At 44.5% G+C, this 72,089-nt stretch overlaps 1 protein-coding gene across 1 annotated transcript; it reads left to right on the top strand.

Moving 5' to 3' along the window:
* Positions 1 to 35,622: 35,622 nt before the first annotated feature.
* On the top strand, positions 35,623 to 63,688 carry LOC134965335 (nicotinamide N-methyltransferase-like). The gene is made up of 3 exons (XM_063941807.1): positions 35,623 to 35,773; positions 54,473 to 54,680; positions 63,271 to 63,688. Exons 1-3 carry the CDS (start codon positions 35,623 to 35,625, stop codon positions 63,686 to 63,688), a joined length of 777 nt encoding a protein of 258 aa, XP_063797877.1.
* Positions 63,689 to 72,089: the final 8,401 nt, after the last annotated feature.

The raw sequence follows: 72,089 nt of genomic DNA, 5'->3' as shown, positions 1-72,089 counted from the left end.
GATCCAACTGTCCCTAACAGGCCTATCACCTGGACACTAAATGCCTTCAGAAGCCCTGACTCATGGGAGAGACTCTGCTTTAAACCCATCTCCCAGGTGCTGGCTGATAAAGCAGCTTCTTGGGCTAAGAAGCCTATAAGACCGGGTCTTGGTCAAATGGATGGGAACCTGGTCCATCCACACATCCCATCCACCCCCAGGACAAAGTACCTCTTCTGCCACAATATATATATATATATATATATATATATAAAAAAAATATATATATATATATATATCTTCTATATATTAGCCCAGTTCTGTGACTTTGTGAGTCACAATGCTGGGCGGAGTCAGAGTCACAGATCTGGGCTAATAAGGAGGCATCTAGGTATGACCCCAGTCGTGTGATTGGCGGAGTGTCTGAAGAGGGGTTGTGATCCCTCGGAGCTGTTTGCCAATCACCTGTCAGTGGGGCGTGGCGGCAGTCAACTTGGCACTGTGTAATTGACTGAAGGAGGAGGACGGGTAACGGGCCGCAGCTGTCTGACGTGGCGGCAGCCGGTGAGTGAGGCGGCGGCAGCAGAGGATGGATCCGCCCAGGGAGGATGTGAGCGGGCAGCCGAGAGATTCGAGCGGGCGCAGTCTGAGGCGGCAGCAGCAGATGGACGGATCCGCCCAGGGAGGATGAGAGCGGGGAGCCGAGAGATGCGAGCGGGGAGCCGGCGCAGTCTGAGGCGGCAGCAGCAGATGGACGGATCCGCCCAGGGAGGACGAGAGCGGGGAGCCGAGAGATGCGAGCGGGGAGCCGGCGCAGTCTGAGGCGGCAGCAGCAGAGGACGGATCCGCCCAGGGAGGATGAGAGCGGGGAGCTGAGAGATGCGAGCGGGGAGCCGGCGCAGTCTGAGGCGGCAGCAGCAGAGGATGGATCCGCCCAGGGAGGATGAGAGCGGGGAGCTGAGAGATGAGAGCGGGGAGCCGGTGCCGAAGCATGGAGACACAGAGACAAGCAAGTGACCCGCAATACACAGCGGCTGCAGCACCTCCTCCCCTCCCCGGCCCACACTCTGTGTATATACCTGCTCTATGTACTCCCTCCATACACACATACATACCTGCTGTACACACATCTACACCCCCACACACATACCTGTCTACCCTATGTACCCCCTCCATACACACATATATCTGCTGTACACTCATACCTACCAATGCTTGCCAGACCCTCTCCCCCATCCACGGCACCCCTACACCCGCCCCTCCCCCACCTGCGGCACCTCCGGACCCCCTACCCCACCCGCGAAACCCCCCCTTCCCCACCCGCAGTGCCTCCGGAACCCCTCCCCCATCTGCGACAGCTGCACCTGCCCCTCTCCTAACCGCAGAGCATCTGGACCGCTCCCCCATCTGCCGCCCCCTCCCCATCGCAAGGGGCTTCGCCCCCTTCACCATCTGATGCCCTTTCGTCGTGCAATTGTAATTCTCTATATAATACAAATATTGAATGCCGAAAAGGCGTTTAGGGGTTAAGGGGGCGTAGCCCCTTGCGACGGTGTGAAGAGCGCCCGTAGGGCGCGATGAATCACCTAGTATATATATATATATATATATATATATATATATATATATATATAAAAACAAACACGAGGAACCACTGCACTCGCCATTCCCAGGGGTTGGGATGTGGTGGGCTGTGACCACCGAACTCAAATATACACAAACAGAAAACCCTGCACTCTCCTTGGCAGCTTCATTCACCTTAATGCTTTAATATACATCCGAATAAACAATGGGGTTTTGGTTTATTAATTGTACAATGTATGTAAGCTTGCGGCCCACTCCACGGGACCCCATTTCACCACAAGTCCTACTCTATTACATAAACTTTCACATAGATTTTTTATTCAGATGTATATTAAAGCATTAAGGTGAATGAAGCTGCTTAGGAGAGTGCAGGGTTTTCTATTTGTGTATATTTGAGTTCGGTGGTCACAGCCCACCGCACCCCAACCCCTAGGAATGGCGAGTGCAGTGGTTCCTCGTGTTTGTTTGTATAACAGGGTTAATTTATAATTGGCCCATTTGTGACCATATCTCTCTCTCATGCACCCCTAAGCTCATTTACCTTTAACCTGGATTAGCTGCTATTTAGGTGTGTTGGTGACTGTCTCATTTTGAAAGCCAGTAGTCTGTTGGCAGGTGAACTGTAAACCAGGCAAGCACACTTGTGTAGTTATTTGTGTTGGCGACTGTCTTACCTTTTAAAAGCCATAAGTGTGGCAGGTAAGCTTTAAACCAGATAAGAACATTTTCCCCTATGAGACAAGAGTTGCCAGGTTTCTATAAAATCTATGTGAAAGTTTATGTGATAGAGTAGGACTTGCAGTGAAATGGAGTCCCGTGGAGTGGGCTGAAAGCTTACATGCATTGTACAATTCATAAACTAAAAGCCCATTGTTTATTCAGATGTATATTAAAGTATTAAGGTGAATGAAGCTGCTTAGGAGAGTGCAGGGTTTTCTGTTTGTGTATATTTGAGTTTGGTGGTCACAGCCCACCGCACCCCAACCCCTGGGAATGGCGAGTGCAGTGGTTCCTCGCGTTTGTTTGTATAACAGGGTTAATTTATAATTGGCACATTTGTGACCATATCTCTCTCTCATGCACCCCTAAGCTCATTTACCTTTAACCTGGATCAGCTGCTATTTAGGTGTGTTGGTGACTGTCTCATTTTGAAAGCCAGTAGTCTGTTGGCAGGTGAGCTGTAAACCAGGTAAGCACACTTGTGTAGTCATTTGTGTTGGTGACTGTCTTACATTTTAAAAGCCATAAGTGTGACAGGTAAGCTTTAAACCAGATAAGCACATTTTCCCCTATGAGACAGCAGTTGCCAGGTTTCTATAAAATCTATGTGAAAGTTTAGCTGATAGAGTAGGACTTGCGGTGAAATGGGGTCCCGTGGAGTGGGCCGCAAGCTTACATGCATTGTACAATTCATAAACCAAAACCCCATTGTTTATTCAGATGTATATTAAAACATTAAGGTGAATGAAGCTGCCAAGGAGAGTGCAGGGTTTTCTGTTTGTGTATATATATATATATATATATATATATATATATATACATACATACATACAATATCCAATTAAACACAAACCTCTGCATATGTATAGAGACCAGCACACCACATTTTAAAAGTAGCTCAATAAAATTTTAATGAAACTGCTTTTGATTTGGGTTAAATTTCCCTTTTTTGTATCATAAGGAAAGGATCACATATCTGGATAATAGGTTTTTGAATTATAAGAGTAGCCTTCTCCAAAAATGGAGAGATAATATCCACAAGGGGCAATTTATTTGAATGAAGAGGAATTAGTAGATAGAGCACCATGTTCCGTCAAACTCAGGTGACAGGTCGACACGCCCCTAAATATGCCCAGATCCGCCTCAAACCACACCCCTTACCACACCCATGACACGCCCACTGTTCATCCCTTTTGATAGTGTTTTACATATATAAAATAAGCTTACAAATTAGTTATAAGCAGCGTTTAATCATTGGAAAACCTCCTGTGTATTAACTCTTAGATGTTGCATCAGTGTATGTTATTTCCAATTGATTTGTGTATTGCTAACTCTTAGTTGCAACAGTAAATGTTATTTCCAATTGATTTATAAAATGAGCATGCAAGCTATTAATGATGTTTATTGGATTCGAGTGTGATATCTATAAAAGTGTATTCTGCTATGCCTGTGAACAAAAGATCCGGCGTGTTACGATGATCGGCTAACCGAAAAAAGCATATGAAGAATGCATATTACACCGTATTAAACCCAGGGAGATATAGCGGCGTTGATAAGTTTTATGTGTCGAATAAAGATGTGTTTAATAGTAGCAATATTAATGAATGGCTGCAAAAACAAGATACTATATGCAGGGCCGGATTAACAATGGGGCGGATGGAGCTGCAGCTCCAGGCCCCCCATTGAAAATAGGCCAAAAGAGTCTCCTGCAATGCAGCCAGCCAGCGATGACAGGAGAAATACCTTTCTCTTGTCATCACTCATCAACAGCATAAGCCTCCGCCCTGGCCAATGCTCCACCTACACCCTCCCCTCTGCCTGCAGTGCAGTGTGTACACCCGCCCCCATGTTACCTGAAGCTCAGATCACGTCCATGCTAAGCTCCTCCCAAACCGCGATAAGCTCTGCCCCCTGGGCATTCTGCAGCTGTGCTGCCTTTTCTCTCCCATGCCATCTGATCCAAGGTTCTGTTCACAGACCGTAAGTTCCACTCACTGCTCCACTCCTTCCAGCCCACACTGAGCCTGGAGTCACCCCCCTTCCCCCTGGAAGCCTGAAGCTCCGCCCAAAGCTCCGATTAGCTCCGCCCCCTGGGCAGTCAGTGGCTTTGTCCATTTTCCTGACATCTGAAGTCATGAAAATTCAGCTGCTGCTGTCACTCAGTCAGCCAGTGTGCAGAGGCGGATTAAGCTCCAGGGGGGCTTGGACACTTACATAAGGGGGCCCCTATTGCTTAAAGTGTGTAAAGTGTGTATATATATATATATATATATATATATATATAATGGCAGGGCTGTATGTAGCAGGATGCCAAGTGGGCCACACAGCGCAGTTTGCCTGGAGGTGGCACTCGGACCTAGCAGTTGCAGCAATGTCTGTTTTGCCGGGCCTGCCACCAGCAAACCAGGAAGTGGAGAGCGACGAGCCACACAGCATCTCCCTGAACTTCTTGCCCATTGGGACCCATGAAGCCGGGGAACTAAGGAGCAATCAGCCCGACAGCAGGTACTTTAATAAAATAGGAGGACAGACATCAGTCACACTTACAGGAGATAGTGACAGCAGTGCAGTTACTACTGTACTGGGAGCAAGCAGCACTGGAGTCTGACCGTTTGTTCCAGACAGCGCTGCTTGCAGAACGCTCTTCTGTATTGAGCAGCATTTGCAACTCAGGCCTCCAAATAACCAGACTGGGACACACTATAATGGAGTCATGATAATCTGCTACTGCCCCATCTCGTGCTGTTCCCATCACTATTACCCCCTTTCATCCCCTGCGCTACTGCCCCCATCTCCTGCTGTTCCCATCACTACTGTCCCCATCATACCCTCCTGTCCCCTGCACTACTGCCCCCATCTCCTGCTGTTCCCATCACTTCTGCCCCCTTCATACCCTCCTACAGCCCCCCATCTCCTGCTGTTCCCATTAGTACTGCCCAAACATGCTATGTGTTTCTTCATACTGTGCCTGCCTCCTACATCCATCCATCTCTCTCTCTCTCTCTCTCTCTCTCTCTCTCTCTCTCTCTCTCAATTCACCATTGTTGTCTAGCACAATGTGTATAAAGGTTACTACATGAACATGGTGAATGCTCTGCATTATATGGTGGTCACTAAGGGGGTCATTCTGAGTTGGTCACACGTAGCAACTTTGTGCTGCTCGTGCGATCAACTAAACGCCGCCTATGGGGGAGTGTATTTTAGCATAGCAGGGCTGCGATCGCTTGTGCACACCAGCTATGCTAAAAAAGTTTTGTGCAGAAGTAGACCAGCCCTGCAGTTACTTACCCTGTGTGATGGATCCAGCGATGAAGGTCCTGGAATTGACGTCAGACATCCGCACACCAAATGCCTTGATATACCTGCGTTCGGATCTCCACGCCTGGAAAACGGTGACTATCCGCCCCAAAATGCCTCCCCACTATAAATCTTCTTGCGATCGCGCTAGCGATCACTTTCATCTTTCTTCTGGTCGATGCCCAGCGACGGTCGTCGCCAGGCAACGACGCGCGTGCGCAATGTGGCCACCACAGTTCCGATCCGCTCGCACCGCAGCGATGAACCGCTGCGTGCGAACGGGTCGGAATGACCCCCTAAGATGTTGTCTGTATTATACGTATTATACTAAACATTTAATCACACAAAGGTTGAAAATGAAGAATATTTTCAGAGAGTGCAATTTCAATGTACAAGGGGTAGATCTTTCAAAGGCATAATTGTTCTTTGCCATAAACATTAAAGGTAATAAAAAAAATTGTTAGCTATCTCTAATAATAATAATATAATAATAATAATAATAAACACAAAAGTCTGAATAAAAGTTAATACTTGCATGGTGAAGTCTATTTAACTAGTATTGTAATGGTATTTGCACCACCTTATTACTTGATTTATAATCGCTATCTCAGGATGGCAACGACAGTTTAAATTTGTTTTTGTTTTAATATATTTTTATATCTAAAGATTTTTTTGATGTTTTTTTTATAATCTTAAACATTTTTTTTTACATTTTATTTGTATTTTTTAATTAAAAAATAAAACTGAGAGCTTAAACCAGCTCACGCATGAACATCTGCAATGCAGTAAGTTAAGGTGCATACACACTGTGCGATAAAACAGACGATATTGCTACTTTTCACCTTTCTGAGTACTATCGTTTGTGATATCGCACAGTGTGTATGCTGCATGCGCCGGTTGATGCGTGCTCCTGGGGGTTGTTAATGACCCTCGCTATCGGCCGTGCATGCAGCTCAATTTGGACTTGACGTCCAAAGCTGCAAGCATGGCCCGGGCACGGCATGATGTCACTGTGCAATATCGCACAGTGTGTATGCCCATGTCGGGTGGCCTGGGCATGGAGGGAACATAATGTGTGATGTTGCTCATTGAGCGCATTGCACAGTTTGTACGGGGCTTTAAACCATTACCGACCTGATACAGTATTGCCATTCCAGCTCTTTAATTTTCTAAAAAGATGGCAACTAAGAAGGCAGTTAATTTATTAATTTAATACAGTGCTATAAATGTGGGATGAACACTTACATAAATATGGCAATAACAGTGAACAATTTTGGATTTTTTTCTTTTTTTATTAATTTAAACTACTCTAGCACTCAATAAAAGTCAAACAATACAGATCGCCACTTTCACAAAAAAATTTTTTTTTCTTGTTATAGCTCCACTATAAAGTAGTTGAAGGTGTGCACCAGTTATGCCCTCCATAGCGATAGCCACACACACAGCACAGGCCACACCCTCTGTAGACCACAGACCCACAGTACTGGTCACACCCCCACATCAGTCATTCTGCTGCAGCAATTTTCCCAGCCCCCACAGTGGCACACAATAGGCCCTTCATAAATCTCAGCTTCAGGCCCATGTCGACCTTAATCTGGCACTGACTGTATGTATACATTACATAAGCCGGTCAGGAAAAACTATAAAAGGAACATGATCCGCGTATCGGATATAAATCAACAATGGCAATGCGACTTGGTTTCGCTCATAGATCTAGCAAAGTACAACGATGGATTTAAGTACATACTAACCATCATCGATATTTTCAGTAAGAGTTCATGGGCTGAAAGCTAAATGACTAAGAATGCTACATCCGTCGCTAATGCTTTTGAAAAAATATTTCAGCAGAGTTGAGTACCAAAGAAGCTACAAACAGACTGCGGTAAAGAGTTTCTAAACAAAACTTTAAAAAAAAGTGTTAGAAAAATACGATATACATCATTTTATGACTAATAATGACGTAAAGGCGGTTGTCATAGAACGCTTTAATAGAACTTTAAAAACACGGATGTGGCGCTATTTCAAAGCGCAGAATACTTACAGATATATAGATGTTTTACAGGACTTTATATACAGCTATAATAATAAGTACCACAGAACGATTAAGTGTGCTCAGTGTGAAGTGAAACCCTCTAACGCTTTGAGGATTTTCAAGACGATGTACGGCAATTACTTTAAAGCCGGTAAACACACGCTGCGTTTAGCCGCCGGTGAACATGTGCGCATATCCAAATATAAGGATATAATTCAGAAAGGTTACAAAAAGAATTATTATGAGGAAATATTCATCATACAGAGTGTGAACACTAAAGGTCTTAAGCCGCTTTATAAGTTGACAGATCTGTACGGTGAAGTTATAACAGGTAGTTTTTGCCCCAAAGAACTTCAAAGCATACCCAAAAACTATAAAAGAATTTACAAAGTGGAAAAGATTTTAAAAAATAAGACGGTCAGAGGTCAAAAATACGTGTTAGTCAAGTGGCGTGGGTACCCCTCAACATTTAACAGTTGAGTTGCGGCATCAGAGATAAAAGATATATAAAGCGCATCACTATCTAACCAAGATGAGCGATGGATGACAAGTCGTTCTACATAACCTTACACAGCAATGCCTCATCGGATACTTTCCCACATAATAAGATTTCCTACTATACAACAAAACTTGCAAAGTCCATACACTTAAGCAGTGAGTGGGAAGTCGCTCTTACAGAGATACATTATCCACACACGTGGAATACTTTGGATATACAAGATTGTAGGTTACAAATAACTTAGGACGTTATGCTTTCCAATCTAGTTGTGGAATTCACAACCCGGATTTTATAAAACAATCGATGCGCTACTGGACGTAATCAATGCGGAAATTGGGCGACATACACTGGATGGCGGATTAAGACTAGTGTATGATCCACTTGAACGTGTTGTAACATGCGACAGTAAGCGGCTGTATCAACCACTTATTCAATCAGCCATTTATTTTAATGAACACGGCATTTGTTACATCTTTGATTCCTACAGTCTCTCGCCGGACAGTCACATTTTTCCAAAGAATATCATAAAGTTATTATTTTTTTATTTAAAAAGTATTTGTCACCAAAACCATTGGTTACAAGATTTTTCAAGTGCTGTATGTGGTCAATACTGTATTTACTTAATATTTATGATGTGTAAAAACTACAAATATGAGGAAATTCTGACCCGATTTAGTATTGATACAAAATGTAATGACCGTTTAGTTGCAATGTTTGTAAGTCGCCTGCCGAAAAAAAGTCATTGATTGAGTCGCTATACGGATAATGTATACAGAAAAGTGTAACTTGTAATCATCCATGTGTTTGAAACATTTTAAGTACATGTTTCATAACTATAATAAACAATGGTTTTAAACTTTATGTTGTTGTGCGAGTGTGATCCTCTTCCAAAAACACAGATTAGAAACAAAGAACAAAACAGACCATTATAAATCATAAGGATATTTTATTGTAACATAACAAGTATATTTACAGATACATTAACGTTGCAATATTATAACAATTGTAATCAGTACAGGGGGCCAGATGTACTAAGCCTGAAAAGTGATAAATATCACAGTGATAAAGTACCAGCCAATCGGCTCCTAACTGTCATTTTTCAAACACAGCCTGTAACATGGCAGTTAGGAGTCGATTGGCTGGTGCTTTATCACAGTGATATTTATCACTTTTCAGGCTTAGTACATTTCCCCCAGTGTTTGAAGCATTTTATATACAATGTTTCATAACTATAATAAACAAACTTTTTTAAACTTTATTACAATGCCAACGCTTAAAAACAATATAAAATAGAAATAGATCATAGACTCAACCACAGTGAATCCTGTAACAATCCTACAGTTCGTTTCCTAGGCATTAAGTAACCGTGAGTCGTTGTTAAACCGGGGCTGCTTAAAACATTTAAGTGCCTTTTTTTATACGCTTCTAGTGCTGGAGTTAATAAAAAGTCATCATCAACAGAATGGTCTAGGTACATTCTATTTGATGTGTTGCCGACTACAGTGGATGGGATATTTAATTCAGCCATAGCGTGCATAATTTCACTCCACCCATTCGGCATTTTACGGCTCGACACGCTGTGGCTTTGCCTGGTGTGTCTTATTAAATCTAATATGTTGGATCCCTGTACAGCGTTAACTTTATACAGAAACTCACCTTTAGCATACCAGTTTGTGATGTGTTTAGACCCTGCCATTTTACTCAAAAGAATTTCAGAGTTCTTCCTATACTGGGCATTAACGCCATCCACAACATCGTGATAAACAGAGTCAGAACCGTCTGACTGATCAGAGTTGTTTGTTTGAGGATCAGTTGACATTTTGGGCGTTAAAAGAGTTAAAGATGACATTTCTCTATCAGATTACTTTATCATGTTCCGATAAATCATTATTCTGTAGTATGTTTATGATTTCCACATCCAGACCTTGCGTGACTGTTTTACGTATATCATCATTAACTGGTTTGTTGCGTAAACGTTCTAACTGCTGCTGAGGCTCTAGATACATTTTCTCAGCGTATTCCATCAATGATTAGTCAGGAGACCCGTTATTAACGGTATGGCAAAACCAAGCAATGAGTTCACCAACCGCTTCTTTTTACCAATGTTGCTTTTCTTATTACAAAGCGATTTTATAAGGGCCTGCTTCTTTTTAAAGTACTTCAACTGTCGTTGTGAAAATGGTATTTTACCTTTAAGTATGTTGAGGGCTATCTCACAAATGGTTGTCACCAAATCGTTTGAAGCACTGGATAAAATAGCATTTCTTTGAGTCGGTGTCGCCTTTATTAGCACTTTTAAAAGCGTCCAATTACGATGTAAACGCATCGACATGCTCACTGTTAGTGGTGCTAAGATAAATGACTAAAAGTTGTAGAATTACAGCTTTTTAGAAGCATGCTTTTTAAGGACTTACGCTACTGGTGTATTTGGTGGAAATAAACCACTTCGTAAACCGTACTCATCAAGCGTGTTGTTTCTTAAATCAACCAGTAAATACCCATAAGGAACACTGCTCGCGTCTTCAAAAGACTCTAAAAAGAACCTTGATTTACCGGGATACATTTGTCTAGCCAGTGTTGTCACTTGCAATTAATCCCTAGGGTTTTTGAAAAGAACCATATATTTTGTATTTAAATGTACAGTTCTGCTCTTTTTACCCTGACAAATCACATTTTGCACAAGGTAAAAGATGCTCAGATTTCTATGATATACATACTTTGTGAAAGCTTTCTCAATCTCTGTATTATTACTAGCAGACTCCGTCAGATCATCAATCACAGCTAAGTTAACCTTATCAGGTGAAAAAGTTGGTCGTCGTTAAAAGTCTCAGGCAGTCCTTCTATAAAACGCATACCGGGGAAATCACGCAGCAAATTATCATACATAGATTGCCAGCAAGTGTAAAACCAAACAATATTATCGGGAATGTGCGATAGATGTGTAGCGGTATTTTGCAGCAGCATTTTAACAAAATAACTTTTACCTGAATTGGAGGGGCCTGCTAAAATACATGAAAAGGGATGTTGCAGTCTGATATCCATCATAATAACCAAACGGAAGCATTGTGAAGTTATCTGTAAGCCTCCGTTTAGTGTAAATGCACTTTTGCGTTTTCTGCAGCATGCGCATTTCAATTTGACAATACTTTTTAAACCGCACTATGCTGGATTGACGTATCACAATTTTTTTATGGTCGTCAATTTCGGGGTTTAAAGGGTAATCTAAGACCAACTCTCCTAGACTGTCAAATTTTACATGTTGTGCATTATCAACTTTGAGCGTGATACCTTTAACTTTTAATTTGGTCTTTCCGTTATTTAGACGATAGCCGTATGATTTGGGGCCTGATGAGACAAACTCTGTTATATGCGTACCGGCCGGTATTTCGCTAGTCAGTTCGCCTAGATAATCTCCCAATGGCGGATTCTAATCACCGGGCCTGCTGACAAAATTAAGAGAGTCTGTATCGTGGTAAAGACAACATTCTAGTAATCTATCCAATAGTTTGTACAGTTCAATCCTAACATGTGATGTTGTAGTCGCAGCTATAAAAATATTACAGTTACTTGTTCGGGTGTAATGATCTTTGGCGTACTTCCAATTTACCATGACAGTATCATCATCGATAAAGTCTAAAGCAGACACCTCATACTGAGGTAAAAACGCATATTCAAAAAGCTTGTCGGGATCAGACACTAGACAAGTGTTGGGCATGTTATTACGTTGACCAAACTTTCCCCATAAGGAGTTTAAAAACAATCTTGAAATGTGTCTTTTTGCGGGGTTGATTTCTATGTGATTGGGTCGTAAAGACACACCTTCATTTTTTTGATAGGTGTCTATATACGCCTGGCCTTTCTCAGAGTCTGTACACCAATTGGGATAAACAGAAGCCTCTTGTTTATCCCTAAGATGCATTTTAATGTAACCTGAAAACAAATCGTCAGATCGTTCATCAAAATGCCACACTTCATAGATTTTACACACTATGTAGCCCTTGTCAACTGCTAAATTTATTTCTACGGTACACCACGTACCGACGAGCGCTCGATCCTCATCACTATGTTCGCACGACTCTGCCTGTCCAGACTCAGCGCATGTGCGACATAAAGGAAACATTAGTTTACCGAGCATTTTAACCGGTAGAACCGGAAAGAAGGAGTATTCCACAAGTTCCTCTAGCAGCATTGGAGGCACCTCTGGCTTTGCCTCTGAATCTGGCCACCCGAATGGACTGCAGGGAGGGTCCAGGGTAGGGACGCCTAACAGGAGGCGGGGCAGAGATGTAGATTTACCTGCAGTTGCCTGAGATATCCACTTGTTTATCTCTTCCCCAAACAAGGCATTACCTGTAAAAGGAAGGTTCTCAACAACTTTTTAAGAATCAGCATCTGCAGACCATTGTCACAGCCACAGGGCTCTACAAGCCAATACTGCCATAGCAGTGGTACGGCCGTTAATGATACCTTGATGGCCTCACTCATAAAGTTTGCAGCATCTTGGAGTAATGTAATTATCACTTCCTGAGGTAGTGTAAGCAGCCCCTTCAGGATCTCATCAGACCATTTTATCATGGCTCTAGAAATCAAGCCGCATACTATGGTAGGGCGTTGAACTACACCCGCTGCAGTGTAAACTGATTTAAGAGTGGTTTCAATCTTGCAATCAGCTGGGTCTTTAAAAGAAACAGCCCCAGGTACAGGTAAAACAATCTTATGTGACAGTCTGACACAGAAGTATCCACTGCCGGTGGAAATTCCCAGACTTTTCCAGAAATTCCCAGACTTTCCTATCCTCTGTAGGGAAAGGGAATGAATTTAACACCTGTTTAGGGTTAATAAACTTTTTGTCAGGATTCATCCATGTTGCCTTAGCCATGGAATCTAATTCTTTAGAAAACGGGAAGGTTGCAGACGACTTTGGTTTCACATTAAAACAATTTCTCTGTCTGTTCTTCCTCCTTATCGGGGATACTGAGCACCTCTCTAATGGCACAGATGAGGGCCTCAACTCCTGGGGACAGGGAATTATCCTCATCCACCTCAGCCTCTCCTTCAAACTCTGGTAGTTCAGAATCAGAGTCAAATTGTAATGATTGAGGAAGAGTCCGTTTGTGAGAGACCAACAGGGGGGGCTGAAGAGCCTGTCAGTGGTCTGCAGCAGCATAGCTCCTGAGCAGCACACGCTATATTATCTTATATTATCGGATCCTGAAAAATGAGACCATATTATACAACTATGGGGGTCATTCCGAGTTGTTCGCTCGTTATTTTTTTTCGCTACGGAGCGATTACTCGCAAACTGAGCATGCGCAATGTACGCAGCGCACCTGCGCCCTTGTAAATTCGCACAAAAGTTTGATATTTTACTCACGGCGTAATTACGTTTTTTCATCGTTCTGCTGATCGTAGTGTGATTGACAGGAAGTGGGTGTTTCTGGGCAGAAACTGGCCATTTTCTGGGAGTGTGCGGAAAAATGCAGGTGTTTCAGGGAAAAACGCGGGAGTGTCTGGAGAAACGGGGGAGTGGCTGGCCGAACGCTGGGCGTGTGTGTGACGTCAAACCAGGAACGAAACTGACTGAACTGATTGCTATTTGTGAGTAGGTCTGGAGCTACTCAGAAACTGCTAAGAAATTTCTATTCGCAATTCTGCTAATCTTTCGTTCGCAATTCTGCTAAGCTAAGATACACTCCCAGAGGGCGGCGGCTTAGCGTGTGCAATGCTGCTAAAAGCAGCTAGCGAGCGAACAACTCGGAATCACCCCCCATATGTGAGATAGAATATACCACTTATTATTAATATAATTGTATCATACAGCTATATATTATATTAAAATACAGCATGTGCTACTAAGGAGATGTGCACTATTTGCGTTGAATGTTCAGTGACCTAATTATATTATATATACAGTGCAGCTGCCTATTGATATTATTACGGCTGTAGGTACTGTGTATGTTATTGGATTATCTATCTCCAATTTTCGGTTTGTTTATAGCAGAATTATTATCCAAATTATAGTGGAATGTATTTAACTACCACTGTATGTACATATGAATGTTAATAAGGGGTGTTTGATATAGGATATCCCTCAGGGACGTGCAGTCAGGGGAGGCAGTGCCTCCCCTGTGATAAATTATTAAAATAATACAAAGAAGATACTTATGACACATATTCTGTATCATAAGTATCTTCTGTATTTAATTTCAATAATTTTAGCTATTTAAATGAGTTTGGGAGGCACTGATAGCAGTGCCTCCATAGATGATGATAACGGGACAGAGCGGGGGGCTGGGCCAAGCACTTGGCTGTAAAAGTCCATTTAAAAATGATGGGGAATGCGGCACTGAATCAAGTGCTTCGCTGACAGGGACACCACCATCATGTCAGCAAGGCACCTGTGATTGGACAGCGGATCCAGTGCTGGCCCTGATGTCCAATCACCAACAAGCGGAACTGGAGGTGGAAGTGGCAGAGGGGCTGAAGCAGGAGTGAGTTCGACTCTCCCCTGTCCTTCCTCCTCCGTCCTACCGTCACAGCCAGCAGCTGTCTTCCCTCCCGACCCAGACAGCAGCACTCTGCACTCTCCCCTCCAATCCCATCCAGCAGCTCTCTCCCCTGCCGTTCGGCCCGGCGGCAGCAGCTGCAGCATAATAGGCAGGTTAGTGTGTGGGTTTTCTCTCTCTCTCTCTCTCTCTCTCCCTCTCTCCCCTCCCTCCCTCTCCCTCCCTCTCTCCCTCTCTTCTTCCCCTTCCTCCTGTATAAAGTATAATTTTCATTTTTGCAGGTTGGACGTCATCGGCGTGGGATGTAGGTAAGTAATCTATCTCATTTGTACAGGTACCCCTATTGGATTCTACATGGACAAGTGGACGTGATTGGCGTGGGATGTAGGTAAGTACAGTATGTGTTAGTGTGTAAGTGTGTTTTAATAAAATTTTACTTTCACAGTGTGTGTTGTGTTTTTATTTGGATATTTTTTGTTGTTGTAGAACTAGAGGCACCAGCGGGCCTGTTATTTCCCCGCATGCTGGTACTTGAGGTTCTCCAAGTACCAGCAAGCAGGGGAGGCTTGCTGGCCCTTGTAGATCCACAACAAAAAACAATATTCTTTTTTTACACACTTATGGCTATCAGCCCAGCACCCACCGCCCAGGGTTGCTGGGGACAGCCTCGGCCTTCACCCCTAGCCCTTGGGTGCCTGTAGGGGGGACCCCTTGATTTAAGGGGTCCCCACTCCTCCAGGGAACCCCAGCCAGGGGTGACTAGTTGGGGGGGGGGTAATGCCACGGCCACAGGGACCAATATAATCTCCCGGCTGTGGCATTATCTCCCTGGTTAGTGGAGCCTGGTGCTGGTTTTAAAAATATGGGGGACCCCTACATCTTTTGTCCCCCATATTTTTGGAAACAGTACCGGATTAAGAGCCCCTCTAAATACTGGGAACCCCCTGTCCAATTTTTCCCCCCAGTATTTAAACAACCAGGAATGGCTCAAAGACCCCGAGGCTGGTTATACTTAGGAGGGGGGACCTCATGCTTTTTTTTTTTTTAATTTTTAACCCATTCAGACCCTTTTCCATTAAGTTATTGGAAGCCCTGGACAACACAATTGCACTCATGTTCTCCTCCCACTCCCTTCCCAGTCCCAAACACTAATTTTAATTTTTTTTCTATAAAATGTACAATATATCACAAGTATGATGAGCAGGTAGGCATCGGACTGAGATGCAATTTAGTTGCGGAGGGCTAGGTCAGGTGATGGTGGACGAGTTTGTAAGGCATTGGTGGTGGCAGCGGGCATTGGCTCAGGGGCAGTAGCAGGCATTGGCTCGGCGGCAGTAGGGGTCATCGGCAGGATTCGGTGGACATTATGGCTGTAGTGCCTCACCAGTCACTGACCTCACCGCACGCCACTGATATCCCTACAGCTATAATTTATTGCTACCAAATATTCCAAAATATCTCCTATATAATAGCCATGTGACTCTATGCCTGGACCTCTAACGCTGAGCATGACTAGGAGCTCTCGTTGGGTTAGTGGAAGGTCTTTCACACCCAGTCCACAGCTGATTGGGCGAGAAATGCCTTCCCACACAGGTTACATCCAATGGAAGGCTCTGCCCTTTGCCTGCTGTGTTTTGACAGAACAGGATTAGCAATGGGACTGATGGGGCTGCAGCTCCAGCCCCACACCCCGAAATAGGCCCCCTGCATCTGCAGCAACATATCCTCCTACAATTTACACATAAACATTGATAAAATTTCGAACAGGGGGCATGGCCTCGGGTACAGCAGCGTGGCCATGCTCCTTTTCCTATACTTTCAATGGAAGCTTGGAGAGTCAAACATCGGTACAGACCATAAAAAAGGGACTGTACCTGCCAAAAAGGTGCAACTGAAGGGTATGCCACTGCATCTGCAGCAAGTCTCTGTGCTGTAGATAGGGAAACAATCCTTTTACTGCAGCGTCCTATATGGTGGTCATCCTGAGTTGTTCGCTAGCTGTTTTCGGTCACTGTGCGCGACGTACTTTCACAACAGCTGATGCAGTTTCACACAAGGTCTAGCGACGCTTTTCAATCGCACTGCTGGCCGCAGAGTGATTGACAGGAAGTGGGTATTTCTGGGAGGTAACTGACCGTTTTCGGGGAGTGTGTGGAAAAATGCAGGCGTGTCAGATACAAACGCAGGCGTGCCTGGGGTAATGCAGGCGTGGCTGGCCGAACGCAGGGCGTGTTTGTGACATCAAAACAGGGACTAAATAGTCTGAAGTGATCGAAAGGTAGGAGTAGGTCTGGAGCTGCTCAGAAACGACACCATTTTTTTTCTGTAGCCGCGCTGCGATCCATTCGTTCGCACTTCTGCTAAGATAAGATACACTCCCAGAGGGTGGCGGCTTAGCATTTGCACGGCTGCTAACAGCAGCTAGTGAGCGAACAACTCGGAATGAGGGCCTATGTCCTGCTGTCAGTCCGCCTGCCCCCTCTGCTATCAACAATCCCCACTCCCTAGCCGCAGCGCAGCATTCATAGCCCTCCCTGCGCCGCATACTCTCTGAGCCCCGAAGCCTCCTCTGCGCGTGATGTCACAGAAGTGCCTCCCCACCACAGCCGCGCCCAGATCCCCAGAGGCCCTGACTCCGCAACACAGCACCTGGCCTGCCGTCCTGGAAACTCCGAGATGGCTAATGTAACGGATAGAGCGGGTGATATTGCGGAGGGTAATGTCTGGACGCTGAATCAATGTAAAAGGTGACAGTGCTGTGCAGTGCAGTGGGTGTGCAGTCATGGCCGGTGCTAGGGTGTTCGGCGCCCCCCTGCAAACTATAAATTTGCACCCTCGCATACTTTACAAACGCACAGCGCACATAATACCCGCTGTAGTAGAGACACTTACACATGTAATGCCCCCTGTACCAGAGATGCTTACACATGTAATGCCCCTGAACCAGTGGCGCTTACAAGTAACGCCCCCTGTACCAGTAACGCTTACACAAGTAACACCCCCTGTAGCAGTGATGCTTACACACGTAACGTCCCCTGTACCATTGACGTTTACAAATGTAACGCCCCCCTGTACCATTGATGCTTACACACATAACACCCCCTGTACCAGTGACACTTACACACGTAATGCCCCCTGTACCAGTGACACTTACACATGTAACGCCCCCTGTACCAGTGACGCTTACACACGTAATGCCTCCTGTACCAGTGATGCTTACACACGTAACGCCCCCTGTAGCAGTGATGCTTACACACGTAACGCCCCCTGTACCAGTGCCGCTTAGACACATAACGCTCCCTGTAACCAGTGCCACTTAAACATGTAACGCCCCCTGTACCAGTGATGCTTACACACATTATGCAGCAATCGCACAAACACACACAACAGACACACATATATATATATATATATATATACAAACACACACACACACATACATACTGTACATACATTACACACATACATAGTCACACATATATATAGTATACACAGACACTGTATATACACACACACACTCACTCTCTTTCCAGACACTTACCTAATGAAGTCTGGCTGGCTGAAGCTGTAGCAGCTCATCCTCCTGCTGCAGCATGGTCCTGTGTAGCTCCGCCTATTTTTTTCCATCTAGCTCAGCCCCCTTTGGCTCCCGGCCAGCCACTGAATGTCACATAGGGGAAGGGAAGGGGAGAGGAGGTTTTGTGCTGCCGGTGCCGAGCGGGAGAGGAGGTTTTGTGCTTCCGGCGCCGCTGCATGTGTGACAGCAGCCGGCAGCAGCAGCTCAGCACAGGGATGCAGAGCAGGGAGAATGCCTCTCCTTCCTGGTGCCTCCCTGCACTGCATCCCTTTGCTGAGTGGCTAGCGCCGGGCCTGTGTGCAGTGTCACTGACACTGACACTGCACAGCACTCTCACCTTTTACATTGATTCAGCCAGTCACTCAGTTCTGCCAGCCAGTCAGTATTGTTAGCACCAGTGTCCCAACGCGCTGCATTACAGGGAAGTAGACGCACTAAATAAACTACAGCTCCCAGCAGCCCTTAGCCCCAAAGCATTCCAGCCCTTAAGGCTGCTGGGAGCTGTAGTTTATTGAGTGCATCTTCTTCCCTGTAATGCGGCGCGTTGGGACACCGCCGCTAACAATAGTGACTGGCTGCTGTGCGAGTCTCCGGGAGAGCCACTGCCAAAGGGAGGACAGCAGTTTAGCTGCTGACAGGAAAAGCAAGATAAACATTACCCGCCCCTCCCCCACTCACAGTACCTCCGGGCCCCATCCGCGGCACCCCCACACACCCCCACCAGCACCCGCAGTAGCTCAGGACCCCCTTCCCCACCCGCAGCAACCCCGCACATGCCCCTCCTGCCACACCACCACATCCGCCCCACCCGGGGCACTCCTGCAACTGCTCCTCCCCCACCCGCAGTGGCTCCGGACCACCAGCCGTGGCAGCCACGCACCCTCCCCCAACCGTGGCACCACACCGCACCAGCCCCTCCCCCAACTGTGGCACCACCGCAACCGCCCCTCCCGCGGCACCCACGGATCCCATCCACGTCTTCCCCGCACCCTCAACTTCCCCGACCAAAGCACCTACTAGGTGATTCATCAGGCCCTGCGTGCACTGTTCATGCCGTTGCAAGGGGCTTCGACCCCTTAACCATTGCACGCCCTTTGTCCGTGCAATATTTAACCACTCACACAATTATGATTGGAGGTAATACTCCATATAATAAAAATATTGCACACCACAAGGGTGTGCAAGGGTTAAGGGGGTGTAGCCCCTTACGACGGTGTGAAGAGCGCCAGTAGGGTTTAAAATAAATGGTAGGAATGTTGGCCAACTGCCAAGAATTACTGCTGGAGCCGAAACAGCAACATTTGTTGCAAATCTTTATATAAATAGTAACATGTATTGAAACAAGGCTAAATATTAGTCACAATATACATTTATACACTAGGAAAAAGTAGACACAATAAAGAAGTTTAGGCTTTTTTAAACTCAATATCTTTATTAACTTTTCTCTCTTTATTCACATCATAGTCAATCTTTACACTACTTTATATGTTTTTTAACAAATATTTTGCATAAAATGTTGTTCCTTACAGTGTGATGTTATCCACTTTTAAAATTCATCAATAAATGTTACATTTTAACAACAAGTGCACCTTAAACAGATCCTTTTTCTTTCTTCTTCTTTTTGCCTCTATGTGTAAATTTCCACACAGCGGTCGAACTGTTGATTATGAGCTTCCCTCTTCACTGTAACCGCCTGGTAGCAGTTACAATGGTGACTCAGAGGCAGTGGCGTACCAGAACTTTGTGGGCCCCATAGCAATATTTTGAAGGGGCCTCTCTCCCAATGCTTCTAGAGTGACACTTCTCTGCAGCTGTTGTTAATGTTATGCCCTATAATAGTGCCCTAGTTCATTCTCTGACCCATAGTAGAGCCTTATTTAATGTTATGCCCCATAGTAGTGCCCTAGTTTCTTTTATGTATCACAGTAGTGCTCAAGTTCACCCTATGTCAAATTTTAATGCTGCCAGTACACATTATGCCGCACAGTTCCCCCAATTCACATTATGATATATAGTGCTCCCCGTTCATATTGTGCCTTATTGCAGAGCCCCGGTTCATATTATTTGGCATTAAAATTAGAGATGGGTGGGTTCGGTTTTACTCGGATTTACCTGAATCTCCTTATTGGCTATCGGACATCACATATTTTGGTTAGACAATAAGAAAAATCCAGAAAATAAGAAATGGCGATAATTCTGGCGTCAAAGAACAGAGTAAATCCGAACCTGCTCATCTCTAATTAAAATGCCCTAGAGTTTATTTTTTTACCACACTACAATGAGCAAGTCCAGAGGCATACCTAGATATATTGCAGGCACCAAGAAAATAGTTTGAAAGCACCCCTACATACCACCTAATAGTGAAAATGTATATAACACATGTAACTTTGATAGGGAAGTTGGGCCCCTCTCAGCTCTGGGCCCCATAGCAGCTGCACTGCCTGCACCTATGGTAACTATGCCCTCGCTCAGAGGGTCTTGGAGGAGCAATCTCCACGTGCAGCGTTAGCAGCAGCAGGAAATGGCGCCATTTAGCCTCTGGTCCTGCTCTCCGGAAGCCCCGCCCCCATAATGGCGCACGGTCCCTGTGTATTATTTATACTGGCTATCTCCATAAAGTGTGAAACGAGTGCCCGCAACCGCTGATCACCATGTTGCCAGTCTGGGTGTCCACACAGGTAATGATAAAGACAGACACATGGCGAGGGAAAGGAGGTGTCAGAAACACACCAGAAATGATAAAGAGAGATACATGGGGCGGGATGTATTAAGATACATCGCCGCCCCTCGCCGCTTACCTCAGCGATGTTGATCGCATATGTACTAACATATGCGATCAATATCGCATTGCGGTGACGGAGGCCCCCCGCGATACTTGTGAGGTGGTCTGTGGGGGATCTCTGTCATCTCCCTCAGCTCTCCAGACTGCCTAGACACCGGGAAGCAGCAGCAGGCTGTCCCTGGCGCCTCCTCCTCCCCCATGCAGCCGGAAGGACCTCCGGCTGCGTTGCCATGGGTAGGAGGAGATTACATTCTGGGAAGGTATACCGGGGAAAGGCATCTGCGGTGGGGGCGGCGGAGGCGGCGGGTCGCAGCGGTCAGCGATCAGAAGCCCATAGGCTTCTATAGGGTATCGCTAGCCAAAGATGGCAATACCTTGTACGGCGAAAACGCAGCAGTAGGATCTTAGTAAATTTGAAAATTCGGTAAAAACCCAATTTTCGGGGGTTTTACCTCATTTTTTCTTTAGTACATCCCACCCATGGTGAGGGAAAGGAGACACACAGGGGATGATAAAGACAGACACATGGTGAGGGAAAGGAGGTATCAGAAATACACAAGGGATGATAAAGACAGACACATGGTGAGGGAAAGGAGGTGTCAGAGACACACAGGGGATGATAAAGACTGATACATGGTGAGGGAAAAGAGGTGTCAGAGATACACAGGGGGTGATAAAGACAGGTACATGGTGAGGGAAAGGAGGTGTCAGAGATACACAGGGGGTGAGAAAGACAGACACATAGTGAGGGAAAGGAGGTGTCAGAGACACAAGGGGTGATAAAGTCAGATACATGATGAGGGAAAGGAGGTGTCAGAGGCACACAGGGGATGATAAAGACAGATACATGGTGAGGGAAAGGAGGTGTCAGAGGCACACAGGGGATGATAAAGACAGATACATGGTGAGGGAAAGGAGGTGTCAGAGGCACACAGGGGATGATAAAGACAGACACATGGTGAGAGAAAGGAGGTGTCAGAGGCACACAGGGGATGATAAAGACAGACACATGGTGAGGGAAAGGAGGTGTCAGAGGCACACAGGGGGTGATAAAGACAGATACATGGTGAGGGAAAGGAGGTGTCAGACACACAGGGGGTGATAAAGACAGACACATGGTGAGGGAAAGGAGGTGTCAGAGGCACACAGGGGATGATAAAGACAGACACATGGTGAGGGAAAGGAGGTGTCAGAGGCACACAGGGGGTGATAAAGACAGATACATGGTGAGGGAAAGGAGGTGTCAGACACACAGGGGGTGATAAAGACAGATACATGGTGAGGGAAAGGAGGTGTCAGAGGCACACAGGGGATGATAAAGACAGATACATGGTGAGGGAAAGGAGGTGTCAGAGGCACACAGGGGATGATAAAGACAGATACATGGTGAGGTGTCAGCGACACATGGGGTGATAAAGACAGATACATGGTGAGGGAAAGGAGGTGTCAGAGACACACAGGGGGTGATAAAGACAGATACTTGGTGAGGGAAAGGAGGTGTCAGAGACTCACAGGGGATGATAAAGACAGCTACATGGTGAGGGAAAGGAGGTGTCAGAGACACACAGGGGGATGATAAAGACAGATACATGGTGAGGGAAAGGAGGTGTCAGAGATACACAGGGGATGATAAAGACAGCCACATGGTGAGGGAAAGGAGGAGTCAGACACACAGGGGATGATAAAGACAGACACATGGTGAGGGAAAGGAGATGTCAGAGACACACAGGGGGTGATAAAGACAGACACATAGGGCAATATTTACTAATATTTGTGTTTGATACGGTTTGTGTAGTGTTTAAACTCGTTTTGTATCGGGTGCATTTTCATGCAACTTTTTGAATCCATATACGCAAAGTTACGAAGCAGTCGACTTTATGGTTTTCGTGTTTTCCGATGTCGATGCCAGTTGGTTTTTTTGGCACATTTACGGCCGTCATTGTTGTTTGCGTACGTTTTTGTTGTATTTGCTGTTTTTTTCCCTAAGTTAAACGCAGCAGGGTTGTTTTTTTCCGCGGCCGCATTTTCACTTTCAGTTTCGATTTTCATCCCCGTTCGTGATTGGTTGTGTTTCAGATGGTAGGAGTGTCTGTGCGCAACCATATAAATACGCCCCAAACTGTCCGCACCTCGTGGGTTTAGTTAGTGGTGAGGAGGAGGGAGGTTGTGCTGTGGAGGTAGGTGAATTTGTGGTTTGGTGAGGAGTGTTGGTAGCGATTTCTGAGTGTGGTATTGTGTTTGAAAGTCGTCTTGTCATTCTTGTTGTCTTGTATTTTGTGGTTTTGTCTCATTTTTAGTCCAAGTTATTTTTCTTTATAGTCCCTTGTCAGTGTGTGTGTGTGTGTGTGTGTGTGTGTGTGTGTGTGTGTGTTTGTGTGGGTGTGTGTGTGTGTGAGTTGTGTAGTGGTAGTGGAGGAGTGTAATGTTTGTCTTTTTATTTCCTGTGTTAACTGTTTAGACACACAATTATGTGTGACTCAGAAGTGGGTAAGGTGGAGGGTGTGAGTGAGGGGGAGGAGGTCGGTCAGGTGGAGGAGGTGAGTGTTAGTGAGGTTAGTGAGGTGGAGGAGGTGGGTGAGGTTGCTGCAGCAGCCTCAAGTGACAGTGACAGTCAGAGTGCTCCGCAGCCACGCACCACTACTAAGACTGGGCGGAATGCTAAGTTTAGTTTTGCTGAAAATGTGGCATTGGTGCGTGAGCTGATGAAGTATCAGAGGCAGCTATTTGGCCCTGAGTCCGCCAAGGTGCCAACACGGAGGAAGACGGTGTTGTGGGCGAAAGTAGTTGCTGCTTTCAATAGTGAGGGGGTGGTCAAGCGGACGGAGGACACATGCCGCAAACGGTACTATGACATAAAGCGACGTGTCAAGTCCAAAATGGCCAAGGAGGCTAAGTCGGCTCGAAAAACCGATGGTGGGCAGCCCTATATTGCAAGATATCTGGAGTATGAGGAGCCCATGCGGAGTGTAATGTAACATCTTACTTTATTCTATGTCATGTGTTTTTATGAAAGATATTTTGCATGTGTAGTTTGGAGTTGGTGTGTCTCTGAATTGTCCTGCAATGATGTTTTCCTTTTGGTCCTTTTTTAAAAAATAATTGTGACTATGTTTTATATTTATGTGATCCATGTGCAATGTGTAAAAAACAGTGGTTGTCATGTTAGAGGCTGGAGTAGTGGAAAGTGGTTTGGAAACTACTTACATGTGTAATGTCATTATTAGATAATGTAATATTTTTTTTTAAAAAATAACACTATTTCTTTGATAATTTTTAGATTGTATTTGTACCGTGACACCACACTGCAGTGTAATTTTCAAAATATTTATGCATTTTGGTTTGGCTCATATAGTGGTAATGTATGTTTGGAGTGCCACATCACAGAGCAATTTATATATTGCATCTGTAATATTTTTCCTTTCAATACAAAATGAAGATGTGTGTGTTTTGTGGTAATGTTTTTTTTTTAACTTGTGGCCTATGTCAGTGTTCTGTACATGTTTTCCTGTGTTGATTTTTCCATAGTGCATATGTCTATTGGACAATGTTTATTGTTTTATGTACTGTTTTTTTTTGTTTCCGGTCCTTATGTTTTTAAAAAAAATAAAGCAAGCATTTCTTAAAGAATAAATGTTTATAAGCACAATGGGTGGATGTATCAACAATAGCATGAATATTTTTTTTATTTTTTTTTATACAGTGTTTGAAAAAAGCAGTACTACTCGTCGGCCAGTAACTCCTATCACATCTGATGATGATGACGCTGCGGATGCAGGTAAAGTGTCCATTGTAGTATAGGGTATGTTTGTAAGGAATGGCCATAACAAAATTGCACTTTCATTAAAAGGACCATCAAAAGAAGTATGGAGCAGCAGAAGTGGGACTTCTGTAAGACATCACCACAAAAAACCTGTGGCCGAAAAGAAAGCAAGGTCATATGTCCCGGGTCAACCACAGCAGGCTACCCCGCCACGAAGATTATCGTCCGTATGTTTTGTCCCCCACTCCAAATTTTGGACACACCTCCAAGATGTCATCCACACTCCCCTCATCTTGATTGTGAGTATCAAACTGAAATAAATGTTTAAAATTTCAGAACGTAATCAAAATTATTCTTAACCGCATTAAGTCAAAACACATCAAAAACGTAGATACTTACCGCAGTAAGTAAAACCTGAAATGGAATCCAAGTAAAATGGCCTTGTCCACATCCAGTAAAGATATGTATGTCCACTTGAGCCATACAGTATGCCATTGTGTGTAAGATGCTGCAACAAAAAACATGTTTTTTTTATTGAAAAAAGTAAGGTTGTTTATCCAAATTTCACATGTGTGTTTGAGGTAACATTGCAAAATACATATAAAAACATTACTATGTTTGGTTGATCAAAGCTATAAGGTAACACATTATGGATTCCAATGTGTTTTTATGGTGGAGTATGTGTGAGCTACAATAAAACTAAAGTGTTTGCTTTCACAATTAAGTAACCAGACACATTTGCCACAAACAGGCATATGTATGTATTTAAGTTATGAGTGATGATGTTGCTAGGCAGAATAGTTTAAAGCAACAGTGAATGGCATGTGTTCCATGTGTAGTGATTTGTTTACATTTCTCAAACATATGGATAGCTAACGGAGATTTGTTTAACATTTCAGCTTCTAGTCCTGGGAACAGCATCCCTCCGCAACAACAGCAACACAGTGACATGGAGGAGACAAACATCTTAGAAATGCAGCCATTAAGGCAAGGAATGAGCCCCCCAGCACCTGTGAGTAAACCACCACAGCAAAGCACACCACCACCACAACACAGCCCAACAACACCAGTAACACAAGGCCCTAATCAGGTGTTTTGGACTATTTGGGCTAGACAGCAGGCCACTATTGAAGATTGCCTGCGTAGGCAGACACAAATGTTTGCAAGCCTATCATCTCACCTCAGAAGAATATCAAGAAATCTGAGTAGACAAAATGAGCAAACAACCAGAATAGGCAATACCATGGAACTCATGCGTACAGACATTACACAGGTCATGGGCAACTTACAGCGCATAATGGAAGAACAGCACAGACTAATGGAAGAACAGCACAGACAACAGCAAAGTTATATGAACATTTTTCAAAACAATCAAAAGATTAATGAAAGTTTATTCCGAATAGTAGACAATCAAAATGCTGCTACACGTGAACTCAATGCCACCCTCACTAAACTGAATGAAACACTCAGATGCATGCACCAACAGCAAACAAGCAGCAGTTCTGGTACGACTACTTCAAATATCACGCCAGTCTCATCACCACCAAGACGCTCCACCAGAGCACGACAACATGACAGTGCTAAAGGCAAAGGGCAGGACAAGCAGCCACCAAAAAAAACATGAAAAAAATACAAGTTAGACATTTGTGATAAGTAACTCAAAATAGCTAGTAAGTGTATGTTTGGCAAAAAATATATAACACTTAGCTCCTTGACAATTTATACAACATCATTAATTATAAGTGGTACAAACAACAACATAAAATTTGTATGCACATTTATTCTTTACCATTATTTTTTTGTATTGGAGGAGGGAAATGTTGATGGAGCCGCACATACATGTTAGCAGGAAGTAAACAGACCACTTGATTTTTTTCTAATCATTACTCTTTCTAGATTCCAATCATTCTCATTTCCTGCAGACACAATAATTGGCAGCCAGGCAGAATGTCTTTAGCAGGAAGTAAACAGACCACTTGATTTTTTCTAATCATTACTCTTTCTAGATTCCAATCATTCTCATTTCCTGCAGACACAATAATTGGCAGCCAGGCAGAATGTCTTTAGCAGGAAGTAAACAGACCACTTGATTTTTTCTAATCATTACTCTTTCTAGATTCCAATCATTCTCATTTCCTGCAGACACAATAATTGGCAGCCAGGCAGAATGTCTTTAGCAGGAAGTAAACAGACCACTTGATTTTTTCTAATCATTACTCTTTCTAGATTCCAATCATTCTCATTTCCTGCAGACACAATAATTGGCAGCCAGGCAGAATGTCTTTTGCAGGAAGTAAACAGACCACTTGATTTTTTCTAATCATTACTCTTTCTAGATTCCAATCATTCTCATTTCCTGCAGACACAATAATTGGCAGCCAGGCAGAATGTCTTTTGCAGGAAGTAAACAGACCACTTGATTTTTTTCTAATCATTACTCTTTCTAGATTCCAATCATTCTCATTTCCTGCAGACAATCCAAATTACAATGTTATTGATAACTATTTTACCTTTCTTCTCTATACAACATTACAAGAAGAACACAATTGAGTTGCGTAAAAAGCTTTTAATATGTTGGCATTGAATTTTTTTTAAAACATTGACAAAATGAATGTCAGTATTGTTGGGGCATGTTTGTGTGTGTTAAAAATTAGTAAGAATGTTATTACACATGATGCAGAAACCAACAAATAAGAACTTTTTAACCAAAAAACAAAGAATGTGTATAATAATGTATATATGTGGCAAACTGTATTTACTTACACATCAGCAAGTTTACTGCATCAAACATTAGGAAATAAATTATTTATGATTACAGTAAGTTTGTGTCCCTTAAATATGATGGAGCATCACATATAGGGACACATGTATTCCTAAAGGCTAACATATTATATGTTGAGGAGTGATTTTTGGGAACACAGGTTCTCAAACTCGGCCCTCAGGACCCCACACAGTGCATGTTTTGCAGGTCTACTCACAGAATCACAAGTGACATAAATAGCTCCACCTGTGAACCTTTTAACATATGTCTGTGAGTAATTCATACACCTGTGCTTCTACTGGGTTATGTGAAAAACATGCACTGTGTGTGGTCCTGAGGGCTGAGTTTGTGAACCTGTGCATTAGGACGTTACACACAATGATAAAGTAAAATACTAAATGGGTTATGTGTGCTTGTAATAAATTAGCACTGCAAGTTTACGATCACTTATCCAGACTTAATGCATGCCACTCATAATCTGTTGTTTTGAGTTTTAAAATACACACAATACTACACATGCGACATTTGTTTTGCATAAAGCGAGGGTATGTTTGTATGTGTCAAGGAGACAGACACATTCTGAGTAATGGTTTTGCCAATAAAAATGGCAAAACATCTATTTATGATTACACAACAAATGAAATAAGCAAACAAAACTTACCTTAGAAATAGCGAGTGATGAGCTCTTGCCTAACCTGCCTCCCTACATCTGTACTCCAAGTATCACCAGATGTCTCTAATTCCTCTGCTTGCTGGCTACTTTCTTCCTCCTCCTCCTCCTCCTCAACATGTGGCAGATGTTGTTGCAAACACATGTTATGAAGAAAGCAGCAGCAGAACACAATTTGAGTCACCTTGGAGGGACTATACAACAAAAGGCCACCAGAATTATCCAGACACCGAAACCTAGATTTCAGCACACCAAAACATCTTTCTATCACATTCCGCGTGGACTTATGTGCATGATTGTAATTGTGTTCAGCAGGGATATCAGGTCGGGACAATGGAGTTAGAAGCCAAGAGAAACAGCCATATCCTCCATCACCTAAAAGACAGATATAGTAACGTGATTCATGTTAAGATACAGCAACACATATGTAACACACTGTGGGGCAGATGTATTAACCTGTACAAGGCATAAGGAAGTGATAAACCAGTGATATGTGCAAGGTAATAAAGGCAGCAGACAATCTGTTCCTAAATATTCATTTACATATTGGAGCCGATTGGCTGGTGCCTTTATCACCTTGCACATATCACTGGTTTCTCGCTTCCTTATGCCTTCTACAGGTTAATACATCTGCACCTGTATTTGGACAAAGTATACGCAGGCCTACACATATCAAATTACATACCCATCAGCCATCACTCTGGCATTTGTCCGTCCTCAAACTTATCAAAGTAGGATGACTGACTGAGGATGAAGGAGTCATGGCAGCCCCCAGGGTAACCAGCAACAACACTCATTATTTTGAGATTTGCATCACAAACCACCTGCACATTTGTGGAATGTTCGAAATGGCGATTAGTATATATGTGCTGCCTGCCCCTAGGTGGTCTCAGCTGAATGTGTGTGCAATCTATGGCTCCTAGCACATTGGGCATGCCAGCCAGCTCATAGAAATCTACCCTGACGGTATGCCACTGAGACTCCTGGGTAGGGAAGCAGATTGAGGCCTCTATGTGGGGCTGCAAAACAGCCAACACCTGTGTGTATATTTTAAAGAACAATAAACATGAGATTTTAGGACAGAACTGGCCACCGAGAAATTAAAACAAACAAAAAACAGAAGAGGTAGTAAGGTATACATCACCTGTGTTAAGATTCTGGAAAATGAGGGCTGTGAGATTCCTATGACATCCCCAGACACAGCCTGAAAGCTGCCAGTAGCCAGAAAGTGCAACACAGCCAGGAGTTTGTGCAGGCCTGAGACAGAGCGAGAGCGTGCTGTCTCAGGGTCTAGGCCCAGTTTGACAAGGTCATACAGACAGAAAATGTTGTTACGATTTAGACGGAACATCTGTATGACCTTATCATCGGACAATGCGTTCAAGTTTAAACGCCCCCTAAAAAAACGAGGCCTGCGCAGCCTCCGCGGAACCTGTACAACCTGCTGACTATGTTCAGTTTCTTGGCCCTGGGTACTTACAGGCTGATTTCTGAGTCTGAGGAATCCCACAGCACACAAAATATCACTGGCCCACAGTCCTGCTGCCATTTCTGAGTGTAGGTGTATTGAAATGGGCCTAAGATCCTTTTATAGGCATCCTAATTCAGGTGTGATTGATTTTTGAGTTGCAACACATGTAAACACGATTGAAAAAAGCAGGTCTATTTTTTTTTTCCGCTTTTTTTACTGATTCACAAATAAATATGACCGCAATTGAGCACTCAGAAACTAACACCCAAATACGAATGAATAGTGAATTCCCGTATTGTATGAAATAACAGCCGCGTTTGACCGATGGTCTATTCATTCGTATTTCGGAACTTTGCAAATGAAACCATTACGAATAGTCCAAACACTGCTGAGATTGGTGCTTAGTGAATTCCCGGATTGGGACTTAGAAAAAAAAAAAACAAAACGGACAAACTCGAATTCTTAGTAAATATTGGCCATAGTGAGGGAAAGGAGGTGTCAGAGACACACAGGGGATGATAAAGACAGCCACATGGTGAGGGAAAAGAGGTGTCAGAGACACACAGGGGTGATAAAGACAGACACATGGGCCAATATTTACTAAGAATTCGAGTTTGTCCATTTTGTGTTTTTTTTTTTCTAAGTCCCAATCCGGGAATTCACTAAGCACCAATCTCGGCAGTGTTTGGACTATTCGTAATGGTTTCATTTGCAAAGTTCCGAAATACGAATGAATAGACCATCGGTCAAACACGGCTGTTATTTCATACAATACGGGCATTCACTATTCATTCGTATTTGGGTGTTAGTTTCTGAGTGCTCAAGTGCGGGTCTGTTTTTTTTCGATTCGTTAAAAAAAGCAGCAAAAAAATAGACCTGCTTTTTCCAGTCAAGTTTGGATAACCATGCACGGATCAGTGAGATCTGTGCATGGTTATCTATGGGAAAGGGTCTGTTTAGTGTAAAAACTGAAAAAAACATTGCGTGGGGTCCCCCCTCCTAAGCATAACCAGTCTCGGGCTCTTTGAGCCGGTCCTGGTTGGAAAAATATGGGGGGGGAAATGACAGGGGTTCCCCCATATTTAATCAACCAGCACCGGGCTCTGCGTTTTGGCCGTTTTGAAGGGTGTTTGAACTCGAATGGTATCGGGTGCATTTTACTGCAACTTTTTGAATCCTGATACGATCATTTACTAAGCTGCCGAGATTTGCACAATCGTTTGTTCCGATGTCGATGTGATTCGTAATATCAGGTAGTGTTTTACGGGAGTGATGAGTAAAACACTGCCTGACAAAACACAAGGAATCCCGGCCGGATCTGTGAGATCCGTGCAGGGCTTCATTGTGTACCTTAAAAAGTTGATTAAAGTCTTTAAAAAATCTGTAAAAAATTGCGTGGGGTCCCCCCTCCTAAGCACAACCAGCCTCGGGCTCTTTGAGCCGGTCCTGGTTGAAAAAATGACAGGGGTTCCCCCATATTTAATCAACCAGCACCGGGCTCTGCGCCTGGTCCTGGCTCCAAAAATACGGGGGAGAAAAAGCGTAGGGGTCCCCCATATTTTTGAAACCAGCACCGGGCTCCACTAGCCAGGTACATAATGCAACAGCCGGGGGACACTTTTATACTGGTCCCTGCAGCCCTGGCATTACATACCCAACTAGTCACCCCTGGCCGGGGTACCCTGGAGGAGTGGGAACCCCTTAAATCAAGGGGTTTCCCCCCCTCCAGCCACCCAAGGGCCAGGGGTGAAGCCCGAGGCTGTCCCCCCATCCAAGGGTGGCGAATGGGGGGCTGATAGCCTTTTGAAAAAATGTGAATATTGTTTTTTGTAGCAGTACTACAAGTCCCAGCAAGCCTCCCCCGCAAGCTGGTACTTGGAGAACCACAAGTACCAGCATGCGGTGGAAATCCAGGCCCGCTGGTACCTGTAGTACTACTACTAAAAAAATACCCCCCAAAAAACAGGACACACACACCGTGAAAGTATAAGTTTATTACATACATGCACACCTCCATACATACATACTTACCTATGTTCCCACGAGGCTCGGTCCTCTTCTCCATGTAGAATCCTTGGGGTACCTGTGAAAAAAATTATACTCACATAATCCAGTGTAGAATCAGACCTTTGTATAATCCACGTACTTGGCAAAATAATAAAACGGAAACCTGACCACGCACTGAAAGGGGTCCCATGTTTACACATGGGACCCCTTTCCCCGACTGCCAGGACCCCCCCTGACTCCTGTCAAAGAGGGTCCCTTCAGCCAATCAGGGAGCGCCACGTCGTGGCACTCTCCTGATTGGCTGTGTGCTCCTGTAGTGTCTGTGAGGCAGCACATGGCACAGATACAATGTAGCGCCTATGCGCTCCATTGTAGCCAATGGTGGGAACTTTGCGGTCAGCGGTGAGGTTACTTTCTGTCAACCGCTGACCGCAAAGTTCCCACCATTGGCTACAATGGAGCGCATAGGCGCTACATTGTATCTGTGCCGTGTGCTGCCTCACAGACACTACAGGAGCACACAGCCAATCAGTAGAGTGCCACGACATGGCGCTCCCTGATTGGCTGAAGGGACCCTCTTTGACAGGACACAGTGGGGGTCCTGGCAGTCGGGGGAAGGTGTCCCATGTGTAAACATGGGACCCCTTTCAGTGCGTGGTCAGGTTTCCGTTTTATTATTTTGCCAAGTACGTGGATTATACAAAGGTCTGATTCTACACTGGATTATGTGAGTATAATTTTTTTCACAGGTACCCCAAGGATTCTACATGGAGAAGAGGACCGAGCCTCGTGGGAACATAGGTAAGTATGTATGTATGGAGGTGTGCATGTATGTAATAAACTTATACTTTCACGGTGTGTGTGTCCTGTTTTTTTGGGGGTATTTTTTTAGTAGTAGTACTACAGGTACCAGCGGGCCTGGTTTTCCACCGCATGCTGGTACTTGTGGTTTTCCAAGTACCAGCTTGCGGGGGAGGCTTGCTGGGACTTGTAGTACTGCTACTAAAAACAATATGCACATTTTTTCAAAAGGCTATCAGCCCCCCATCTGCCGCCCTTGGATGGGGGGACAGCCTCGGGCTTCACCCCTGGCCCTTGGGTGGCTGGAGGGAGGGACCCCATGATTTAAGGGGTTCCCCACTCCTCCAGGGTACCCCAGCCAGGGATGACTAGTTGGGTATGTAATGCCAGGGCCGCAGGGTCCAGTATAAAAGTGTCCCTCGGATGTGGCATTATGTACCTGGCTAGTGGAGCCCGGTGCTGGTTTCAAAAATACGGGGGACCCCTACGCTTTTTGTCCCCCGTATTTTTGGAACCAGGACCAGGCACAGAGCCCGGTGCTGGTTGATTAAATATGGGGGAACCCCTGTCATTTCCCCCCCCATATTTTTCCAACCAGGACCGGCTCAAAGAGCCCGAGACTGGTTATGCTTAGGAGGGGGGACCCCACGCAATGTTTTTTTCAGTTTTTACACTAAACAGACCCTTTCCCATAGATTACCATGCACAGATATCACTGATCCGTGCATGGTTATCCAAACTCGACTGGAAAAAGCAGGTCTATTTTTTTGCTGCTTTTTTTAACGAATCGAAAAAAAAACAGACCCGCACTTGAGCACTCAGAAACTAACCCAAATACGAATGAATAGTGAATGCCCGTATTGTATGAAATAACAGCCGTGTTTGACCGATGGTCTATTCATTCGTATTTCGGAACTTTGCAAATGAAACCATTACGAATAGTCCAAACACTGCCGAGATTGGTGCTTAGTGAATTCCCGGATTGGGACTTAGAAAAAAAAACACAAATCGGACAAACTCGGATTTTTAGTAAATACTGGCCATGGTGAGGGAAAGGAGGTGTTATAGAGACACAATGGTAGTCATTCTGAGTTGATAGCTAGCTGCTTTGATTCGCAGTGCAGCGATTAGGCAAAAAAATGGCAGTTCTGCGCATGCGTACGGGGCGCAATGCGCACGCGCGTCGTACTATTACAACGAACGATGTAGTTTTACACATGGTCTAGGGAAGCTTTTCATTCGCACTGTTGACCGCAGAGTTATTGACAGGAAGTGGGTGTTTCTGGGTGTTAACTGACCGTTTTCAGGGAGTGAGTGAAAAAACTCAGGCGTGCCGGATAAAAACGTAGGCGTGGCTCGTGAAACGTAGGCATGGCTGGCCGAACGCAGGGCATGTTCGTGACGTCAAAACAGGAACTAAATAGTCTGCAGTGATCGTAACGTAGGAGTAGGTCTGTAGCTACTCTGAAGCTGCACAAAATTATTTTTTAGCCACTGTGTGATCCTTTCGTTCGCACTTCTGCTAAGCTAAAATACACTCCCAGAGGGTGGCGGCTTAGCGCTTGCACGGCGGCTAAAAGCAGCAAGCGAGCAAACAACTTGGAATGAGGGCCAATGGGTGATAGAGACAGACACAGTGGGGTTAGGATGTGTCAGAGACACACTGGTGGTGATAAAGACAGATACAGGAAGAGTGAAAGGAGGTGTCACAGGGGGTTAATAAAGACAGACACTGGGGGATGGAAAAGAATGGTTGCCGATTTTCTGGCTGCCCACTGTGGGAGGGAGCAGGCAGATCGGCACTGCAAACTCTGATGCAGGGGGCATGGCTTCAAGCAGGGGGCAGGGAGGGCTGTGTAAGGCGGGACAGGCTATTGGTGGGGGCGTGGCAGCACATTTGCATCATCATAGCCATGCACCTTGCTATGCAATGCCGATATTACTGGCATTGCACAGCAGGAGGTGTGGCTATAATGACACAAATCAGCACGAATCACATCATCGGGGACCCGGTCCACCCACTTTACCCCATAAGGGGGTGGCGGGGTGGCGGCGGATCCAGGAGACTTACCTACTTTCCCTGGGGGGGGTGGGGGGACCGGGAGCTTCATTTGATTTTTGTGAGCTTTCTGGCCAGTCCAGGAGACTAGGCAAGTATGGGGAAAGGAGGTATCAGAGACATAAGGGGTGATACAGATAGACACAGCGGGAGAAATAGGAAGTGTCAGAGAAAGAGGTAGTGATTGAGACAGACACATGGTGAGGGAAAGGAGGCATCACAGATAGAGGGGGTGATAGATACAGATGCACGGTGAGAGAAAAGATGTACACAAGTATGTGTGCTCACATACACTTGTACTACACGACTGCCAACCTCCACATGACTGTCACTAAAGTAACCCGGCAGCCAATCAGGAGCCTCTGCCTTAGCAACAGCTTCCTGATTGGCTTTGGTCTCCCCGGGCTTTGCTTATCACAGTGTGCCCATAGGAATAAATTGAGACACTTGTTTCCATTCACTGCTATGGGGGGGACCTCTTAATTGGAAAAAGCACAAGAGTCGTCCCCAATTAGCCTTGTGGTTTTCCCCTCTAACATGGGAAAATTAACCTGCTGTACAGTAGCATCCAGAATGTTTATCCAGAATGTTTATCAAGCACAGCTTAATGCCAAATTACTAACAGCCCACTGCCTAATGCTGAATTCTCTGGTGGCCTTTGACTATTAAATTCAGTTACCATACTGTTGTCTTATCTTTTCTGGTCAACCTCAGCAAGGCCGGAGATGTGACCTCTGCACTGGCCCTTCCCCACAGGTTATCACATGGGTACATAAAATGCTGCTGAGAATTGGACATAAGCAGATGACTGTAAATCCCCTGCCCACTGATGTGAAAACTCTTCACAAAAATATGCACATGCAACCTTAACATAAAAATTCACAAAGTCAATAGTGTCTTTTACATCCTGTTCTACAGGAATTCACAGTACCATCACCTGCTTTCCCATGACCAGCTAATGAACAAGATAAGTCATCATGTGATGATTGTATTGTACCTGCTGCAGTCTATAAATAGCTGGAACCTACAGTAGTGAATGCACAGAATTCCTGGACCAATTAATTGCCACAGAGACAAAGACGTGAGAATCAGTCTGTCTGTGATATAATAATACAAGATGGCTTCAACCGCCTGTAAAGTCTATCATAAAGATGGGTTTGATTCAAGAACATTTCTGGAGACCTATTTTTCTTCTAAACCAGACATGGTCTATGCTGATGATACATTGAAATATCCTATGAAGAAACTTCGAGAAATTTTCAGTGCGGGTATGTATAGATTACTTTATCTTACAGCTAAGATGACATTATTCCTTTATAAGGGACATTTCTAAAGGGAAAAAGCACATTTTGCATTGGCCACATTTAGTTGATAATTAAGTACACAACCTCTACCACACGCTTGTATAACATGACTACTTCTGCTGTATCCACAAGTCCTTGAAGGCAAAACATGCCTCTGCACAGATGTAAAAGCCTCCGATTTTTAAAAGTGTACGATGTTTCAGCAAGTTCATGGCGAGTTTCAAGTCTTGGTATGTAATAGAATGCGAGTAGCGGCAAACTCTACAGAAGTCCACCAGAATCACTCTCCAACGAAATGGTGCCTTCTTGATTTACATAATGTCAAACATACAAGTCATCAGATGTAATAGCCTGTGACTTGTAAACTCACCAGGAAATGATCAGCCCATCTTAATGAATAAGGTGGTAATTCTGATCTGATTGCTAGGCAGCGAGTTTTACTGTCCTGCGATCAGATTGTTGCCGCCTACAGGGGGAATGTATTTTCGCTGTGCACGTGTGCAAACTCATGTGTAGCAGAGCTGCACAAAATAATTTTGTGCAGTCTCTGCGCAGCCCAGGACTTACTCAGCCGCTGCGATCACATCAGGCTGTTTGGGACTGGATTTGACATCAGACACCCTCCCTTCAAACACTTGGTCCTGCCTGTGTTTTTTCCAGACACTCCCTGAAAACAGTCAGCTGCCACCCACAAACGGCCTCTTCCTGTCAATCTCCTTGCGAAGGCCCGTACAAATGGATCCTTCGCACAATCCCATCGCTGACCGGCGATCTCTGTTGCAGCCGTCTGTCGCACCTGCGCATTGCGGTACATACGCATGCACAGTTCAGATCTGATCGCCCGCTGTGCGAAAATGCACAGCAGCGATCAGATCTGAATTACCCCCTAACAGAAGTCCCTCTGGCCGTCACTACGTGCATTTTATGCTTTCTGTATAGTCATGAAATAACAAAGAGCCAAATTAACCTTATATGTCTTTTGCAACTACTTAATACTCAATGAAGGAACACCAGAAAATAATAAATATCTTAATGGGCCATCATTGTTTAATGAATTTAATTACTTTGTCAATAAAGTTAAAAATCAGAACATTTTAAAACCTGAAGATAATAATTGATTAATTATTGCAGTGCCACAAATTGTAATCTAGTTGATCATTTTATTATTACTGAATTAACCAATTAATTTACATAGCCCCAACTAACAAAATATTTTTGTATGCATAATTTTAATTATTACTTTAAAACATTTTTGTCTCCAGTAACCAAAAAACTTTTAATAATTCTAGATCATTAAAATAATAATGTGATTGACTGCATATTAATCAATATTAGTGACAAAGTAATACATACGTTTAAAGTTGCTCTTTATTATGTTCTGTCCAGATAATTTTAAATTCATGTGGTTTGATCAATCTCTCTGAGCAGAGCCATTTTCTGATGAGTTTTCATTGAGTTTGCAGTGAGCTTTCAGTTAGCTTCTGAGAATTTGAGCTCACTTTCAATTTGTTTACTAAGCCATAAAATCACTTTCTATAACATCTGGCTACTTTGAGAATAAAGTCGCCAGAATATCACCGACTTTTATGTTGATTTCAAACTCATCATAAAAACCTCAACCTAGACCATTTGGACCATTGAGTCATTAGAAACTCAATGTTGCTGACCATTTCATGTAGAGGTCTTCTTGCACTTCCCATTGTACCAGCACTCATTGATAATGGCCCTTTATTTTACTTGGTGCCCCACACATAGGCTGAGCTGATACATACACAAAGTCAGTGTTAGTGGGTGGTACTCTGCAGTTTATTCCATCAATTATATGTATACAAGTGATAACTTAAAAAAAACTCCTTCCTTTCAAATGGGTGTCAGTCTATCTTCATAGAGGCCAGTGTACGCCTTGTGCATGTAGTATCTGTAGAATGTAGAGATGTGCAGTCCTCTGTGTTTTGATTTAGGTTTTGGTTCTAAATCATCATCGTGTTTTGGTTTTGTTAAAACTAGGAATGAGTGGGTTCGGATCTCAAAGATCCGAATCCCCCGAACTTCAAGATCCGAGCCAGGATCCGAGTCTGGCTTGGGACTACCTGCCTTCCTCGGATCCCAAAACGAGGCAAAACGTCATCATCCCGCTGTCGGATTCTTGCAAATTTTGGATCCCATATATAAGACGCCACTCATCAGAGCCATCTTCACTTCAGCACTGGAGAGTGAGGGAGACAGACAGACCTTTGTCTCTATGTGGGTGGTGCCGTTGGGTGGGGTCACTGTGTGTGTATTGTCTAGGAGTACAGTCCTCTATGCTGTTAGGGGTGCTGTACAAGAGTGCTGTTCTGGGTTGCTGTCCTGTGCTGTTAGGGGTGCTGTACAGGGGTGCTGTCCTGTGCTGTTAGGGGTGTTGTACAGGGGTACTCTACAGGGGTGCTGTCCTGTGCTGTTAGGGGTGTTGTACAGGGGTACTCTACAGGGGTGCTGTCCTGTGCTGTTAGTGGTGCTGTCCTGTGCTGTTAGGGGTGCTGTACATGGGTGCTGTCCTGTGCTGTTAGGGGCGCTGTCCTGTATAAATGAAGTGGCGCTGTCCTGTGTGCTGTAAAAATAAAGGGGTGCTGTCCTGTGTGCTGTAAAAATAAAGGGGCACTATCCTGTGCTGTTAGGGGTGTTGTCTTGTATGCTGTAAAAATAAAGAGGCACTGTTCTGTTTGCTGTAAAAATAAAGGGGCACTGTTCTGTCTGCTGTAATAAAAAAAGGGTGCTGTCCTGGTAAATTGAGATAAAAAAATTTGAGGAAAAATTAGGGAAAGATCAGGAACCACTTCCTACTACTAGTGCTGAAGCTGCTGCCACCAGTCATGACATTGACGATGCAATTCTATCAATGTCATCTGCTAAGGCCGATGCCCAATGTCATAGAGTACATATAAAATCCAAGAAGTAAAAATGAATAACCAACAAAAAAATTATTAAATTATCTGTTGAGAAACGTAAAATTGGCAATATGCCATTCACAACACAAAGTGGCAAGGAAAGGATAAGGCCTTGGCCTATGTTCATGACTGGTGGTTCAGCTTCTCATGAAGATTAAAGCCCTCCTCCATCTCGAAAAAGTAAAGAATAAAGCTTGTTAAAGCACAGGAAACAACTGTGCGTTCAGAGATATCACAAATCCCCAAGGAGAGTCCAAGTGTGTCCGCGGTTGCGATGTCTAGGCCTGCCCATCCCAACACTGTTTGGGAAGAGAAGGCTCCTACCACCATTTGCACGCCCTCTGCAAGTGCTGGGAGGAGCACTGCCAGTCCAGTTGCTGATATTGAGATTGAGTATGTCACTGTAGAAGTACATCAGGATGAGGAAGATATTGGTGTAGCTGGCACTGAGGAGGAAGTGGATGATGAGGAATCTGATAGTGATGAGTTTTGTTTGAATAAGGCGCCAGTGGAGACAGTTGTTGGCCATGGGATGATAAAGCCCATTGTCCTGGCTGGGCAAAATACAAAAAAATTCACCTCTTTGGTGTGGAATTATTTGTCCATAAATTCGGACAAGTGTCAAGCCATATGTAGCCTTGTCAATCCATAATAAGTAGGGGTAAGGACGTTAACTAGTCCTAAGAACATCCTCCCTTATACGTCACTTGCAGCGCATTCATCAAAAGTCATTGTCAAGTTCAGAAACTTTGGCTAGGAGTGTGACTAGTCCAGTGACACCTATCTCCCTTTCTTCTGTTGTATCCTTGTGCCTGTAATCCACACCACCAAAACCCTCATTGTCAATTTCCTCCTTATTCAGGATCGGAGATAGTCCTGTAGGCCATGTCATAGGCATGACTGAGTCCTGTCTTATCTGGGATTCTTCCAGAGGATACTTGAGTGCTACACCTACTGATGCTGATGTTGTTGCTGCTTGGAGTCGATCTTCATCCCATAAGGGGTGCAGGAAGACCTCTTGCACTACTGTAACAAAGCAATTGACTGTTTAATAGTCCTTTCTGAGGAAGATGAAGTATGACAGCAGTCACCCTGTTGCAAAGCGGATTACTGAGGCCATAACAACTATGCTGGTGCTAGACATGCATCCTGTATCTGCCATTGGTGCAGTTGGATTTAGACAGTTGATGGATGAACTGTGTCCACAGTACCAAATCCCATCTAGATTCCACTTCACTAGGCAAGCGATTCCCAGTCTGTACAGGGACATTAAGAAAATTGTCCTCAGTGTCCTCAAAAATGTGATTGTACCCACTGTGCACTTAACCACGGACATGTGGACAAGTGGAACAGGGCAGACTAAAGACTACATGACTGTGACAGCCCACTGGGTAGATGTATCTCTTTCCGCAGCAACAACAGCAGTGGAACCAGCAGCATCTTACAAACGCCAACTCATTCCTAGGCAGGCTATGCTGTGTATCACCGGTTTCCGTTAGAGGCACACTGCTGAGAACCTCTTACAGAAACTAAGGAACATCATCGCACAATGGCTTACCTCACTTAGACTCTCCTGGTGATTTGTGATATCGGACAATGCCACCAATATTGTGCGAGCATTACATCTGGGCAAATTCCAGCATGTCTCATGTTTTGCTAATACAATTAATTTGGTGGTGCAGAATTCTTTAAAAAAATGCATGCAGGAGATGCTGTCAGTGGGCTTAAAAATTTCGGGCCATTTTCGACATTCAGCCACTGCGTGCCGAAGACTGGAACACCAGCAAACACTCTTGAACCTGCCCTGCCATCACCTGAAGCAAGATGTAGTAACAAGGTAAAATTCAACCCTCTATATGCTTCAGAGGATGGATGAGCAGCAAAAGGCCATTCAAGACTATACATATGACATAGGCAAAGGAGGGGGAAAACACCTGACTCAATCACAGCAGAGAATGATTTTTGTGTTGTGCAAGGTTCTCCAACCCTTCAAATTTGCCACACATGAAGTCAGTTCAGACACTGCCAGCTTGAGTCAGGTCATTCCCCTTCATCAGGCTTTTGCAGAAGCAGCTGGAGAAATTGAATAGAATTCAACACTCTATATGCTTCAGAGGATGGAGGAGCAGCAAAAGGCTATTCAAGCCAATACATATGACATAGGCAAAGGAGGAGGACTGCACCTGACTCAATCGCAGTGGAGAATGATTTCCGTGTTGTGCAAGGTTCTCCAACCCTTCGAACTTGCCACACATGAAGTCAGTTCAGACACTGCCAGCTTGAGTCAGGTAATTCCCATCATCAGGCTTTCGAGGAAGCAGCTGGAGAAATTGAAGAAGGAGCTAAAATGGAGCGATTAAGCTAAGTATGTGGGACTTGTGGATGGAGCCCTTCGTTCCCTTTGCCAGGATTCAAGGGTGGTCAATCTGTTGAAATCAGATCAGTACATTTTGTCCACCGTGCTCAAGCCTAGGCTTAAAGACTACATTGTATCTCTCTTTCTGGTGGACACAAGTCTGCAGCGGTGCAATGACCTGCTGGTGAGAAAATTGACAGCTCAAGCGGAACATGACCTGTCAAAAGCTCCTCCCTCTTTTTCTCTCTCAACTGGGGCTGCAAGGAAAAAAATAAAAAATTTCCTAGACGACCCGCTGGTGGTGATGCAGGGCAGTCAAGAGCAAGTTTTGACATCTGGTCTGGAATGAAGGAGCTGCCAACAATTACTGACATATCTACTGTCACTGCATATGATGCTGTCACCATTGAAAGGATGGTGGAGGATTATATCGGTGACAGCATCCAAGTAGGCATGTCAGACAGTCCGTATGTATACTGGCAGGAAAATGAGGCAATTTGGAGGCCCCTGCACAAATGCTTTATTTTACCTAAGTGCCCCTGATCCCTCCAGTGTGTACTCCGAAAGAGTGTTTAGTGCAGCCGGTAACCTTGTCAGTGATCGGCGTATGAGGTTCCATCCACAAAATGTGGAGAAGATGATGTTCATCAAAATGAATTATAAATTCCTCCAGGAAGACCTTTGCCAGCAATTGCCTCCAGAAAGTACACTGGGACCTTTGATGGTAGATTCTTGGGGGATGAATTAATAGTCTGTGAGGATGTGGATGTAAACACTGAAAGGGGTGAGGAATTGGAGGATGAGGATGACATCTTGCCTATGTAGAGCCAGTTTGTGCAAGGAGAGAATAATTGCTTAATTTCAGAAGTCAAGGGCAGAAGTCAACTGAAAGATGCAGTCTATAGTCCTGGAGCAAGACTAAAGGGACAGGAATGCTGTCCTGGGGTGCTCTATAGGGGTGCTGTCCCTCTGCCCTATCAGTCAAGGGGTGCTGCCCCACTGCCCTATCAGACAAGGGGTGCTGCCCCACTGCCATTTAATTCCAGGTGTGCTGCTGCCTGTTTACTCTGCTGTGTAAACTCCTGGGGTGCTACCTATGCTTTATAAGTCCAGGGGTGTTGCCTATCCACTGTATCAGTCCAGCAGTGCTGCCTATCTGCTGTATAAGTCCAGAGGCACTGCCTTATAATTCCAGGGGTGCTGCTGTACTTGATCCTAGGTCTAAACTAAAGCCTAGAGCAGAATATGAAACAAGCTTCAACATCACAACCAGATTTGTGAAAACATATAGCCGCAAAGGTGGAAATGGAAATTCCAAGTTTGACTAAGTGTTTTCCAATAAACATACAACTCTGATTACAAAATGGGGAGAGACCATATTTGTGGCCAAAGTCAGTCAGAAGAGACAGAATCATAATCCAGTGGAACATGACATTGTAACATATCCTACTTCATTTTCTATGGCAACTGCCAGAGAAAACACACCTTTGTCTATATGGGGATGCGGTCTCTAGGTCGACAGTAACTAGGTCAACAGTGTCTAGGTCGACCACTATTGGTTGACAGTAACTAGGTCGACAGGGTTTCTAGGTTGACAGGGTCTCTAGGGCGACATGTTCTAGGTCGACAGGTCAAAAGGTTGACATGAGTTTTTCACAATTTTTTTCTTTTATTGAACCTTTTCATACTTAACGATCCACGTGAACTACGATTGGAACGGTAATCTGTGCCGAGCGAAGCGGCAGCGGAGCGAGGCACCTTGCCCGAAGCATGGCAAGCGAAGCGGGCCATGCGAGGGGACATGGTGCAGTAATTGGGGTTCCCGGTCACTCTATGAAGAAAACAACACAAAAAAAACACATAAAAAGTCATGTCGACCTTTTGACCTGTCGACCTAGACCATGTCGACCTAAATAACCTGTCGACCTAGAGACCCTGTTGACCTAGAGATCCTGTTGACCTAGAGACCCTGTCGACCAATAGTGGTCGACATAGACACTGTCGACCTAGTTACTAGCTACCTTCCATACCACACCCGTCTATATGTCTGGTATATAATTCCAGGGGTACCCTGTCTGAACCCACTCATCTCTAGTAGATATGTCTTCTAGTGTGCACTGTGTACCCAGCATTAGAGATAGGCTCTTCTCCATTATTTCATGTTAGAGACTCCAATTAGTCAGACTTAATTTTGATTTATTAATGTTCCACATTTTGGGATTATTTACTTACAAGATGTACATTTGTTATACAGGGTTCTTTTCCTTTATTTTGTAAATGTTTTCTCCTTAATAATTGTACAATGTAAGGGTTGCATAGGGTTATCGCAGTGTTCAAATGGAGTTTCAGTGATTTTACATTGCAAAATGAAATCTCAGCTTTCCATTGCACTGCAGCACTAGATGGGCCAGGAACTACTGTGATGCACAAACAGTTACTGAATAAGTGCCCAGTATGGAGTCTCATGGTGGCTTACAGCCAGGGAGCTGTCTGGCTTGCCAGGCTGAGGCATGCTGGTGGCACAGAGGTTAGCATTCTTCCTCCCACAGTCCTACTTGTAGTATGAAATGAGTTTGGACTGTAGAGTGGTAAGCTCCACTAGGGCAGGGGCTGAATAACAAAAATTCACTGCACAGTCGTGCTTAGTACTGTACCGAACCCACCAGAACTCAATTAACCTGATCCGGGGCTGCTGGGGGGGGTCATGAGGGGCTGCTAAAACATCTAAGGGGCTGTTTTATTTAAAAATGAAATATGAATAAAATAAACAAGACACACAGGTATGCTCACATGCGTGTAACTGGGACACACAGGTATGCTCACATGCCTGTAACTGGGAGCTGTGAAAAACTAAAATAAGGCATCTGACACAAAATATGTAAATAAAAATGCAATAAAAAAAATGGAAAAAAAGAAACCCATGAGTTTTGCACAAAATAAGTCTCCAGACTCCGAGGAGGGGAAAATATCCAATCTTGATCCTGTGGTATAAACCAGTTTATTTACATCCCAGCATTAAATCCGAGATTATCATAATCCCTGAAAATGGAGAAGGGGGTACAAATTCAGAAGCTTTGGCCCCTAGTTTTTCAGTTAGTCCAGTAATGTGGTAATTATACATTAACATGGTTAAAGTCCTTTCTGTCCTACACCAAGACAGGAGTGGAAGTGAAAGCCTGTGTGTTGTTCCTGATTGCGTGTGCCTCTCTAATTTTTAGTCACCTTCTTGACACTGTACTTGTCCTCTTGCCTCTTCTCATAATGTGAAAAGTCATCAAATATGAATGTGGTATGTTTGTAGCTACAGTAGCTATGATTCGGAGAAGTTGGTGAGTTTTTTCCAGGGGGACCACCTGTCACTGAAATTATGGTTTTATTAAACTGTGCACGTCCTGTTTAAACAACATAAGGGTGGGTGGGAGGGCACAAGGACAATTCCATCTTGCACCTCTTTTTTTCTTTGCATTATGTGCTCTTTAGGGCCTAGTTTTTAAATCTGCCATCCTGTCTGACACTGCAGTGCCACTCCTAGATGGGCCAGGTGTTTGTGCCGCCCACTTGTGTCGCTTAGCTTAGTCATCCAGCTACCTCGGTACAACCTTTTGGCCTAAAAGCAATATTGTGAGGTGTGAGGTGTTCAGAATAGACTGGAAATGAGTGTTATTGAGGTTAATATTACTGTAGGAACAACAACAAAAAATAAAAAAAAAATCTGTGATTTTAGCTGTTTTTTTTTTTTTCAAAAAAATACAGATCCAAAACTAAAACCAAAAGGGTGGTTTTCCCAAAACCAATCCAGATCCAAAACACGAAAGGAGATCCAGATTCAAAACCAAAGCACAAAACCAGAAAAGTGTTCGGAGCACATCTCTAGTCAAAACCATCCTCAATTTTTGGGATTTCTTTAAAACATGTTAAATACAGCTTATATCATGTTATTTTCACCTGTTTTTGTTCTTATAGTATTATTATTATTATTATTATTATTATTATTATTATTATTATAATCAATAACATTACTTTCTAGTCATTTACACTCAACTTAGACCACTTCACAGCTCCCAATATTGTTGTCACCAATATTAGCCAAAGGCTGCAGCAAGCTACCTGGCTAAATTAAGCAACAAAGCAGCAGCACAAACACAAGGCACATTAAAAGAATATACAGTAGCACATCTATGAACCATAGTGGCACAGCAATGGTAGACAGAATGGCAGTTAATATAAAACAATATGAACCCATAGAATGTTTTCATTAATCAAGTACTTGCAAATCACAGGCCTCAGTCCAGCATAGGTGTTTGCTGCCAGTCTAGTCTTGTTAATCACCATCAAACTTACGCAAAGCAACAAATCAAAGGCCTAAGGCTAGTACAGGTGACTGTAGATGTATTATTTAGTGGAAGGTAAAGAATGTATTACAAGGAAAAGTAAATAGAAAACATCAAACAAATTATAAAAAAAATCAAGATTCTAATGATGGGATGTAATTGAGTACAAAGATCGCCAGAGGTGCGGAATGCCAAATGATCTTAGACCTTTTAAAAAAAAATGCAATCACTTACAAGGCAAAACCATGCCTTGTAAGTGATTGCCCCTTTAAAAAAAAGTCTAAAGGTGGCCATCCACTACTCAGACTTGTCTGAACTGCAGATAGCATCAGATTTCTCTTGAACTCTCCCGGGAGCGTCCCGGGAATTGGATCAGACCCTGGCTTTAATTTTAATTACATTCACTTCAGATATATCTGATGCGATATATCATGTGCCAGATCGCATCAGATATATCTGATGCACACATGCTACATGCGATTGATCTGATGCTGCTGCTGCTGCCGCCCCGTCTTGTGGTGGGTGGGAGTGGCCAGGGAGATGCCAGTCAAGTGACGCTTCAGATGAATCTGATCAGATACATCTGAAGTAAAAAAAACAATCCGATGTGCACCTGTTTTCTTCAGATTCAGATAAATAGTTGGGGCAGCCTCAGAGATCTGTAGTTCAGATATATCTGACACGGGAGTGCGCATCGGATCGGAAGAGCCATCCAATGTGACACTTTCCTTCAGATATGACGGTCAGATGTGTCGAAATCTGAAGAAAACTGCCCAAATCGGACTAGTGGATGGGGGCCTTTAGATCTGCCATGGTTCTTGGCGTTACCCGAGGAGCACCCATAGCAGATATGATAAAAGGGTGCAATCCAAATTGTAATCCGATTGTCCGTTTGACCATTATCATTCATGCAACGCAAGCCACGCATCGGTAATGACGTCATTATGTCAACCTTCTTTTCATCCCCCAAAGGGAAGTTTATTAAAATTCTAATTACATAGTTTTACTATTTCCCGGAAGAATACCTGTGTTAAATTTAAGCTTTCTAACATAAAAGGAAGTAAAAGATTTAGTGATGAGTGGATGGATGAGTGAGTGAGTGAGTGAGTGAGTGAGTGAGTGAGTGGTTTCACATTTATATATATATATAGATATGATTTTCCTAATTGTGATTATTCATGTGAATAAACTCGCTGCAAATGATGTAACAGGGAGCAGGTGCCTATTGTTCAACATCAAACCTCTACTTCTTTGGCACTACAAATGCCCTACTTGCCTAGACAAATGTCGTCAGGTTTTGGGTAAAACCATTTCCATATGGAAGAGGTGGCTTTTTTGTTATTTTGTCCAGGCATGACAATGCACTTCTAATAACTGACATGAAGTGCTACCTTACTTTGACACAAACATTATAATCCTCCTGAAGTTTATCAACAGTACCTGTGCGTGTACAGCACATTCATCATCCTCATTAGTGTCAGTTATGCAAATATTTCCCTCATCCTGTTGAACATTTACAACTTCCTAATTAGCATTCTCAATTTCTATGTCCATCATCATCATTATTAATTTTACTAGTACTCATCTTCAGAGAGTTCAGAAATGGTGGAAGGAGGATTCACTAGGATTCAGATTCACAAATACAGTGTATAAATTTCATGGACACTTAAGGCCCAGAGCCGTCTTAACAGCAGTGTGGGCCCCTGGGCACAGCAATGCATTGGGCCCCCTACCCATGCTCCAGCGGTAGGGGTGGGAGGAGCTATCAGCAGCAGCTTTAATGTCCCGCGGGCAGTAGGGGGTGTTCTATCTTCTACTCCGCATGTAGGACCAGAAGCAGTGATTTCTGCTAATTACTCCTTTACTGCACAGATGGGCTAAACTGTAGAAGGGGTCATTGGGCTGAATGAAGAAGCCCTGGTACATGACTTCTAGGGTTGTAAGGGGTGTTTAATACGTAGGGGAGGGGTGGCTAGTGGAATGGGCTTAATATCATTTTACGGTGGGAGGGCAGCTTGCTTGACTGCAGATATCTCAAGTTTCTGAAAATATATTTCTTAGCTTTTAATGGAATAAAATACTAGAGAGTCACACCTTTCAGAAGGTTCTGGGGACTTGGGGATCAGAGTTCAGGAACCAGAGCAATTCACCAATGAAAATCTAAAACTGCATATTAGGCATGTGGAGCTGGAGCAGGGACCAGCTGCTTGAAGGCTGATATCTCTGGTTCTGGGCATAGTAGAAACAAGCTGCCAGTGTCCACTAAAAGTGGAGAGTCCCGGCTTTTGGCTTATACCATTAGAAATACTCAAAGTCAGACAGAACCCGAAATATCTGGCTGGGAAGAGCAATTAACAGGCTTGGATGGGGACCACTGCTTTCAAGTCAGATATCTCTGGTTCCCCAGGGCCGATTTTCAAAAATCTGGTACCCCTGGAAAGAGGGGACCCTCAGCTATCAGCCTAGGGCCCTTATTCTCTTGGGGCCCTTGGGCAAGAGCCTATTGAGCCCATACGAAAAGACGGCCCTGTTAAGGCCCGTACACACTGGTCGATGTATCGGCCGTTCTCTTGAACGGCCGATACATCGCGGGACCGTCGGCCAGTGTGTACGGGCGATACGTCTGTGAACTCCGTCGTTCACAGACGTATCGCGTCGGCCGCGCAGCACAGCCGACAGCCAATATATCTAACGATATATTGGCCCGTCGCTGTGTGTGTACGGGGCGGTCGTCCGACCGCCCGTACACATGCTGCGGCGGCCGGCGGTGATTGACAGGTGAACTGGGCGGGCGCGAGCGCCCGCCCAGTTCATGACGTCAGTCCCCCGACGGATCGGGCTGTGTGTATGCACAGCACACTGCCCGATCCGTACATAGATATATCTGCAGATCAATTGATCTGCAGATATATCTAATAGTGTGTACCCACCTTTAGAGGTATATTTACTAAAGTCTGGGTTTACATAAGTGGAGATATTTCCCATAGCTACCAATCAGCTATTATCTTTTAGAAGGTACCAGGTAAATAAGTAGAGTCTGATTGGTTGTTATGGGCAACATCTACACTTCTAAAAACCCACACTTTCATAAATATACCTCTTAGATTATCCGCACAAATCTGTGACATTTGTGAACTTACAATTTGTTCATCAGCCGCAGTGTTCTTTTTGTGTACTGATTTGCCTGATTTAGAGGTGACACTTTTTGACTCACATTGAGAAGTTGGTGCATGTGAGGTTCCAGAAGATGCCTGACTGTGTTTTGCCCTGGCATTCACAATAGGCATTTTAATGCATGAAAGAGCAGTAGCAGAACCACACCGCATTAAGTAGTGATATATCCATGTTCTGCTTTCCCAAAACAAGCGCAAAATGTGCGCCCGTAGAAAATGCATGGTGAGATTGCACCCAAGACCAGGGCCGGATTAAGCCCTGGTGGGGCCCGAGGCACTTAAGGCAGGGAGGCGCCAGGCCAGAGAGGCGCTCTCCCTGCTCTGCATCCCCGCTTATTATTTTTTCACTTGCATCATTCACCATTTCCAACATCTGGAGCTGTTCATAATTGTTAACATCTATAAGACTCTATCCATACTGCAACGATTCAGGGACACAGAGACTGTTCCCCAGAACCCACCAAGCGACATTTGACACAACTTTTTTCCAGAGTGATCGCTCACACAGACTCTACCTGCTGTACTGTGTAAAAGGGGACTCTACCTGCTGTACTGTGTAAAAGGGGACTCTACCTGCTGTACTGTGTAAAAGGGGACTCTACCTGCCATACTTTGAAAAAAGGAGCTCTACCTGCTGTAATGTGTAAAAGTGAGTTCTACCTGCCATAATATGTAAAAGGGGCTCTACCTGGTGAAATGTGTATAAGTGGCGCTACTGTGCAGTGTAATTTGAATAATGGAGACTACTGTACAGCGGGATATGCATTGGTATTATTTTGTGGCCACACCCCTATCCCCATGAAGCCATGCCCCTATATTTTTGTTGCGCGCACTGGCCCTATTTTAAATATGGAGTGGGGGGTGCCAATGCTGTTTCTTGCACACAGCGCTAAAATGTCTAGTTACGGCACTGCTGCCTGGTCAGGGAAGATTTCAAGTGTATTTCATGAGATGGTATTTTTTTATATAAAAGTCTGATCATATCTGCGTATTGCAGGACTCATTTACCTTTAGATTTATTGCCTGATATTTAACGTATTATCTACAACTGCTTATATTTATATTGTGAGTTTGTTGTTAAAACTCTCCGGTAACAATAATACATTGCTTATGATCATCTTGTAGCTACAGTGTACAACAGTGAAAGCACTACTGTAAGTGTATCTATCTCTTTGAGCCACGCAACATTTATCCATATTATTTAAAGAACATCAGAGTGATGTTTAGAACAGATGCGTTATTGAAATACTATTTGCAACAGTAATACTTAGATTACAGCCTTACGGAGTTGCCAACAGCGACAGCCGAAGTTAAACATTCTAATTAAGACATTGCATAGTCACCCATATTTGGTTTCATTCAGCACTGTGTTGCACTGTGTTGTTTTATTGGTTTGGGTATGGCTTACCGGCGGCTGGGATCCCAGTTGTCATCATCCTGACGCCGGCCGGGGCGAGCAGTGCAACTCAATGGTGTTTTATTCGCACTCTATGGGTGTCGTGGTCATCCACGAGTGGGAATAGTCCCTGGTAGTCGTCATGCCGACTGTCAGGCTTTGGTGCGGGCGGGATGTGGGGGTCAGTATTGTTAAGTTACATTTTATTTACACAAACATTTATAACATAGCCCCAAAAAAGAGCTTTTCTTTCCCTCTCCTGATAAAAAAAATATTCTTCTGAACATACTGCTGATGATTAGTTTTATTAATTTGTTCAGTTTTTTGGGTGGGTGAGCTGTCCTGTTATACCATCAAAAGTTTCATGTGGCACAAATCTGGTCTTTAACATAAGTGTTTACATTACTCATACACTTAAATGGTAACAGTTGTTTTTATGATGCAGGTTCTTACCTGTAACATCACATTCCAGAACCATGGCCCTCATTTCGAGTTGTTCGCCCGCTAGCTACTTTTAGCAGAAATGCAAACACAAAGCCGCCGCCCTCTGGGAGTGTATCTTAGCATAGCAGTATTGCTAAAGAAAGATTAGCAATTCTGCTATTAAGTATTTCCTTGCAGTTTCTGAGTAGCTCCAGACCTTCTCCTAGATTGCGATCACCTCAGTCCGTTTAGTTCCTGGTTTGACGTCACAAACACGCCCAGCGTCCGGCCAGCCACTCCCCCGTTTCTCCAGCCACTCCTACATTTTTACCTGGCACGCCTGCGTTTTTTAGCACACTCCCTGAAAACGCCCAGTTTCCGCCCAGAAACACCCACTTCCTGTCAATCACACTACGATCAGCAGAGCGATTGAAAAGCTTGGTTCGCCCGTGAGTAAAATAGCATAGTTTTGTGTAAAAATACTTAGCACGTGCGCCCTGCTGTGCATACGCATGCGCAGAATTGCCGGATTTTAGCCTATAAGCAATTCTGCTAAAAATAGCAGCGAGCGAACAACTCGGAATGAGGGCCAATGGGGATCATTCCGAGTTGTTCGCTCGTTGCCGATTTTCGCAACGGAGAGATTAAGGCGAAAATGCGCGTGTGCATGGTACACAGTGCACATGCGCTAAGTAATTTAGCACAAAACTTAGTAGATTTACTCACGTCCGAACGAAGAATTTTCATCGTTGAAGTGATCGGAGTGTGATTGACAGGAAGTGGGTGTTTCTGGGCAGAAACTGACCGTTTTCTGGGAGTGTGCGGAAAAACGCAGGCGTGCCAGGATAAAACGCAGGAGTGTCTGGAGAAATGGGGGAGTGGCTGTCCGAACGCAGGGCGTATTTGTGACGTCAAACCAGGAACGAAACGGCTGAGCTGATCGCAGTGTAGGAGTAAGTCTCGAGCTACTCAGAAACTGCTAAGAATTTTCTATTCGCAATTCTGCTAATATTTAGTTCGCAATTCTGCTAAGCGAAGATACACTCCCAGATGGCGGCGGGCCTAGCGTGTGCAATGCTGCTAAAAGCAGCTAGCGAGCGAACAACTCGGAATGAGGGCCAATGTGTATAATACATGTAACATCACATTACAGAACAATGTGTATAATACTTGTAACATCACATTACATAACAATGTGTATAATACTTGTAACATCACATTACAGAACAATGGGGGTCATTCCGACCCGATTGCTCGCTGCAGTTTGTCGCAGCACAGCGATCGGGTCAGAACTGCACATGCAACGGCGCCGCAGTGCGCCGCCGCATGGCAGCTTTCGTTACCTAGCGATCGGCTCTGAGACAGAGGCGGACGCTAGGCGGGAGGGGGCTGAACGGCGGCGTTAAGCCGCCGTTTAGGGGGAGCGGTTCGGCCAACGCAGGCAAGGCCGGACCGTTGGGGGGGCGGGCCGCGGCGGCTGCGCTCCCGAAAAGGGTGTGTGGCCTCATTAAAATGGGCATGGCCTCATCTGATATCATCACGGCCACCACAGGGGGAAAAAAAGTCCCCATTTTACACATTACGCAGGCAAGAATTCCCCATTCTACACATTACGCAGGCAAGAGTCCCCAGTTTACACATTGCGGAGGGCACGTGTCCCCATTTTACACATTGAGCAGGCAAGAGTCCCCATTTTACACATTACGGCAGGCACGTGTCCCCATTTTACACATTATACAGGCACGAGTCCCCATTTTACACATTACGGCAGGCAAGAGTCCCCAATTTACACAGTACACAGCCAAGTGTCCCCAATTTACACAGTGCAGCAGGCAATTGTCCCCAATTTACACAGTACGCAGGCAAGTGTCCCCAATTTACACAGTACGCAGGCAAGTGTCCCCAATTTACACATTACGCAGGCAAGTGTCCCCAATTTACACATTACGCAGGCAAGAGTCCCTATTTTACACATTGTGGCAGGCACGTGTCCCCATTTTACTCATTACGCAGGCAAGAGACCCCATTTTACACACTGCGGCAGGCACGTGTCCCCATTTTACACATTACACAGGCAAGTGTCCCCATTTTACACATTACGCAGGCAAGAGTCCCCATTTTACACGTTGCGGCAGGAAAGAGTCCCCATTTTACACGTTACGGCAGGCAAGTGTCGCCAATTTACACAGTACGCAGGCAAGTGTCCCCAATTTACACAGTGCAGCAGGCAAGTGTCACCAATATACACAGTACGCAGGCAAGGGTGCCCAATTTACACAGTGCAGCAGGCAAGTGTCAAGTGAGGGGGAAAGAAGGTAGAGAGAGGGGGGGGGAGAGAGAGACAACTTACATATGAAGGATCCTCCCGCTCTTCGGGTCGTCCGCCTCTCCTACCTCGCGCCTCCTCCTTCCAGCTTCCAGCCCTCCTTCGTCTTCCTGAGTACTCCTACTCGGGGGGCGGAGTTTTACGGAATGACGCAATTTCATCGTGACGTCACGACGCAACCACGTCATTCCGCAAAACTCCGCCCCCCGAGCAGGAGTACTTGGGAAGACGGAGGACAGAGAAACAAGGACCAGCAAAGTCTCGCGGCGGTTGCACGGATTGCCCGCCGCAAGAAACGGCACTGCATGTACCATCACATTACAGAACAATGGGCCTAATTCAGACCTAATCGAAGTAGCAAATATGTTAGCAAATGGACAAAACCATGGCCCTCATTCCGAGTTGTTCGCTCGCAAGCTGCTTTTAGCAGCATTGCACACGCTAAGCCGCCGCCTACTGGGAGTGAATCTTAGCTTAGTAAAATTGCGAACGAAAGATTCGCAATATTGTGAAAAGACTTCTCTGTGCAGTTTCTGAGTAGCTCGAGACTTACTCTTCCAGTGCGATCAGTTCAGTGCTTGTCTTCCTGGTTTGACGTCACAAACACACCCAGCGTTCGCCCAGACACTCCTCCGTTTCTCCAGCCACTCCCGCGTTTTTCCCAGAAACGGTAGCGTTTTTTCACACACACCCATAAAACGGCCAGTTTCCGCCCAGAAACACCCACTTCCTGTCAATCACATTACGATCACCAGAACGAAGAAAAAACCTCGTAATGCCGTGAGTAAAATTCCAAACCTCTTAGCAAATTTACTTGGCGCAGTCGCAGTGCGAACATTGCGCATGCGCAATTAGCGGAAAATCGCTGTGATGCGAAGAAAATTACCGAGCGAACAACTCGGAATGACCACCCATGTGCACTGCAGGGGAGGGAGATATAACATGTGCAGAGAGAGTTAGATTTGGGTGGGGTGTGTTCAAATTCTGAAATCTTAATTGCAGTATAAAAATAAAGCAGCCAGTATATACCCTGCACAATATAACCCACCCAAATCTAACTCTCTCTGCACATGTTACATCTGCCACACCTGCAGTGCACATGGGCGGTCATTCCAACCTGATCGCACGCTAGGATTTTTCACTGCACTGCAATCAGGTCCCTACTGCGCATGCGTATGCACCGCAATATGCAGGCGCATCGTACGGGTACAAAGCAGATCGTTGCTGAGCGATGGATTTAACTAAGAATCCATTCGCACAGCTGATTGACAGGAAGAGGACGTTTGTGGGTGGCAACTGACCGTTTTCCGGGAGTGTTTGGAAAAACGCATGCGTGTCCAAGCGTTTGCAGGGAGGGTGTCTGACGTCAATTCCGGACAAGAACAGGCTGAAGTGATCGCAGCGGCTGAGTAAGTTCTGAGCTACTCAGAAACTGCACAAAACTGTTTTGTAGTCCTCGGCTGCATATGCGATCGCACACTTGCAAAGCAAAAATACACTCCCCTACAGGCGGCGACTATCTGATCGTAATGCTGCAAAAAATAGCTAGCGATCGATCAACTCGGAATGACCCCCATGGTTTTTCCCACTTGCTAACAAATTTGCTGCTGCAATCAGATCTGAAATAGGCCCAATATGTATAATACATGTAATATCACATTACGGAACATTGTGTATAATACATGTAATATCACATACTGAATTTGTAATCATTGTACTCTCTCCATGCAGGTCACATTAAGGGAAACGTTTTAATTGACATCAGTCTTGGTCCCTTCATTCATCATCTCCTTACTGCCTCTACAATTTTCAAAGACATCTATCTGCTAAGGTTCAGAGAAGAATGTATTATGGAACTGAGCAGGTGGCTGAACACACGCACAGGAGCGTTTGAATGGAATCACGCAAAATCATATTTGGATGAATTAGATGGCGGCAGGTGAAGTATCTGTCCAAACAACGCTCTGTCTAAATATAAACTTGCTGTCAAATCTGGGGGGAATTTAATGATGTTTAAATCGATGGACCGTGGTAATTTTTTTAGTGAATGACAAACCTCCTAAATTTATTCATGGCAAAATTGCAGAAAATCATCAATTAGACAATTTGTGAATGCAACCTGCTGCAAAACACCATCCTGATTTTTTATTTCTTTTTCATTAAAGGTATAATGGTGGTCATTCCGAGATGTTCGCTCGCTGCCATTTTTCGCAGTGCAGCGATCAAGTGAAAAAATGGCGAAAATGCGCATGGTACGCAGTGCGCATGCGCTAAGTACTTTCACACAAAACTTTGTAGATTTACACAAGCTCGAGCGACGTTTTTTCATCGCTCGAGTGATCGTAGTGTGATTGACAGGAAGCGGGTGTTTCTGGGTGGAAACTGGGCATTTTCAGGTAGTGTGCTAAATAACGCAGGCGTTCCAGGTAAAAACGCAGGACTGGCTGGAGAAATGGGGGAGTGGCTGGCCGAACGCAGGGCGTGTTTGTGATGTCAAACCAGGAACTAAACGGACTGAGGTGATCGCAATCTGTGAGTAGGTCTGGAGCTACTCAGAAACAGCAGCAAATTATTTAGTAGCGGTTCTGCTAATCTTTCGTTCGCTATTCTGCTAAACTAAGATACACTCCCAGAGGGCGGCGGCCTAGCGTGTGCAATGTTGCTGTAACCTATAGAAAATGACTATATGGTATAGTAAGGTTAATATATTTGATGTAAGCACTATATGAGTATAATATATAGGATTGTTTTAATAGAATATATATGTAATATATTTTAGAGGTAGGTAGTGATCCAATTATCCATATAGTAAATAAAAAAGGGTGTTTATTATCCCATAGAAAGGTAATGAATAGATGTGCATTAGATTGAGCTCGAGACTATGGGTGCCCTTTGCACGCGGCCTTATGTGCACGAGACTGTCTTTAGTGAGGGGAGCCGCGAGGAGAGAGCGGGAAAGTTGGGGGGCTCGAGGACTGATCCCCTGTGTATAAAAAGGGGGAGTTAGAGGCGATTGACAGTCTAGAGTGAGCCACGGAGGGGTCTACTTCTCTCTCTCCTCGGCGCTGCATCTAAAGAGCTGTGCTGTAAACATAGTGGCGCCCAAGGGAGAGGAAGAGACTTACCCTGGTAAAGAAGCCCGGAAGAGGGGAACCGCCGCTGAGTGAAGACCCCGGGAGCTGCAGAGAGCGTCCGCCGGGGAGAGCTCCAGAAGCGCATCTGGACGAGAGGGGATCAGAGGCGCGGCTAGCGGATAAGGAGGCGCCAGGTCCCGTACACTCTCTATTGGCTGCTTACAGTTCCCGGCGAGCCGAAGGAGAGGCTTCTTGCTTAGGAGGAGCTACCATCACCGGTGAGCATTATTGGTGAGGCCGGAGGAGGAGGGCTGAAGGGGCGGCTGAAGGAGGGGCGACCAGCGACTGGAGCTATTAGAAGAAAGAGAAGGGAGGAGGGGCCGCTATACCCTAAAGGTAGAGACAGTTACCAGTGATACGCCTACTAGCCTGACTACGCCTACCCGGGTGTTAACAGCCTCCTAGCTGATGTAGAGAGCGGGGAAGAGCTGACACTAATTAGTGGGCTAAAAGAACAGAGAGTCAAAGACAATCATCCTTCGCATCCTAGCTAAATAAGAAAAGCGGGGGAGAGCGATGGGATGTTGAGGACAATCAGTATGCATCTGATCCATCATAACTGAGAGACAGCGGAGAGAAAAGGGGCGGAGCCATCCAGGATTGAAAAGGACCACTAGCAGGAGCAGTGGTTGAAGACATCTAAGGTCTGTGACTAAATCCCACACTGCACCCACCACCTAATTTAGCTACTGAATTACCACCACCACTAGACTTTATAATATTAATTCACTGTCACAGAACCATGCTGTATAACTAGCATGAACTTTAATCTAGCTAGTCGAAGACTTTTGCACTAACTGAAGGTTTAGTGGATGCATTGGTATACTGATAACTTTGGCAAACTTTAATTAACCCATACTTACCCAAGGAGGATCCAGAAGCTAGAGACTGGTATACATTAGAGGAACCTGTATAAATGATAAAAAAAGAAAACAAAGGATTACCAATTGCAATATATCAGAGATAGAATAACTGTAGTTTAGAATTCTACTACAGTTACAATATATTCATATGATACAGTAACTTCTACTAAAGATAAGTACTGTGGGGAAGCAGTGACAACTAGTGGGGATTAGTCCAAATCCAGCAGAGAACAAGGCACATAGAGAGAGGATACAAAGTTTAAATAACAGATACCACTTTACTATTGTAGCAAAAAACTGGAGGATATAATTATACTTTTAAACAAAGTTCAGTGAAGTAACCGGAGGAAATCTGCCAAATATAGTGTCCTGTATCAAGAGTTTTTTCAAAGACACTTTATTCAGGGAATATTACAGAGATATAACATAGGGCTGAATATCCAAAGAAATACTTACTATATATATGCATATATATATACCCAACAGCATACAGCTTAGTACTTATCTGCACCAATCTGATAAAGACCAGGAGACTAAGGGGACTTTTGGGGGAGTAAGGGGTAATATTGTTTATATTGTATATTGTAATATTAATTTATTGCATTCCAGTAATGTTATTATTATATGCATACAGTATGTATTACTAACAAATATGGTAAAATTAGTAAAAATACTAATATAAGTCTAAAGAGAATGTATTATTATTTACCTTCAGTGTAAACTGGTATGATACATTTTAGAGGTAAGGTAAATGTTCAGGTAATCTGTGAAGAAACGTATATATGTATCAAGGTTTTTCCTAAACTTATCCCTTATTTGTCTAGACGGTATCCCTGTCTAATATAAAAGTTTGGGTGGAGGCACTGTCAAGAAGTAATAATATTCTATTTATAGCCCATAGTTAGGGTTACCGGATCTGGACTATATCCTCCACTAAGGGGGATATTTACTAAGCAGTGACAAGAGTGGAGAAGTGAGCCAGTGGAGAAGTTGCCCCATCAACCAATCAGCAGCTCTATATCATTTTATAGTATGCAAATGATATATGTTACTTCAGTGCTGATTGGTTGCCATGGGCAACTTCTCCACTGGCTCACTTCTCCGCTCTTATCACTGCTTAGTAAATGTCCCCCTAAGGGGTCTATTTACTAAGCCTTGGATGGAGATAAAGTTGCTGGAGATAAAGTACCTGCCAATCGGTTCCTAAATGTCATTTTTCAAACACAGCCTGTGACATAGCAGTTAGGAGCTGATTGGCTGGTACTTTATCTCCAGCGACTTTATCTCCATCCAAGGCTTAGTAAATAGACCTCTAAATCATCTATTGTATGAGAACTGTGTTTTTCACAATACATATTGCTTTTCATATACAGTACTCTGGGGCAGATGTATTAAGCCTGGTGAAGTGATAAAGTGAACGGTGATAATGCTCCAGCCAGTCAGCTCCTAACTGTCATTTTTCAAACCCAGCCTGTGACATGGAACTTAGGAGCTGATTGGCTGGTGCTTTATCACCTTCCACATTATCACTTCACCAGGCTTAATACATCTGCCCCTCTGCTCTTTATGTATGGCACCGTGCTGCATTAGACTCTCATACTCCCCTGCCATAACGTACGTCCGTCCTGCGTCTTGTGTCCTACTGGGTGTACTGTATACAATACTGTTAATATGGCAGCAAGATACCAACATTATACCAAGGCGTAGCTCAAAATACTAGTGACATAGCGAGAATGGCCTCTCGCTAGCAATAGAGAAAAGCATCTGGAATACATTAATGCTAAACGGGCAATCCACCTGAAATACGAATGGAAACGGACTGTTTGCTTCCTCCACTGAAGATGAAGAACCTTGTGTGGAGGAATGTCAAGCGGCTACAGGGCATCAGGGACTACCTCAGGCATAGTAAGTACCGTACATTAGTAATGTACATTAAGTAAGTATAGGCAATTAGGATCTGCAGTAGCGCCATTACTGTTTGGCTTAATGTAAATGAGCGCTGTGTGACACACTGTGGGACAGATGTACTTAGCTTTGGAGAGTGATAAAGTATCCATCAATCAGCTCCTACAGTAACTGTCCTTTTACAAATACAGCATGTAACATGGCAGCTAGGAGCTGATTGGCTGGACTTTATCCCTATGCAGTTTATCAGTCTCCAAGGCTAAGTATATCTCCCCTTGTAAAGGGAGCAAGCTGCACTCCTGTCACATGACATGAATAAGTATGTCATACATAAACTAACAGTGCTGCCATCAGAATTTGCGGGGCCCAGGACTAACAAAACAGGCAGGCCCCTCCTACCCCACAGCTCTCCAGGTATTGATGGTACGAGCCAGAGGCGGGCACAATAGTGGACCGGAGTGTGAGTGGCCTACAGGGGAATATCATAATTGGAAGCCAGGAAGAGGTGTGGTCAGTCATCAGAGGAGCATGGCCAACTACCAGAGAGAATTAGCTAGATTTTTCTCTCTTTCCATCTACGTATCTAACTTTTAACTAGCCAAAAAGCTTTGTTATGCATATAGTAAAATGCATTTAATACTATAAAATTTCATATTAGATGTGACAGTGCATTATGTGTTAATATTTTCCCAGTTAAAAATGTGTGCACTTGCCTTAAAGGAGAAAGCACCAAAATCTGTAGACCAAAACCCCCACACAATAGCCCCACCACCTAAATAATACCCCTTTCACACTGCCTGAAATATCCTGGGATTTTGCATGGAAGCACGCAAAATCCCAGGATTGCAGGAGGTGTAAAAGGGTACTTCTCCAAAACCCTGGGTCCATTTTCCCAGGAATCCAACCCGGCTTGCGAGCAGGGTTGTACACAGGTAAGACCTGGTGTAGGAGGAGGTGTAAACAGGGTTGGATTAACAATGGGGCGGATGGAGCTGCAGCTCCAGGCCTGCCCATCATAATAGGCCCTCAGGATCCACTGCTCTGCTGCAGTAGACAAGAAAAAAAAAAATCTTGCTACAGCAGCCTGCACACCATGAATGCAGGTTGGGACACCCCTGTTCCCCCATCCCCAGTATCGTCCTATGGCAGGGGGGAGGAGAAGTCACTGGACAGTGGCAGGTGGTCAAGTCACCAAGACAATGCCATCCTCCATACATCAAAAAATGTGCTCGGCTCGCCGTTACTGTATACTGCTGCCTCCCCGTGGGATGGATGAACCTGACACACGCATTCAACAGTCCCTAATCTCTCCCTGCAGCACGCATCAGCATGCCTCGCCCTCGTCCTCATCCCTGTTACTTCCTCCAGAGCTCCGCCTATGATTTGTCCTGGTATTCTGGCAACCGCATACAGGGTGTGTGTGGAGAGGGGTGGGGGTGAGATGTTTGCGCGCATCTGTGGTGGTTATGAGAGGGAGGAATGCCGTCAGCCATGCAGTTTTGGCCCCTGCAGTGCACTTCCTCTCCAATGATACAGGCACCGTAGTGCATGCACATTGTGGAAGAGGAGGATTCTAAACTACACTACTCAAAAAACTTCCCTCTATTGCCCACCATATGCAGTATGTATGACTGATTACAGTACTGTATATGTACCTGTAATTATATGTCTATCTGTCTTCCACCAATCTTTTATTATTTCTACCTATTCCTCCCATCTTTCTTTCTTCCTATTCTTCCTATTACTCTCACTCTCTTCCTCCCATCTCTCTCACTCTTTTCCTCCCATCTCTCTCACTCTCTTCCTCCCATCTCTCTCACTCTCTTCCTCCCATCTCTCTCACTCTCTTCCTCCCATCTCTCTCACTCTCTTCCTCCCATCTCTCTCACTCTCTTCCTCCCATCTCTCTCACTCTCTTCCACCCATCTCTCTCACTCTCTTCCACCCATCTCTCTCACCCTCTTCCTCCCATCTCTCTCACTCTCTTCCTCCCATCTCTCTCACTCTCTTTCACCCATCTCTCTCACTCTCTTCCACCCATCTCTCTCACTCTCTTCCTCCCATCTCTCTCACTCTCTTCCTCCCATCTCTCTTCCTCCCATCTCTCTCACTCTCTTCCTCCCATCTCTCTCACTCTCTTCCTCCCATCTCTCTCACTCTCTTCCACCCATCTCTCTCACTCTCTTCCACCCATCTCTCTCACTCTCTTCCACCCATCTCTCTCACTCTCTTCCTCCCATCTCTCTCACTCTCTTCCTCCCATCTCTCTCACTCTCTTCCTCCCATCTCTCTCACTCTCTTCCTCCCATCTCTCTCACTCTCTTCCTCCCATCTCTCTCACTCTCTTCCACCCATCTCTCTCACTCTCTTCCACCCATCTCTCTCACTCTCTTCCTCCCATCTCTCTCACTCTCTTCCTCCCATCTCTCTCACTCTCTTCCTCCCATCTCTCTTCCTCCCATCTCTCTCACTCTCTTCCTCCCATCTCTCTTCCTCCCATCTCTCTCACTCTCTTCCTCCCATCTCTCTCACTCTCTTCCTCCCATCTCTCTCACTCTTTCTTCCTATTCCTCTCTCTCTTCTCATTCCTTTCATCTCTCACTCTCTCCCTATTCCTCCCATCTCTCCCTCTTTCTATTCCTCATATCTCTCTATTTCTATTCCACCCATCTCTCTCTCTTCCTATTTCTACCATATCTCTGCCCCCCTCTCTTCCTATTTGTCCCATCTCTCTCTCCCTCTCTCTCTTTCTCTCTTCCTATTCCTCCCATCACACTCTCTCTCTCTCTCTCTCTCTGTCTCTCTCTGTCTCTCTGACTGCAGAGAGAAGCTATATTAGAAGGTGGCAAGCCAAATGCAGGACTCATTAATACTACGAGAAGTTTAGTAAAATACCTTAGTGGGAGGGTATGGGCACTAGAAGGGATTGAGAACACTACATTTCAGAAAATATGTTCCAGTTGCTGACTCAACAAGACCTAATGGAAATATGGCTATAGACTTAATGGAAATATGACCTAATGGAAATATGGCTATAGACTTAATGGAAATATGACCTAATGGAAATATGGCAATAGCCAGTGAACAATGCTGGATTTTTTTCTTTTTATTAACCTAAACTTCTAGAACTCATACCTGTCCCCGTTCACCAGAGCAAAATATTTTTTTGTTATATATCCACAATAAAGAAAAGTGGTTGAAAGTAGGCACTAGTTATTCCCTCTATTCAGAACACCCCACAGCACAGGCCAACCCGCTATCCAGCCAAACACTGGTCATGCCCCTACATCTCTAGTCAACCCCCGCCCCCGCATCACTGGACACATCCACTACAGTGGTAAACAATAGGCCTTCTTAACTTTCAGTTCTAGGCCCCTGTGGACCTTAATCTGGCACTGGGTGTAAATGGGTAAGCCGGGTCATTATTGGGTATTGGGGGTGATTCAGAGTTGTTCGATCGCTAGCTGCTTTTAGCAGCATTGCACACGCTAAGCCGCCGCCCTCTGGGAGTGTATCTTAGCATAGCAGAAGTGCGAACGAAAGATTAGCAGAATTGCGAATAGAAATTTCTTAGCAGTTTCTGAGTAGCTCCAGACCTACTCACAAATAGCGATCAGTTCAGTCAGTTTCGTTCCTGGTTTGACGTCACACACACGCCCAGCGTTCGCCCAGCCATTCCCCCGTTTCTCCAGACACTCCCGTGTTTGTCCCTGAAACGCCTGCGCTTTTCCGCACACTCCCAGAAAACGGCCAGTTTCCGCCCAGAAACACCCACTTCCTGTCAATCACACTCCGATCAGCAGAACGATGAAAAAACTTTGTTACGCCGTCAGTAAAATACCAAACTTTTGTGCTAATTTACTTGGCGCAGGCGCGCTGCGTACATTGCTCATGCGCAGTTTGCGACTAATCGCTCCGTAGCGAAAAAAAATAACGAGCGAACAACTCGGAATGACTCCCATTGTGTGTAGAATTTTGAGGGAAAAAATATTTTTTTTCCAGTTTGGAATAAGACAGTAACATTACAAAATGTGGAAAAGGTGAAGTGCTGTGAATATTTTCCGGATGCACTGTATGTTACTCCGTTCAGGAGAGAAGGATGGGTTTGTGGAGCTTTGGCAAGATCTCCATGAGCCGTTGGTCACGGAATTTTTTCTATCAGTATTTCCATCATAGAACTTCTATGAACTTCTATGATAGAAGAGGTGGATGTCAATTTAATTTAGGAATCAAAAAAACACCAGTAACCTTTAATACAGGATCATTGATCAGGATGCTTAATTTCAATTAATTCAGTACTTAGTTTAAAAAAAAAAAAAAAAAAATCCTTTCTGCTGGCTTCGATAAATGCAGAGAACCGACGCTGCTCCGTCCTCTCCTCTTCTCCTCCGGCGGCGCACACAGCACAGGCGGCTTGTAATGAGTCAATATGACTCATTACAAGCCGCTGACATAGTTGCTGGCCGTGCGCCCTCAGGGCAACTGCGCTGTGTTCCAGGCACACCTGGCACACACATAGTTACGGCTCTGCCATTGATGGTTTCACCCACCAACGGTCAACCCTTCTTTACTGTGGAGTGGGATGTCGGCCAATTAGTGACTTTTTTGTGTTTTTTATTTTTTTTAGTGACCAATGTGAAGATAAAGAAACAAAAATGAAGTCAGCAATAAATCACATTGTAAAATGGGATATAGACACAGACACCGTCCCAGTGGTGCTCCCAGCAGCTGACTGTGTCATCACTGCCTGGCTCCTGGATACTATCAGCACAGACCAAGATGATTACATCACAAATCTGAAGAAAATTACGAAGTTTGTAGGACCTGGATGTCACCTGATATTGATTGGGGCTTTAAATGCATCTTATTTCACAGTCGTGAATGAGAAGTTCCATATTTTCAATTATGATGAAGCATTTGTAAGAAAAGCCCTCACCGGAGAAGGGTTTGTTATAGATCACTGTGATATTTTCACAAGAGAGTCAGTGAGTGATCTTAGTGACCATGGTGCAATAATATTCATCACAGCTCACATAGAGAAGTAGGGTGAGGCTATAAATGAGAGTGAGAAATACAGTATAACAGATCCTCATCAATATGCAAATGTCAAATCTTAATAATAGAACTTTAGAATTATACATAGCAAATATAAATTAAATAGTATTTTAAAATGCAAAAATTGGCAATTCTGGTGATTATGGTTGATTAAGGATTTTAAGATATAATTATGACCTGCCAGTCCCTTAAGGACCTTATCGTCATTTACTTAGCAATTTCTGTTATTAACATTTCCAAAACATATCATTAATAACTCACCCTCTTCATTTATTGACACAAATGAGAAAGGAGATGACAGAGGGCCTGACACAGAGATATATCCTAATGCAGCTGTGCACAAATAAGAAAATGTCTCAGCCAATGGGATTTGTACAGAGAAGCCCACTGAAGGCATCTCAGATCCACCGCTTACATACACACGTGCAACCATCAGACAAAGAACAGATGAACATCAAACTTATTAACCCTATGGCCACGCAGAACTGGCAATGGTACCAGGGATGGTCTGGACATCCGGCACTTATGCAAGAAGGGCCGATGGCAAAAAGAGCCAGTCCAGCCACACAGAGATCAGTGCTCTCTGCTCAACTGCACATTTGCTTGCCATGCCATCCCCCTGTAGTAAGTAGATAGATAAATAGATAGATAGATAGATAGATAGATAGATAGATAGTTGCGTGCGGCAAGGCCAGAACTCCTGACTGGTGGCATGCCCCGATGAGCAGTGGCTGCACCCCCTCTTGTCGTGCACTTGAGTACAGTCACATGCCAGGGCTGATTCATGGCCCCTGTCCATCCCTGCATGATACTGAGATGCCAAAACCATATCGTCTGCTTATGGAATGGTAAGTTTGTAACAACAGGTTTTGCCCCCCCCCCACTCCAAAAAAAATGGTCTCAACACCACTACATTTCAACCACCACTGCCCTATAAACTCTCACAAATGGTGCCTGACTGTCAATCACTTTGCAAATAAATCCTTTCTGCGAGCGCCACCAAAGGGGCATCATGGCACACGTGCAGAGCGACTTAGGTGCACCCACAGTCACACGACAATCGCCCAAATGTCAAAAACAAATGTTTTGCGTACATCTCTCAATCAGGTCCAGAGAAAGTTCAGAGTGTAGTTAGTGTTACTATGAGGCTTAGCACTGTTAAGGGTTTGAAGTCGTTTGTCAAATTAAAACCCCAATATTTCAAAACTGCACCTGATCCACCTAGATCACATATATTTACATCAATATCACACCTCTTTCTTGTAGGCCACACCTATTTGGTCTGAGCCAGTCAACAATACATTTACATCCAATAAAAACAGACCATCCAACATGACACTTTCAGGATGTAAAATTAGCCTCTCCTCCTGGACTTCCCTAGTATATGATTGCCATCACCTGTGTTGAACTAGTTAATTGAAAATGGTGTTTCAACACAGATGGCTGCAGTCATAAATTAAGATGGGAAGTCAAGGAGTAGAGCAGTTTTTACTTTATGGAAGGGGTCATGTTGGAGGTTATGTAATTGTAAGTCATGTTTTCTGCATGTTTGCAGTTAAAGAAAGTGTTAACCAGCAAATGTAATGTGAGGCCTGTCTCTGACATGTAAGCAAGGTGTGGATTTTGTAAAGCCACATAGGCTACATGCTGTCTCTTAACTGTGTGTTACTGCGCTTGACTCATCTTTCTAACATAACTTGTCTGAGTAAATATTATTCACCAAATATAAAGGTCAAACTGTCTAGATTCCAGGTGCAATATTTGTTCACATGCCTCTATAAAATGATCTACATATTCACAAATTGTTCACTGTGATTTTGGTGTGTTACAGTACTGTGTTAATGTACAGTACATAGCCCAAGAGAGATTAAAACCTTATAGTATTGACTGCTGTTTGTCTTCTATCACTTGCATCCTGTTATATTCAATAAAATCTATTGCAGTTTGGAATCAACATGTGAACTAACCTACTTGCTCACATCCAATACACACCTAGCAACTTGTAGGCATCTACCAATATTAACATCATGAAGAACTACAATGATGAAGATATATTGAGCAGAACTGAGTAAGATGTCTAGGGGGGATAATAATTTCAGAATGGAGACAACTTTAATTATGCACCTTAGGTCAGCCAGCTCCTTGAATAGGTGATAGCAAGACAAGAAATGAGTGGTCTCGTTTAGGAGAAAACCCAAACACATCCGAACTTGCTCAGGGCTTCCTGCAAGTTTGGATCTTGGATTTTTTTAAAACAGGTCTCGTGTCTTAGATTGAATATAAATTACTCCCTCATAATTTCAGGTGCCCTGTCACACAGGAGAGTATATGGACAGAGTGTGGGCTGTAGTTCATGCTGCATGATTTTAGCTGTTTTTTTTCAATTTTAAAGAAATAAAGGTACAAACCAAAACCAAACCACTTAAGGGTGATGATTTTAAACCATAGGTCTGCAAACTCGGTCCTCATTACCCCACACAGTGCATGCTTTGCAGGTGCACAGGTGTATTAATTACTCACAGACACATTTTAAAAGGTCCGCAGGTGGAGTTAATTATTTCACTTGTGATTCTGTGAGGAGACCGAGTTTGTGGGGACCAAGTTTGCAGACCTATGTTTTAAAACAAAACACAAGAGAATGTGCACATCTCTAGTCAAGATGAGGGGTGGGATCACTTGGACTTCTTTGTCTCTATCCAAGGCTTAGTACATCTGCCTCATTGTGTGTATCATATATCAGCCTTCCCTGTATGCAGGGGCGGATCCAGAAAAAAATTACAGGGGGGGCACCATAAGGGACGTGGCTTCGTTGGAATGGGCGTGGCTTCGTTGGAATGGGCGTGGTATTGCAGGAAAAGACTACCTTATACCCCAGTTTTGCAACCTGCACGCCCAGACGTTGGCCACCACAGAAAAGAAAAATAATCCTGATTCATGCCCCTTACATTATTTGTCATTTTTCCTCCTTATAGTAATGCCCAGTATACATTATTCCACATACTGCAATGGCCCTTAGACATTATTCCACACACAATAATGCACATGACACAATATGCACACACTGTAATGCCCCAGACACATTATGCCACACACCGTAATGCCTGTGACACATTATGACAGGAATCGCAATGCCCGTTATACATTATGCTACACACTGCACTGCCCCTGATACATTATAGCACATACAATGTCTGGGACACATTATGCCACACACTGCAATGACCTTGAGACATTATACCACAATGCCCGTGATATAGTATACCATACACCGTAATGCCTGTGACACATACCGCAATGCCCGTTATACCCTATGCCACACACCGCAATGCCCGTTATATATTATGCCACACTGTAATAACCCTGAGACATTATACCACATACCACAATGCCCGTGATATAGTATACCACACACCGTAATGCCTGACACATTATGACACACACCGCAATGTCCGTGATACATTATGCCACACACTGCAATGACCCTGAGACATTATACCACATATCACAATGCCAGCGATAGAGTATACCATACACCGTAATGCCTGCGACACATTATGACACACACCGCAATGTCCGTGATACATTATGCCACACACCGTAACGCCCATTACACATTAAGTCCTACAGTAAGGCTTCTAATTACTTTTCAAATACCTGCTCGTTGTCAGGGGTTTCATGCACTGGGTGTCATGCTCGTTGCCAGGGGTTTCATGCTCTTGGTTCCATGCACGGTGCCAGGGGTTTTCATGCTCAGGGTGTCATGCTCGTTGCCAGGGGTTTCATGCACTGGGTGTCATGCTCGTTGCCAGGGGTTTCATGCACTGGGTGTCATGCTCGTTGCCAGGGGTTTCATGCACTGGGTGTCATGCTCGTTGCTAGGAGGTAGTCTATGCTCCCAGTGCCACATATGTCCCCAGTGCCAGATATTCCCCCACGGTGCCAGGTACTCACATGCCCCCAGTGCCAAATATAGCCCCCCCCATGTGCCAGGTACACATAAACCCCCAGTGCCAGATATTCCCCGACAGTGCCACATATGCCCCCAGTGCTATATATGCCCCCATTGCCACATATGCCCCAGTGCCAGATATTCCCCCCCCCCAGTGCCACATATGCCCCCAGTGCCAGACAATGCCCCAGTGCCAGATATCCCTTCCCTGCCAGTTATTCCCCCCAGTGCCAGATATCCCCCCCCAGTGCCACATATGCCCCCAGTGCCAGATACCCCCCCCCCAGTGCCAGATATGCCCCCAGTGCCAGATATTCCCCCCAGTGCCATATATGTCCCCAGTGCCAGATATTCCCCCCCCCCTCCCTGCAAATATGCCCCCAGTGCCAGATATTCCCCCCCAGTGCGTCCCCCGTCCCCCCCCTTCCTCCGCCACCGCCGCTGCTCCCCCCGCTCCCCTGCTGTTAGGAGGGACACGGAGGGCACAGTGCACGCCTCCCTGTGTCCCTCCTGGGTCTCCGGCGGCCGCGGGTCACTGTAATAAAGGAAGTGCTCACGAACGGCACTTCCTTTATGAGACCAGCGGCCGCCGGAGACACAGGAGGGACACAGGAGAGGCGCGCACTGTGCCCTCCGTGTCCCTCCTAACAGCAGGGGACGAAACGAGACCGCAGACTGACATGCGGACACTCGTCCGCATGTCAGTCTGCACTAAAAATGACAGGGGGGGCACGTGCCTTGGTGCCCCCCCCCCTAAATCCGCCACTGCCTGTATGGAATCTAAAATAATATATATATATATATATATATATATATAAACAGAAAGTTCAACACTCACCAAAGCAAGCTCACTTATATTCACAACATCAATAAACAAATGATGGGGGTTTAGTTAGTGAATTGGCCAATGCCCGAAAGCCTGCAAACCGCTCGCCAAGGTACCCCATCTTCATGCAGGTCCTACACTATCACAGAGTCTCAAAAATTAAAACCTAGCAACTGAATCACATAATATAACTGCAAATATGCCCACTTGGTTTACTGTGTATCTGCCAAATTCTCCATGGCTTTTAAAGGTACACTAGTCACCTGACACTGGCTGATAAGTTACTAAAGAACAGCTGACTCAGGTTTAAGATAATTGGGCTTGCATAGTGGTGCATGAACAAAGCTTGTGGCCACAGTTAATGTATTAACTGTGGCCACAAGCTTTGTTCACCCCATGAAGATGGGGTACCTTGGCGAGCGGTTTGCAGGCTTCCGTGCATTGGCCAATTCACTAACTAAACCCCCATCATTTGTTTATTGATGTTGTCAATATAAGTGAGCTTGCTTTGGTGAGTGCTGAACTTTCTGTTTGTATATTTTTAAGTAGGTGGCCATGGGCTACATGCACCCCACCCTATCATTGGTGAGTGCAGACACTGCACCCCGCTTCTGGGGTGGTGAGTGCTGTGGTTTTATATTTGTTGGTATATTGTAGGGTTAATCTTTGCTTAACTCATATTAACTGTGGCCACAAGCTTTGTTCATGCACCCCTATGCAAGCCCAATTATCTTAAACCTGAGTCAGCTCTTCTCAAGTAATTTATCAGCCAGTGTCAGGTGACTGGTGTACCTTTAAAAGCCATGGAGAATTTGGCAGATACACAGTAAACCAAGTGGGCATATTTGCAGTTATATTATGTGATACAGTTGCTAGGTTTTAATTTTTGAGACTCTGTGATAGTGTAGGACCTGCATGAAGATGGGGTACCTTGGCGAGCGGTTTGCAGGCGTCCGTGCATTGGCCAATTCACTAACTAAACCCCCATCATTTGTTTATTGATGTTGTGAATATAAGTGAGCTTGCTTTGGTAAGTGCTGAACTTTCTGTTTGTATATTTTTAAGTAGGTGGCCATGGGCTACATGCACCCCACCCTATGAGTGGTGAATGCAGACACTGCACCCCGCTTCTGGGGTGCTGAGTGCTGTGGTTTTATATTTGTTGGTATATATATATATATATATATATATATATATATATATATACATACCTCCCAACATGACCCTCTTCAGGAGGGACACACTGCGCTGCTTCTGGCCTTTTCTCTTAATTTATGATTGCCGGCGCCTGTTTTGCACAGGTTAATGAATAAGAAAGGTGTTTCAGTAAAGGTGATGAGGCAATCATACATTAAAAGGGAAGTCCAGGAGCAGAGCATTCTGTCCCTCCTGGATAGGGTCATGTTGGGAGGTAAGTATATATATATAAATATATATATAAATATATATATATATATATATATATATATATATATATATATATAGGGTACTTACTAGAGATGTGCAGCGGGCACTTTTCATGTTTTGGTTTCGGATATGGATCCCCGCTCGTGTTTTGGATCTGGATTGGTTTTGCCAAAACCACCCTTTAGGGTTTTGGTTTTGGATCTGGATGATTTTTTTTAAAAACACAAAAACAACTAAAATCACATAATTTGGGGATAATTTTGATCGGTTCCGGTATGAATGGCCGACCATGTCATGGTCGGCAGTCATTGGGTCGACCACTATTGGTCGGCATTGGCATGGTCAACGTGGGAAAATGGTCGACACATGGCGGGTCGACACATGAAAAGGTCGACGTGCTTTTTTTACTTTTTTTTGTGACGTTTTCTGCGTAAAGTGACGGGGAACCCCAATTAGTGCACCATGTCCTCTCGCATGGCTCGCTTCGCTCCCCCTACGCTCGGCACAGATTACCATTCCCAATCGTAGTCCACGGGAATCGTAAAGTATGGAAAAGTTCTTCAAAAGATTTTTTTTAAACGCATGTCGACCTTTTCATGTGTCGACATTTCATGTGTCGACAATTATCATGTGTCGACCATGTCAACATCGACCAATAGTGGTCGACCTAATGACTGTCGACGATAACATGGTCGACCATCCAAACGGATACCATTTTGATCCTACGTTATCATTAACCTCAATAACATAAAAACAGCTAAAATCACAGAATTGGGGGGATATTATTAACCTCAATAACATTTATTTCCACTCATTTCCAGTCTATTCTGAACACCTGAATAATGTGCGTAGGCCAAAAGGTTGCACCGAGGTCGCCTGATGACTTTGCTAAGCAACACAAGTGGGCGGCACAAACACCTGGCCCATCTAGGAGTGGCACTGCTGTGTCAGACAGGATGGCACTTTTAAAAACTAGGCAACAAACAACTCATCATACAAAGAAGAAAAATAGGTGCAATGAGGTAGCTGGATGACTAAGCTAAGGGACACAAGTGTGTGGCACAAACACCTGGCCCATCTAGGAGTGGCACGCAGTTGTTAAATGTCGAACGTGGCCTGCAATTTTTCGGCCCACCGACACCATCTCCTGCATGCCCCTGTCATTTCTCAAAAAATTCTGCACCCCCAAATTAATTGTATGTGCAAAACAGGACATGCTGGAATTTGCCCAGATGTAATACATGCACAATATTGGTGGCACAGGAGAGCGGGTTTCCCTACACCACGCAGGGCAAATAATTTGGATAATAATAACCCTTTTATTTGGAGTTATTATAATAATATGCAGCACAGTTGAGCGTACCCCTACACCACACAGGGCAAACTCTGTAAAAAATATTTGGATAATAATATAAGTATATAACCCTTTTATTTGGAGTAAATAATATACAGAACAGGACACCACCACTTGACTTATGGCAGCACAAGATAGCACCACTGGACTGGACTTATACGGCAGTAACCCTGGAATTATACGGCAGTACCCCTGGACTTATACGGCTGTACCACTGGACTGGACATATACGGCAGTACCCTAGACTTATACGGCAACAGCACTGGATTCATGGCAGCACAGGACACAACCACTGGACTTATGGCAGCACAGGACACCACGACTGCACTGGACTTATACAGGACACCACCACTGGACTGATTCAGCACAACCCTCACCACTGGACTGGACTTATACAGGAGCAGCACTGGACTTATGGCAGCACAGGACACCACCACTGTGACTGGACTGATGCAGCACAAGACACCACCACTGGACTGATTCAGCACAAGACAGCACTGGAATGACGCATAAAAGCAGGTCGCCACCCCACGCGCCACCCCCACTTTCCTGCAAAGCACTGATGAGACACGTCCTCACGCAAAACTCTCCAGGACTGGAGTGAAAATCGTGGTGATGCACGGCTCCTTATATGGAATCCAAAACCCAAGAGAATCCGACAGCGGGATGATGACGTTTTGCCTCGTTCTGGTTTCCGAGTCTGGTGGGCAGACCCGAGCCGGACTCGGATCCGGGCTCGGGACGTGATGTTCGGTAGGGTTCGGTTCTCAGAGAACCGAACTCGCTCATCTCTAGTGCATATCTGTAAGTGTGAGTGTGCAAGAGTGTTTTATTACAGTTGTACTCTGTACAGTG

The sequence above is a fragment of the Pseudophryne corroboree genome, chromosome 10, assembly GCF_028390025.1.
Source record: "Pseudophryne corroboree isolate aPseCor3 chromosome 10, aPseCor3.hap2, whole genome shotgun sequence".
In the NCBI taxonomy this organism is placed as follows: domain Eukaryota; kingdom Metazoa; phylum Chordata; class Amphibia; order Anura; family Myobatrachidae; genus Pseudophryne; species Pseudophryne corroboree.
The sequence above is the reverse complement of the archived record's forward strand: the minus strand, read 5'-3'. Positions and strand labels throughout refer to the sequence as shown.

Bases quoted from the DNA above. Each gene is read 5' to 3' on its own strand.
- LOC134965335 (XM_063941807.1), top strand. From the start codon at position 35,623: ATGGCTTCAACCGCCTGTAAAGTCTATCATAAAGATGGGTTTGATTCA. The intron at 35,774-54,472 runs GTATGTATAGAT...CTCTCCATGCAG, and splicing joins TCGAGAAATTTTCAGTGCGG to GTCACATTAAGGGAAACGTT. The intron at 54,681-63,270 runs GTGAAGTATCTG...TATTTTTTTTAG, and splicing joins GATGAATTAGATGGCGGCAG to TGACCAATGTGAAGATAAAG.